The 72089-nt window shown below is 36.3% G+C and overlaps 1 protein-coding gene across 1 annotated transcript; it reads right to left on the bottom strand.

Moving 5' to 3' along the window:
* Window positions 1–12512: 12512 nt before the first annotated feature.
* Window positions 12513–56922, bottom strand: LOC127433398 (melatonin receptor type 1B-B-like). Its single transcript, XM_051685270.1, has 3 exons — window positions 56894–56922; window positions 56569–56790; window positions 12513–13360 (listed from the first exon to the last, which is right to left on the bottom strand). Exons 2-3 carry the CDS (start codon window positions 56735–56737, stop codon window positions 12513–12515), a joined length of 1017 nt encoding a protein of 338 aa, XP_051541230.1. The 5' UTR covers window positions 56738–56790; window positions 56894–56922.
* Window positions 56923–72089: the final 15167 nt, after the last annotated feature.

Here is a 72089-nt window from a genome sequence, read left to right on the forward strand (position 1 = left end):
AATACAGGCTGCTCTGGAAAAAGACGGTGTGGTTGTTTCAAGGAGCACAATACTTGTTGACCCCTCTCCATACATAGCACTTGTGACCATAAAGCTCGATTTTGGTCTCGTCACTCCAAATTACAGTGTGCTAGAAGCTGTGAGGCATGTCAAGGTGTTGTCGGGCATATTGTAACCAGGCTTTTTTGTGGCATTGGCTTCTTTCTGGCAACTCGACCATGCAGCTCATTTTTGTTCAAGTATCGTCGTATTGTGCTCCTTGAAACAACCACACTGTCTTTTTCCAGAGCAGCCTGTATTTCTCCTGAGGTTACCTGTGGGTTTTTCTTTGTATCCCGAACAATTCTTCTGGCAGTTGTGGCTGAAATCTTTCTTGGTCTACCTGACCTTGGCTTGGTATCAAGAGATCCCCGAATTTTCCACTTCTTAATAAGTGATTGAAAAGTACTGACTGGCATTTTCAAGGCTTTGGATATCTTTTTATATCCATTTCCATCTTTATAAAGTTCCATTACCTTGTTATGCAGGTCTTTTGACAGTTCTTTTCTGCTCCCCATGGCTCAGTATCTAGCCTGCTCAGTGCATCCACGTGAGAGCTAACAAACTCATTGTCTGTTTATACCCAGACACTAATTGCAATTTAAAAAGCCACAGGTGTGGGAAATTAACCTTTAATTTCCATTTAAACCTGTGTGTGTCACCTTGTGTGTCTGTAACAAGGCCAAACATTCAAGGGTATGTAAACTTTTGATCAGGGCCATTTGGGTGATTTCTGTTATCATTATGATTTAAAAAGGAGCCAAACAACTATGTGATAATAAATGGCTTCATATGATCACTATCCTTAAATAAAAGACAGGTTTTTTGCATGATCAGTCATATTTTCAAATTCAATGCCAAAATTTCACAATTTCTGCCAGGGTATGCAAACTTTTGAACACAACTGTTTATATATTTTATATATATATATAAAATTATAGTATGTAGATGTCTGTATGCATATTTATCTCTCTCTCTCTCTTGTGAACACCTTGGATCTTGATTGTAACTGATTTATGTTTTTGGTCTTCAAAGGTCTCCCTCCCCCATCACACTGTCTTTCCTTACAATCTTTGAGTGCAATTACTCAATCCTGGTCAAAGGAACAACAATTGTATTCCAAGGTCATCTTCAACAAGCTGAGCTGACAGTTGGCAGCCCACACAGATACACAGTAATTTACTCTGTCCTTCAGGAGATCTGCCTTTCAGGAACCTGCCATGCCACCAGAACAAATGCTATATCAACACATGCAGCTTTGCCTGTCCAGAGGAACCCAGCCGAGTTAAGAAGTCTGTAGTTATTATTTCATCATGGTGCAGATGGCATGGTGTTAGAACTCTCGTTTTGAAAGAACGTTTACGGATGTTGTGACTTTGAACTTTTCTTAACTATTTTTTTGAATTAATTTGAACCAACTGGTACCAAGCTATTTTTTAATGGATGAATCATGCCAGTTCCCCTCAAATTCACTCAGGTGTCCTACGAGAGTGTTCATGACATTAAAGGAATATTCCAGGTTCAAGACCAGTTAAGCTCACTCGAAAGATTTTGTGGCATAATGTTGATTACAAAAATTAATACAAATAATTTATAAATAATTGTAATTAACAAATAATTTTGACTCATACCTCATTTATTTTAAAAAGGCAGAAATTTCGGTCACAGTAAAGCACTTTTAATGGAAGTGATTGGGCCCAGTAAATACGTTTCCAAATACAAATCATTTTAAAAGTATAGCCACAAGACATAACCAATATACGTGTTAACATGATTTAATTGTGATAAAATTGTTAACTAACCTTATCTGTGTAAAATTGTTTCCAATATTACAACTCTGTTGTCATGATGACTTGCTAGTAAACCCTGTAATCTAGTAGACACCTTAACACTGGTAAATCCCTGATTTGATCACTCTAAAATCATGATAATATGTATAATATTTACATTGTGTGGCTATACTTTTGAAACGGTGAGTATTTTGTCATTTATGGAGTGGCCTCATTCACTTCCATTGTAAGTGTCAAACTGTAAATGTGATATTTTCTTTATATATATATATATATATATATATATATATATATATATATATATATATATATATATATATATATGATATTTTAGTAGATGAGTCAAAGTTATTTTTGTGATAATCAGCATTATGCCACAAATGCTATTGATTGAGCTTAATTGTAATGAACTTGGATCATTCCTTTAAACCATGGTTATGTTCCATTAAGCCTGACAACCAGAATGCGCCGAAACATTTGTCTCTTAATTTTGAACAGTTTATTTACTGTAACATTAAGTCTTACAAACTTTTTTTTTTTTTTAAGTACTGGTGCTATTTTTCTTTGAAATAAAAGGTCCTTTGAAAAAAAAAAAAAAAAAAAAAAAAAAAAAAAAAATATATATATATATATATATATATATATATATATATATATATATATATATATATATATATATATTTGTAAATGCACTGACAATAATACACTAAATGTTGAAATACTTTTTGGAGCCACTTTTAGTGTTATTCTTTGAGTTCTTTGTGGCAGGGGCAAAAGAGAAGTGGTGAAAACAAGAGCACCCACTTTCCCACACCTGACTTTATTTAAAGTAAGTGGTCATTTAACTGAAGCTTTTATCCAAAGCAAAATAAAGTTCACTTATTACACAGACAGCCCCCCTGCGGTTAAGTGCCTTGCTCAAGGACACAACGCCCAAATCAATGCATTCGCAATACCAACATACCACATCACATCCCCTTGATCAGCAATATGAGCAAGCTGAAGGTTTCTCAAGTGCCCTCATTACAGATAAACAGCAGCTTTGCGTCATTTGCATTCATTAGGGTTAAGGAACATGAATGCAAAATTATTCTCTGAAACATTCTCAGTAATAAATGAATTTGTATGAAAGCTGAGAAGGAAGCTTTCATCATGTCGCGCAAGATTCAGATCAACATTTGACGGTCGTGGTGCTGAAACCCAGGGCAATATGTGTATGTGTGTGTGCATGCTTGAGTGTTTTGCTTATTCATGCATGCATGTGACATTTTCATGAGAGGCCGTTATATATCAGTGTCCGTCCTTGTCCGATAATGATCTGAGCATAGCAGAGTGAGTGAAGGAGCGTTTTCTGTTGCCAATTTGATATTGGCAACAGAACAGCTACATTTTCACAAGCCTTATAAAGTTTTCTGTTCTTAAGAAGACAAGCCCATAAAATATGACATCCAAACCCTGAACTCTGTGAGAGACGGCACAAAAGGATGTCATGATATATCATAATCACCATTTACGACACACCCTCCTGTGAGCTGTGTAGGTCAGAACATGTCTGTTTGTGTTTGTTTACCCTGTACTGCATAACATTGCCCTTTGGCAATATGAAATCATTTTTTAAGTTGTTATTTAGCAGGCGGTTGTAGCCAAAGTGACTTCAAGGGTATAATGGTGAAAGTTAATGGTTCAGTCCTTGTGGGGATCAAACCAGCAATCTTTCAACTACGAGGCCTGAGCTTTAATTACTAGATCATGACACCATTTTATTTTTTATCATTTTTGCAACTGAAGGATATGCTAGAATGATCAAAGTTTAGGAGTGGTGAAGAAGTTTTGATTTTAGGTTGGGCACGGGCACACTGTTGTGAACATATGGTGTGTCACCTGACATAGTGAGGCATTACTTGCTTCTTTTTTAGGAATAATAAGCTCATGCAATCATGCTTAAATCTCCATACAATAGATATTTTAGGCATGTATGGTTTTAGGTTTCGCAAAAAAGAATGAAAATGTTATTTGAAAAGCTTAAGTTAAAACACTGCAAAAAATATTTTTGTAATCTGCTTGTTTTTCCAGTAAAAGTATCTACAGTAAAAATCCTCATGCCATCCCATTTGTGTATAACCTTCTTTCTTCTGCTAAACACAAACCAAAAAAAAAAAGTATTTTTTTCAGATAAATGTAACTAAATTTTGTTAGGTTTATGCTTTAAACAAAAGAAAACTATTTACCAATGGGGTAAGAATAAGAAACTTAATTTAAATGAAAAACACGTTTATTTTTCCTTACCCTCATTATTCTTAAATCACAAAAAAAAAAAAAAAAAAAAAGAATACATTTCTCTGTAAACAATACTACATTTATTATGTCATTTTGGTCAAGTAAATGTATATTTTTCAAGGAAATTTAGATACAGTATTTTTTTTCTGGAGCATATGCTTTAGGTGTATGAAGACAAAACTGTCCTTCAACACAATTCTTATTGTGTTTTGTTGACTTTTTCAATTATTTGTTGATTTTTCCCCTCCACTCAAACATAGACTAAAGAAAGTGAAAGTTGCATTAGTCTTTACAACCAGTTATTATTATTTCGAATTTTAATTTAGTTTTTATTTCAACTTCATTTTCAATTTGTCCATTCAATTTAGTTTAGTTAACATTATAGGTGAAGCACATATGTAATTAATTAAATACATTTAATGTGTTTAATACATTTAATAAATGGTCATATTAAAACAGAAAATAAAAACAGAAAAGATCAGATACCATTAGAAATGTATTTTTATTCTACTACACTTCACACTTTTCAGTCCTCCTGCTGTGTCCAGGTGTAGCCTACTACCCTAAAGTCAAGATCAAATTTTTTATGACTAATTCTCCTTGGGCTGACGTTTCATTCTTTTCACATTATATTTAGTATGGATAATAGGTGAACAGAAACTTCTCCCTTCACTTGTATTTTTCATTGTATTTTCTGACTTTTTTACCATTGAAATGTAAGTGCCAGCTTTACAGGTAACACACAGAGATTGTGCAACAAATATGTGATGGACTGAGTTGTACAACTTCCATCATGGTCTATTTCATCCGTCATATTAGTTTAAATGTCCCCGATATGTAGCATCTTTGATTTTGTCTCTATATAGTCAACATTGACTGTTAGAAATGGCTTTGCGTAGTAAGCGTGAGTCTGATAAAACATGTGTTCTATTTAATAATTTGCAGAGTTGGGGAACATACTTTTAAAAGTGTACTTACGTTATTGATGTTTCTGGATGAGAGTGGCAGAGCACGTGTGGCAATCCCTTTCCCGCACACACATTCAGCATGTGCACGGGCGAGAGAGAGAGAAAGTACTTTGAAAGAGTGTGTGCTGCCGCTCTCAGCCAGAATAATCATACGTTAGGACATATACGTGTGAAAACTGATGTGCAGTATCAAATACACAGAATGTATGATAGTACTAACTGTAGAGAGCACATCAATATGAAGACAAAGCCAAATCCCAGAAAATTAGAGGCAATTTTGAAATCCCGGCCGGATGCTTTTTTCAGGTCTGAAAAAGAGGACATGTCAGGGAAAAAGAGGATGTATGGTCACCCTATGTTACTTTATTGTTTTGCTTGTCATCGTATAACAAATGCCATGGACTCGGCTGGACTCTGAAAAAAAATCCAGAGTCCAAAAGCTCAAGTCCAAGTAAAAATGCACCCGAGTCCGTGACAAGTCCAAGTCCATTAAAATTGGACTCGTGACTCGGACTCAAGTCTGATAAATTCACAGTATGCTTACCTCTTCAGTCACCACTTCACCACTGCATCTTTTTTTCCATACAATCAAAATGAATGGTGACCCTGGCTAACATTCTGCCAACCATCTCCTTTAGTGTTCTATATAAGATAGAAAGTCATACAGGTTTGGAACAACATGAGGGTGAATAAATGACAGAATTTTCATTTTTAGGTGAACTATCCCTTTAAATTCCTCCATATAAGCATAAATTTGAGTCTGTTTACATTATGCGGTTTGCAGGGACAGTTGTGAGGTGCTATTCACAAAGGTACAATAGTGACGGATTCGGACAGATCTCTGATTGCAATCCTGCAATAAAGTGTTATATAATCCGCATTAACAATTCTACATCTTTGCATGTGCATACATTGCTTTCTGAAGTACGTCTATGCATACATGTTTGAATGTTTATCAGTTTCAAGGGGCTTTAATGGTAAGTGCATAATTGTTTTTAAATAAGGTTTTCGAATGAGTGCGGGTAGGTGTTGGATGTAAGTGTGTGGGTTCTGTCTCTGTTCTTTTTAAGAGATGAAAGAGAGAGCAAATTAGAAGAGGTTGTAGTCTGATTGTTTTCCCAGAGGGTGGTGCAGAAACCATTTAGTCTTCTCAATTCACACTGTGCTGTGCTGTTTCATTTTAATTTAAGTTAAAAAAAAATTATAATAATTTGTAAAAAAATACCTACAATATTTATTTTCATGATGAAATTTTGCATTGGCAGAACAGCTCTTTGTATATAAAGCTGGTATTCAGATTCCAACCCCCTTTTATTTCTAAGATTTGCTTTGTAAATGTTTGTGATGTTTCTTTCAGATGTAGGCTTAAAGTCCAAGATTGATGATCAGATATATTTTACTGAAGGTTTATATAAAATATACATCATGTGGTAAATCAAAAAGTTTACAAAGTATACAGAAAAAAGGTGAAAGTGTTAAAAAGAAAGAGTAGCACAGGACTGCATTTATACTACTAAATATGATTTAACATCACTGAATCAACGTGAATACATTACACAAACAAAAAAATGTTTAAGGCTTAGATTAAGTAGTTTTTAGAACCTATAAACCTTGACTTAAATTCCCTTCTGTTGACTTAGTAATTACAGTAATTTTTCGATAAGGTGTGCAGATTTATTTTTGTTTTAGATTTATTCATTTTAAAATAATACATCTATTTACCAGTAACTACTGCTTACATTGTTTGCTGCACAAATTCTTTTTCAACAGATGTTTATTCAGATGTAGCCTTTGAAAGCTACATAAATGTTGAATTAAAAAATGTGCTTCTAAATTTACTGACTTTATTCAAGTCAAAAATATTTAAAAGAATATCCCATGTTCAATAAGTTAAGCTCAACAGATGGAAATTGTTGCATGTTGATTACCACATAAAATATTTTTCACTCGTAGACCCTATAAAAAAAGTGAGGCATTTACAATGGAGGTGAATGGGGCCAATTCTTGGAGGGTTTAAAGGAAGAAATGTGAATATTATAATTTTATAAAAGCACTTACATTAATTCTTCTGTTAAAACTCATGTAGTATTTGAGCTGGAATGTTGTTTAAATTGTCATTATTTTTATTTTATTTATTTTTTTCAATCATGTAGAAATTGCACCTTAAAGGAATATTCCGGGTTCAATTCAAGTTAAGCTCAATCAACAGCATTTGTGGCATAATGTTGATTACCACAAAAATCCATTTTTATTTGCCCCTCCTTTTCTTAAAAAGCAAAAAGCAAAAATCTGGGTTACAGTTAGGCACAATGGAAGTGAATGGGGCCAATCCATACATGTTAAAATATTCAGTTTCAAAAGTATAGCCACAAGACATACAGTGGTGTGAAAAAGTGTTTGTCCCCTTCCTGATTTCTTATTTTTTTGCATGTTTGTCACACTTAACTGTTTCAGATCATCAAACAAGTTTAAATATTAGTCAAAGATAACACAAGTAAACACAAAATGCAGTTTTTAAATGAAGGTTGTTATTATTAAGGGAAAACAAAATCCAAACCTACATGGCCCTGTGTGAAAAAGTGTTTGCCCCACCTGTTAAAACATAACTTAACTGTGGTTTATCACACCTGAGTTCAATTTCTCTAGCCACACCCAAGCCTGATTACTGCCACACCTGTTCTCAATCAAGAAATCACTTAAATAGGACCTGCCTGACAAAGTGAAGTAGACTAAAAGATCTTCAAAAGCTAGACATCATGCCGAGATCCAAAGAAATTCAGGAACAAATAAGAAAGAAAGTAATTGAGATCTATCAGTCTGGAAAAGGTTATAAAGCCATTTCTAAAGCTTTGGGACTCCAGAGAACCACAGTGAGAGCTATTATCCACCTTCCCAGGAGTGGCCGGCCGACTAAAATTACCCCAAAGAGCGCAGCGACGACTCATCCAAGAGGTCACAAAAGACCCCACAACAACATCCAAAGAACTGCAGGCCTCACTTGCCTCAGTTAAGGTCAGTGTTCATGACTCCACCATAAGAGACTGGGCAAAAATGGCCTGCATGGCAGAGTTCCAAGACAAAAACCACTGCTGAGCAAAAAGAACATTAAGGCTCGTCTCATTTTTGCCAGAAAACATCTTGATGATCCCCAAGACTTTTGGGAAAATACTCTGTGGACTGACGAGACAAAAGTTGAACTTTTTGGAAGGTGTGTGTCCCATTATATCTGGCGTAAAAGTAACACCACATTTCAGAAAAAGAACATCATACCAACAGTAAAATATGGTGGTGGTAGTGTAATGGTCTGGGGCTGTTTTGCTGCTTCAGGACCTGGAAGACTTGCTGTGATAAATGGAACCATGAATTCTGCTGTCTATCAAAAAATCCTGAAGGAGAATGTCCGGCCATCTGTTCGTGACCTCAAGCTGAAGCGAACTTGGGTTCTGCAGCAGGACAATGATCCAAAACACATCAGCAAGTCCACCTCTGAATGGCTGAAGAAAAACAAAATGAAGACTTTGGAGTGGCCTAGTCAAAGTCCTGACCTGAATCCTATTGAGATGCTGTGGCATGACCTTAAAGGCAGTTCATGCTCGAAAACCCTCCAATGTGGCTGAATTACAACAATTCTGCAAAGATGAGTGGGCCAAAATTCCTCCACAGCACTGTAAAAGACTCATTGCAAGTTATCGCAAATGCAGTTGTTGCTGTTAAGGGTGGCCCAACCAGTTATTAGGTTTAGGGGGCAATCACTTTTTCACACAGGGCCATGTAGGTTTGGATTTTGTTTTCCCTTAATAATAACAACCTTCATTTAAAAACTGCATTTTGTGTTTACTTGTGTTATCTTTGACTAATATTTAAACTTGTTTGATGATCTGAAACATTTAAGTGTGACAAACATGCAAAAAAAATAAGAAATCAGGAAGGGGGCAAACACTTTTTCACACCACTGTAAATGATATGTTTGTTAACATTAATTTAGTGTTCATTTAGATAAAATCTCTTTCTAACCTTTTCTGTGTAAAGTTATAGCCAATTTTACAACTTCATTGCCATGGCGATGCAATGTCAGCAAACCCTAAAACGATTGTAAAAATGATGAGATAAACAATTTTACAGCTCAAATAATACGAGTTTTAACAGAATTAATGTAAATTCTTTTTATACAATTATAAGCTTCACATTTCTGCCTTTAAACCCTCCAAATTTTGGCCCCATTCACCATTGTAAGTGCCTCCTTGAAACCCAAGAGGGACGAGTTGAAATGATTTTTTTTGTGGTAATCAGCATTATGCCACAAATGCTGTCGATTGAGTTTAACTTGTATTGAACTCGGAATATTTCTTTAAGGTAACAATTTCAGGTTACCACTTTTTACAGTGATTAATTTAGACAAATAGTAATTCAGTGCGTGTTTGTGGCTACAACCTGTACTTCATTCTGAAATAACTCAAACCCACCTCCCGACGAGATGTGATCCACATGGAACTCTCTTCTTTGTTCAGGTGTGTATATGTGTTTCTGTATTCCTCACTCTTTCACCAGATTCTTTTCAACAAAATCCCTCCCTTGCCCTCAAAATAATGCATACAGCAAATTGATTACAAGATCACTCTCAACTTGGCCAAGTATTTAAATTATCAGCCAGCACAGTCCACACCATCTGCTGAGACTTCAGCCACACATTCCTCATAATTCCCACTGCAGATGTGGCCATAAGGATCAAGCTCATCCCAATCTCTCAATGTAATCCTCCACAGCCCATTCATACCACACAGAGGTTGCGCAGTCACCAATAGATTTGGCTTTCATCAGTTCCTTTCTTTTATTGAGGTCAATGGTGAAGCATGTTTCCACACAGTACAATCACACTGAATGGAATGTCTTGTTATGTCGGGAGGATTAAATTACACATTGTCAAATCAAGTGAATACAAGCACAGATGATATTAAAACATTCCAAACAGGTCCCGATAATACCTTGCCCCCTTGCCAGTTACCTTTATCTTAATCTAAATGCTTGCTGCATTTTGCTCACAGATCATTTGTTAAAGAAATATATGATTTCAGAGTCATGCGCATTCCTTTTTTTTTTTTTCCTTGGGAAAGTAATAACCCCAAAGTCATGAGTGACATTTCTTTATGAAAGATAAGAGGTGAACACAGATTGAAAGTTTTGACTGACTGGCCTCACGCTGTCACCGTTCTCTTTGAAAAATCTTAATCTCTCTTTGCTTGAATCCAAATGAGGTGATATTTTTTGAAGTTGTGCTTTATCTCGCTGTGCTGCTATTTTGGAAGCTCTTGGCTCATTAGAGCACATCTGCACTACTGATGTTACATTTAAATTAGGATTTGGTTAAACATGACAAACTGATTTGGTATATACCAAATACTTTCAGTCAGGTATTTTAGACATGTTAGTATTTTTGGCACCTTGAAGAAATATTCACATCTGAATAAATATATGCATTTTTTTTTTCTTTCATATTTCATGTGAAAGTTCAAGTGTAAGGCAGAATTTCTGAAATGGTAATGACTTGAACATGTGAAGCATACTGATACAACATATACTGTATACAACAGACTGCCACAAAAATGTACAAAAAGTTCCTCAATAAATACAAGCCTTTTTTTTCTTTCAGAAATAGTCCATATACTGTGTATGTATATATATATATATATATATATATATATATATATATATATATGTATATATATATATATACTGTATTTGCATTTAAAAGGTACTTCATTTAATTTTCATTTTATAAATGGTAAGTTAAATATATTGTAATTATAATTATGTTTTGAAATGGATCACTCCACCACAGCAAAAATAAAACAAGCACCCTGAGTTGTGTAAAATGGTATTGTAGGAGTAAAAAATGTCAAGTGTTGACAGTTCACATTAAAGTTTGGTTTAAAGCATATAATTTTGCTTCATGCATTCACAACATTTCCCGTAAGTCCCTTCTGAACAGCCTGATATCATGAAAATTATGTGATTTTGGCCAAATTTTTACTAAATGATATTACGTGGCTCCTTACAAGTATCACAGCAGTTCCGAGGTGAAATGTTTACTGTGTGGCTCTAAATGTGGGTTGCATTTTCTCCCAAACACATGAGGTTTTTAAGTAAATGCTCTGTCAAATTTTAAATCAACAAAAACCTACATCCCTACACAAAACCTTAAACCTAACCAAAAGTGTGATAAAAGCAAATGTGAGATGGAAAATGCAATTGCTAAAGCAACTATGTCATTTATGCTTTTATAACACTTTCGGCTCACATGTCAAATCTCGACATGTACTCATACCCCATTCCTTTGCATCGCAAGTGCAACGCTCTATTAATTCAGCTTCTACGCAATTTGATCACACTTCTTTCACATGCTTGTAAATGTAGTTCCTTATGCAATGCAAATATTAAAATGTCATGCACTGTAGTAAAAATGTTTAGATTACATAAGATAACATTGTGTGAGGAACAGGGTGAAAAGTAAGTATTTATAAACTAAGACCCCAAGGTGATCCGATCACATGTGGTCAGCCCTAAATACAGGTCTAAACGGGGTCTAAAATGTTTTGTGATCGGATCACAAAAACCACATACAAATGTGGTCAAAAACGCATGTGACCAGATCACATTTGAAGTGTAAACACTAATCCGTCCTGTTTGCATCCCGGCAGCTGTGAAGCGCCACCTGTCAATCAACTGCTGCGCTAAAACAAGAGTTTAAACTTTGCCGTTTACATGCGGCTTTAAAAGGAAATAACTGTCCGATTGGAAAATTTTTCAAAAGCAGATACATACACAGTTATGAGAGCTTCACAGATCTTCTTTAGTGTCTGATATCAACACAGATGACAAGCCCGAACACCTGAAGCTCCTTTAATACAGGTAATCCACTAAAATAACGGATAATTCTGCTTAACATGTTGTGTTTGTGCTTAGATTAAATTTCAGCAGCATCAGGGAGAAATAGTATGCAGCTTCTTTTCATGCTTCCTTTGTCTTTTCTGACTTTGTTGCACTTTAATATCATGCAGTAACACACTGACATAGTGACTGATGTATGTCGTCATGGAACAGAGAACCTCCCCTCCAAATCCGAACATAAGTGGTCACAGTAGATGCATTTAAGTGACCAGTTGTAAACAGTGATGTGTCTCACCTGACCACATGTGATCGGATCACCTGGAATGCATCGTAATACCAGGTGGAAACAGGGTCTAAGAATCTGCCATTTTACCTGTGATTTGTTTGAAAGGAAATAAAAGTCATTGTTGTTGTAGCACCTCTAGAGTTCATTTCACCAAGACAACTGCCACATTACGTACAATGAGGCACATAAAATTTAGGTATAGTAATATGATTCCATGAGACCAGGCTGCTTTTTTATCAGTGAACAGTGATTGGCTGAAAAGGAGAGTCATTCGTTGTTGTTAATGGCAGGGGATTGTTTGCTCCTAATACCATCCGTGGCTGCCCTGGATGTCTCAGTAACAAACCTTCGAGGAATCCACACCGACGTTACGATCCGCATGTACTCCTTACGAAAGTTCCTATTGAGGAGTCCATAAATGATGGCATTGAGACAGCTGTTGAAATAGGCCATAAAGTAGCTAACCACAAATAGCCACTCTGGAACGCGTGGAGCCATGGCCTCTGGGTCAGTGGCCACCACGAGACCAATGAGATTCAGTGGAGCCCAGCATATTGCAAATAAAACAAACACCACGAACATGGTGACAAAGTTACGCAAGTCGCTGGGCCTCACTCTGGATCTTTCCTCGCTCTTCACCTTCCTCCTCACTTGTATCACCAGCACCCAAATCCTCAGGTAACAGAATGTCACCACGGCGATGGGCACCAGGAAGTGGACCACCACCACAACCACAGTGTAGGAGCTGCTGGCAGTCTGCGTAAAGGTACAGGAGTAAACCCGTGGATCATAACTCAATGAACCCACAAAGAAGTTAGGAAGTATGGCCAGAACAGTCAGGGCCCAGATAAGGGCCACCAATAGTAGCGTGTTACGGAAGCTGTAGAGACGACCGTAGGCAAAACTGTGACAGATATAGCAGTAGCGGTTGATGGCGATGCCCGTGATGTTGAAAACAGAGCCGATCACGCTCAGGCCCATTAGGAAGCCACTGACCTTGCACTGGGTGTCCCCCAGAGACCAGCCATCATGGAAGATCGCATATAAGACCAGAGGGTAGGGATAGAAAGCCACCACCAGGTCAGCGAAAGCCAAACTTACCACAAACACATTGCCTATGTGATAGAGAGGAAGAGTGAGAGAGAAAGAGAAAGGAAACAAAGTTGTGCTTGGTTAATAACACTTCTTACTCTATGCCACAATTTGACACTTTCATAATTTGATATGGTGGTGCTGTAATTGAATTTAGTTATACAAGCAAACCTATATGTGAACAAAATTTTTTAGAACCACTGAAAAAATGAGCGAGGAAACGAATATGACAAAGCTACAGACAGAAAAGGAGAGACAGAATAAATCACATCAACTTCAAAAGCAGGATCCCCAGTGAGTGTAAAGCCTTTGATTACAGTGTGACAGAAGAAAACACATCACTCTTTAAAACAATGCATTCTCTTTTAGCCTCTGCCCCTTCAGATTAATCTATTGCATGGTCCAATGTGTTAAAAGTTCGGTTATGCTTGCCAATCCATTTTCTCAGTTTCAGAGTCAACAAAACTCACCTTTTAATGGCCATTACATAAACAGTTGACTGAGTAATCCAATTAGTATGTATTAGTATTTCTGCATACAGACAAGTTTGCTGTAGATGCATTCTGGCAAAATTAGGAACATATTTTATTATGTGATTTGGAAGTGGAAGTGTGAATATCATGAAAACATGTCCAAGTTATCCCAAAATCAATATACTGTATTATATATATATATATATATATATATATATATATATATATATATATATATATATATATAAATATATATACATACATACATACATACATACATACATATAAATCCCATTATTCTCAATGGGGTTTCACTTTACAATCTCATTACTGTAATACAGTAATTAAAAATACTGTAATTCTGATGACTTTTTAAAAAAAAAATTATTATTAAAACTTATATTTATTAAAGGTAATACAACTAATAAATCTTACATAATTATATACATAATTATATTAAATTAAATTAAATTCAAATTTATTTATAAAGCACAATTTAAAACAACAGGTGATGACCAAAGTGCTGTACAATACAAAAGGGTAAAAATAGCAAGATAATACACATAGGACACACAAATAATACAGAAATACAAAGCACAACCTCTAGCCAAGGTGAAAAAATATGTTTTCAATTTAGTTTTAAAATCATGTATTGTTGATGCCGATCTAATATAAATAAGTAAACTGTTCCACAGTTTAGGGGCAGCTACCACAAATGTGCGGTAAAAAAAAGCACCTCATCCTACTTAATCCCCTCATACTACTTAAATAATATGTACTGTATATATATATATATATATATATATATCTTGCATTACGATAATGTGAATCAGACTTTTGAATGAATGAGATTTTTTGCATTACGTTAATTACGTTAAGGCTGGGCATAGAAATGCATAAATTATTTGACTACAAACTATTCAGACATGTTTAGTTAGTTCTGTTTTATTTTTTGTGTGAAGCTGTGTTGTGTTCTGTTGTCGCTAACGCTGTGGCGGACCTGCTTTTAGATAAACAAAACAAGTTTTCACTTGAACGCCCCACTGTCACAAGGGGGCTGCATAAACTGTTGCTCTCATGCCCTATCATGAATGGACACATGATAGGGCATGAGAGTCAGTGAATATTTTCACTACATAATACATTAGATTTCGGTTTGTTTCTCACCAAACCTTATCGTATGCATTCATAAAAACCATGAGTCTCATGGAATAATTTATTAGACTTCTGAATTATACTTCATATATAATGCATTCTTTTGAAGCCTGAAGAGATGGTCACAATAAACTGCCATTGTATGACATTACTGAGCACAATTTTTTTTCAGTTTCTCCCATTGTGTTAAGAAATGAAAGAAAGTCATATAGGGTTATAACAGCACATGGGTGTGTAAACGATGACTGAATTTTTACTATATATATATATATATATATATATATATATATATATATATATATATATATATATATATTTAAGGTGAAATGTGACCTAGACAAGTTCTTGACTGGCTTCGTGAGATTCACCCATAAAAGAATAAGAAATAATTTGATCAAAGTCATGACTGGAGAACAGCTACAAAAAGGCACAAATGTTCCCCTCACTATGGAAGCCCAGAAGTGCCATTTACAAAAGAATGAAGGAATAAATTATCACTCTATTAATATGAAAATAAAAATGTGAATAAATAAACCAATTTATAATCGGACAAAAAAAAAAAGACATAAGAAACAGATGTAAAGCATATCAGAAGTTAATGGTGGCTCATTCACTGTTGCTGTGAAATGCTGATTGCAGCCCTCCCTGAGCGTGCACAGTGATATGTGTCCAGGATGGGAGCTGGTAATCGTGATGCTGTCAACAGAACCAGCCTCCCGACCTGCGCGCCGAACTGAAACACGCGACAGAGATGAGTAAGGGCAACGGCTGGAGTTGCTGGAGAATGCTGATGTACTTTCCAGAACTTATACTGAAGAAAACGCACATCCCCTTTCAGTTATATCACTTTCATTTTAAAAACACTGTATGATCATCTTTAAATATTTTATTTTTATAAAAATAATTGCCTGTGTATAATCAAGAAAAGGCAGACTCTCTGAATGACGGTCAGCTGACGATACAGAGAAGGCAAGCGAGCACAATTTTGTGGAACAAATGGTTGTGTTTAAACTATTGTTGTGTATTACTTATGTGTCTCTTTCAAATGAAAATGAAAATATATATATATTTTCCACACCAACCTGCTGTGTATATCTCTTTATAATGTCGCAAATAAAGTTTGTGCTTAATCTTTTGTTGTGCTCGTCTTCATAAAGATGTTTATTAAATTTATCTGAATTTACACATTCTTTTATCACATTCCTCTTTTACAATTGTTGTCTGGGTCTTATGGATTTAACATTTTAAATTAGAATTTTGAATGAATTTACATTTTAATTGTACCTGAATCGATTATGAGTGTTTTACCCCTTCACTGCTAGAATTGTGTGAAATGAAACTTAACTTTCATTTTCTTCGCTTAACATAACTTTTACTGGAAGATAAAAAAAGACATTCTGGTTGTGTAAATGAAAGATAACACTTTATTAAGCTTTACAAACAGAAACAGTTTAACAAAGTTTCATCATGTCCCAGTGCTTATGATCGGTGATCTTTGTTCACAAATATGAATGAAACAGGTGAATAGCTGTACACACAGGTGAACACACAGTAATGAAACAGGTGAATAGCTGTAAGGTCAGGCAGTGCAGAGAAGCAATTGCTTTAGTAACCTCCATGAAGTTGGCATCCCATTTAATTAAATCATTACCAAATCTATACCATTTGTTTGTGCTGCAAAAATGAACATTTGTGCTGGTTCGGTGTTTGAGATATTAGACATTATTTTTTTTGACTGTGTGATGTCACTTTCCACCCCTTGTGGTCCAAATCGCTACAAACTGGTGCCGTTCATTTGTGCTTGATTTGTGCCGTTAAAAGAAACACTGTAATTATTTCCTTTCCTTAGATATAGCAAGAAACTTTTCGGGAGCAGCGACGTCACTCTCCACACCCCTCAGGCTCAACCCCATGTCAATCACTCTCACCTCTCTCCATCGTTTGTGCTTGCTTCTGGTTTGTGCAATGTTCGGTGAAGCATGAATTTTTTGGCAAAGATGTAATCTTTAAGCCCATCAAACTCCAAAGCAAAAATTGTCCGTGTTTGTGCAGCAAATTATGATTTGTTTATAGACTATATGTGAGACTGCTGAACAAAGCTGTACATCATGTTTATATAGGTTAATTATTATGATATTTGTTTCACAAGTAAACAGCCACAATATTTAGCTCTGAATTTGCTTTTATTCGTTTTAATTTAGCTAGAAGCAGGCGCGACTTGCGTTGACAGTGTTTGTGTAATTGCATAGTCCTATATGTTAGCTAATATTCAAAATATTTGTTTGAAATTTCAGTGCAAATGTTTGAAAACATGTTAGGTGCTGTTCACATGCTGGAATGCGTTTGTTGTTGCACTAAAACTACACGCAGCACCACAAAAGAGAAAAACATAGGTGTCTCGACTCGAGACATACGTTTAACAGTTTAGGTTCTTTTTAACTTGACATGGTGTCTAAAAACAAGAACAAGCCATCAAAGACGTCTATCTAGCACACATTTACATTGATATAAATTATAAAACAGCGCGGACGGACACAAAAACGTGCTTAATGTGAACGGCCCTTCAGTGTAAGACTAGAACTCTTTAAAAAAGTTTGATCACACTTGCCTATTCTTCATTATTTGTTACTGCACATTTTAGAATTTAGAGTAGACTATTAAGTCATCAAAAGTAAGAAGTAACACAAAAGTATGGAAATTATGCAGTGACTAAAACAATTCAATCAGAAACATCTTATATTTGAACTTCTTCAGTGTAACCTTTTGTCTATTCCAGCTCTGCACACTCGGTTCATTTTCTCAGTCAAATTCAGGTGAATCCTGGGATGCTTTTTAAACAGTATTGAATGATTTTATATGCTGGACACTTGTTGGCTACTTTTCTTTAGAAAAATTACTATTAAATTAAAAAAAAATAAATAAATAAATAAAAAAAATGTTTGTATAGACATCTATAATTAGGCACAATTTATTTTTAAGTACAGAAATAATCCCAAGCATTTGACCATAAGCCTTTAGATCAAAAGGTTTTAAAATTATGAGAAAAACTTAGTCAGTGTCCTTTTGGACTGGTTGTGTAGGATACATTTATTTTATGTTTATATTTATATTAATTTTATTTACTAACTTTAAAAAATATATATATTATTTGATTTGTATTTTACTGTATGTTTTGCTATTACTGTAGATAAATCTAGAATAATTGAGTTTCAAATTTAAGTTTTTAAGCTTAAAGTAACCATTTAAAGTTTTTTATTTGATTTTAATAAGAACAGTTTAGAAATTTTACCAAACAATTTGGGCAAATTAGCTTCAGAAAAGGTGACTTCAGCTGAAAGGTTAGTAGTTTTCATCCCTAGTTTAAATATCAGACCAAATCTGATATTTCCTGACAGAGAAAAAGAGATGTGTTTGAGTTTGATGGTGTGAAAGATTAAATCTTTGCCATAAAATTAATACTTCAACAATACCAAACACGGCACAAACCAGAAGCGAGCACAAATGATGGAGACAGGTGAGAGTGATTGACATGGGATTTAGCCTGCATGATTTCACAGCTCCCAAAAGCTATCTTGTTAAATACAAAGAAAAGAAAACGTAATGATGTTTCTTTTGACAACACAAATTGAGCACAAATGAACGACACCTGTTCAGAGGGATTTGGAGTGACTTCACTGCTCCCGAAAAGTTTCTTGCTATATCTAAGGAAGATAAATAGTTACAGTGTTTCTTTTAATGGCACAAATCATCACAAATCGAGCACAAACAAACAGCACCAGTTTGGAGTGATTTGGACGTCATGGGGTGGAAAGTGATGTCACACAGCCCAAAAAAAAAAAAAAAGTATATTATCTCAAACACAGAACCAACACAAAAATTTATTTTTGAAAAGTATAGATTTGGTAAAAATGTAATTATATGCGGTGCCAACTTCACAGAGGTGCTTAAATACAGGATCTGGCAGTATTCTTCATCGGCTCGATACCTCAAGCAGTGAAGTAGGATGAGGCAAATGGCGGTTGTTGTGCTAGTTCTGTTGACAGCATCACAATTACCAGCTCCCATCCTGGACACATATCACTGTGCATGCTCAGGTAAGGCAGCGTTCAGTATTTCAAAGTAACTGTGAACAAGCCACCATTAACTTCTGATATGCTTCGCATCCGTTTCTTATGCGTGGGATTCGCAGATCCAATAATATCACGTAAACTGCTCGTACTGTCGTTCAATGACAGGCCGTCTTATATCCTATTCGAGTGGCACGTGGGAGAGGGAGTGTGTCTTATAACTGAATCGAAAGTTCATTGGTTGCTCTCACGAGTCAACAGTCCAATGGCATTTTTTTTTTTTTTTTACTCGATTCTCAATTGGAGAAAGAAAAGGAAAAAGAAAAGGAAAAGCAAAACGAAACAGAAAAGCCATTGGCAAATGGATGAGGAAAAGCAATTGGCAAATACCTTTTTAAAATGCAATTTAAAAGATGCTTTTAAAGTGCATTTAAAAGACTCATTAATGTACTAATTTTTTGCTAAATTTAATTACATTTTAAACATGAAATAAATATGATTTATTAATGAAAAATTTGATTGTTAAATATAATGAAATTTTTAAACATGAATTAAATAAATACATTTAAATGTGTCTTTTTATTTGTCCATTTATAAATTGACTTATTTATTCAAGTTTTTATTTTCAAATTAATAGATTAAACTTTTTTAATTGGCACTCCTGGGCTTCAGCTGGTATGGATTGACAAATGGTAAAAGTAAAACAATAAAGAAAAGTAATTGGAAAATGGATGAAGAAAAGCAATTGCCAAATGCTTTTTAAAATGCAATATAAAAGGAGCATTTAAAATGAATTATTAATGTGCTGTTTTATTGCTAAATATGAGTACATTTTAAAACATAAATTAAATAAACACATTTAATTTATTTGTCCATTTACAAATTGGATTATTTATTGACATTTAAATGTGTCTATTTATTTGTCCAGTTATAAATTGGTTTATTTATTCACATTTTTATTTTCAAATTAATAGATTGATAATTTAGTCCTTCATTCTTTTGTAAATGGAACTCCTGGGCTTTCATACCTCACAGTTTATTAGACCTCTAAGCAATACATTGGACATTCAGTCAGTGCCTTTCACTTCTCTCAGCTCAAAGACTATTGATGAAACTTGAGGGGTATAAATGCAAGCACCCCTGTTAATCTGATTGTCCAGTTAAAAGCAATGCAAAACATTTCATTTAAGATATAATATAACTTTATTTGGATGTTTCTATCAGTATGTACTGTATATGCAGTAAATCAATAAGTATATAAACCAAACATGGTTGCTTTCAATGTTCACAGAGGAAATCGACTTAAAACCTGAAATTGACCCCATTCTGCTGAATTACTGACAAGTGGCATCCCCATCAGCCATTTTTGCATCAATTTACACATATTCACCTTTTCCTCTGGCACTACTGATAGCATGTTGCATGAGCAGCCTCTGAGATGTGCTGCGTTTTGATTCCCCTACTTATTACGCTCTTAAAGTATCTACTTTTTTGTAACACTTTTGAGTGTGTAGCAAAAGAGTGTGCAAGTATTGAGAAATACTATCACGTCATAAAATATCTTAAAACCACAGAACCTTGGTTGCATAGTTAAGGGCTTCCTGTCACCGTACACCGACATGTCAATCATCCTGCAACCGTTATCTTGACATGCGTGTTCCTCATTTCATATTTACCATAATTAATTCATTATTCCTTGTTCCATTTTATTGACGCTATCCTACAATGTTTTATACTACATGTAGAGAAGCAGCAGCACGTCATTGAAGATCTGTCACAAGTGATTTGTGTGAAGATCCGCTGTTTACATATGCATGTAGTGATGTGTATTTAATGTAATGCAAGCCAAGCTGTTATAATTCACTATCGTTATCTTCATTGAATGTGTAAAGTTCACAAGTTTGAAGACAAAATATAACACATACAGTATATAACAGTAAATACATCTTTTTGTATACAATGTTATCTTATGATTCAAGTAAAAATCTAAGATGATCTAACATATCTTGAATGTTATACCAAGTCAGAAAGACAGAACATTTGCATGAAAATGTGCTGGATCACTTTATTTATTGTTTTTTTTTCTTTGGCAGTGTCATATAACAATTATATCATTACAACAGTCCTTTGAAAAATAATCTGACATTGCTATATTCAGTGCTACATTAAATGGCAAAAATAAAATGAATATAGACAATTATGTTAATTTGATTGATGTGTGACTGTTTGAGATTTTCCCTTTTAATCCAAATGGTGCCGACACTGTTCTTAAATATTATTTTCAGGAAAGAAAACTTAAAAACACACAAGAAAATCCACAATAAGCAATACAAATACAGTATATGGACATAAAATCATGCAAGTAAGATGATAATGATTATTAATCACTCAAACCCTTTTCTGTTCACTGTGTAAATGGAGCAGGTGTACCATCTGCTTCCTCCAACCACCAGAGGGAGCCCCCACCCAAATACTGATCACACTCCATTTTCTTCTACAGTCATTTCCTGTTTGCTGTCTATAAAGAGCCATGCTTTACAACAACACATTGCAAAGTATTGCCAGTTTTACTGAGTGTTTTCTTTATTGCCATTGTGACTGCTTCATGTTATGACCTTTTGCCTGTTTATTGGACTTCACATTTATTGGATTATTGTTTTTGTCTTGTTTGCCCATTTGGACTGTCTATTTTGATCCTCGACCTTTGCCTGAATTTTTGACCATCCCTTTTCTTGTTGATTTGGATTTATTAAACTTCTGCAAATGGATTCAAACCCACCACCAAGCCTGAGTTCATTACAGCAGGTAATGTTCGCAACATAATGAGCTGATTAGTATGTTCGTCCTACAGCCAGAACAAAGCAGTTTCTTCTCACAGCATTCAACTATTAGCCTTACGTGATGTTTAAGTTGTTAAAACATTAAAGAAGTGATGAAGCCCAGGTCTCACTTCCATGTTTGTCTTTTCACGTTTTACAACTGTAGTTCTAAAGCAACCTTTCTTCAAGCAACAGAGCAAGGGATTATGGGCAATATTAACCGAAAAAGCATGCACGGATCCACGCTTTGAAAATCTGGGCAACTTTGGCAAACCTTTTTAAACGTACTATGATTTGTGACACTAATTCTGATCTCACATACTATTTAGGACAGATAGTATGCCCATTGCCACATGACTCTGATTTGGAGACACTCTAAGGCAGGGGTGTCAAACTCAGTTACTGGAGAGCCGCAGCCCTGCAGAGTTTAATTCCAGCCCTGCTCCAAAATGCCTCCTTGTAATCTTCAAGCACTCCTGAAGACCTTGATTGGCTGCTTCAGGTGTGTTTAATTAGGGTTGGAGCTAAACTCTGCTGGACTGTGGCCCTCCAGAAACTGAGTTTGACACCCCTGCTCTAAGGGGCCGTTTGCACGACAACATTTTCAACTAAAAATTGAAAACTTTTTGCGTTTTGGCTGTTCGTTTACACGACAACAGCATTTTGGGGCCTGCAAACTTTTGAAAACGGGTTTCAAAGTGCACATTTTAAAAAAAGATGCCGTTATCGTCTCAGTGTAAACATACAAAAACTTGAATTTGTGAAAATGAAGTCATGCGCACGCGTATTACGTGTTTAGTCTATAGGCATGCGCGCGAGAACTTCAAAACAATGCGTGAGACATTCAAAACTACAATGGAGGACTACAGGACTGTGGTTGTGCTGCTCAAGTTTATTGATGCTTCTCCAGCAAAGTAATTGTAGTAATAAAGCAACCTCATCGTCCGTCCAGACAAAATTGCTCGATGCTTTCGCCATCTTCATTGTTTGTATTCACTGCTCTGTGGAAGAATGCTTGTGTGCGCAGGCGCATAGTGTTTCTTTACAAAGTGACATCGCCAACTACTGGCCTGGCATGCATAATACAGCCTTTTTTGTGAGACGCTAATTCTCATCTCACATTCTATTTAAAACAGTATGCCCATTGACACAAGCTATGATTTGAGACACACTAATTCTCCTCTCACATACTATTTAGGACAGATAGTATGCATACTGAGACAACTATGATTTGAGACACACTAATAATCTTCTCACATACTATTTAGGACAGATAGTATGCACACTAAGACAGGGATAGTTCTAGTCTTCTGGAAACCAGGAAATAATCGCATTCACATAAACAATGCCAAGCTTGTTTCGGAGGTTGAATTTTCACTCTAACATAAATTTTTTACTCTTAGGTTTAGGGTTGGGGTTTGGGTTAGGGAGTAGGGTTGATAAAATATGCATTTCTGCAACCAAAAATGATTGGTCATTTACTGATATTTTTATTACATTTGTTTTCATTTACACCTGGTAATATACGTCTCTTTTGGATAATTATGCTCTGATTTTGAGGGGAGGGTCTCTGATTTCATGACTGCATACATCAATTATTACGTCTGGGCAGGTGCACTTTCCATGAGGCAGAAAACGCCAAGAATTACAGGACTTCTTCGGGATGCTATGGTTTTGAAAGATTCAGCATTCAGCAACTTGTGTAATTGTCTGCCCACCAGAGCAAAAGGGGGAAAAAATATTGGCTCACTGTTTATCAAGCACTGAAACTTTGCCAGGTGTCCTCTTTGCAACCTGAACTTCATCAGAATGTTAATTTGTGACACCAGCGCAGAAAAAGCTTGATGCAGCGCAACAAATGGTGAAACAGAATACAGGTATCTCGAGATGCGTTAATAAATATTGAAATTATTTTAAACTTAAAAGTGAGTTGTGGCACAATGATCAAAGTCGTCCAGCCAGTGCATGTTTACATGGCCTTGACGCACGTGTGAACAGCCCTTAACTCACCCTATAGCCTACTTGAAAAACTGGCCCAAAACCTGTAGGTTTGTCAGGTACCATCGGACTCAGATCGGGTTGAAGACCTCGAAATGTGCAGAATAACCGAATAGTGATTTTGGTATTTGAATACCATGCACATCCCTATTAATAACGCATGATTTTGTATCAGTTCATAATTGGAAAAAAAACCCCACAATATCTGGCTGTATATATTGCTCCAAACTTTTCTTCCATCAATTTGAAAAATTCAACCAAATCTGGCAAGCGTCCTGTAGTGCATAAAAGTAAATGCAGTCACACGAAACGTCATGGGGGGCCTCCATGGTGTACCGGCCCATGGGCCTCTCAGTCCTTAATTCGTCCTTGCTTGGCACCAATGCGCACAGCACAATCGTGTTTCGTGGAATAGGCGCAAATTCTGAGTTCTCACTTTTTTTTTTTTTTTTCTCTCTGTCAGTCATCTGGGAACAGTTTGTAAGAATATTGTTGTCAGTGAGAACTCTGCATAGGAGCTCAGACTATCTCATGATGCTTATGCAAATAACATGCAATGACATTGGGACTACAGGTGGATTGTCATGTGTGTCATAATTCAGTACATTCCAAGCAACGGTTCTTGAACTAGTGTACTCTTTAGCCTCCATTAATATGTTGCAAAGTTATATTAGTATTAGCCTATGGTAATTAATGTTATATTTTATATTCTAAAATAACAAAAATTAGTTTAAGTTAAAATAATATATAGTATATTTTTATTTGTTGACTACAAATGGGCATAATGCAGCCTTCTACATGGGTTCCTTAGCACTAACTAGTCGCCTAGCTCAGACAACACACTGACTGGTCCACTGGTAGTTTTAAACTGATAGTTTTGCACATCCCTACCTTGTACCTGGAAATTATATATTGTCATTTCAGACACAATTGTTCTTCAATAAACATTTCTTTCTGAGAAAAATTAAAGTTTTTTTTTTTTTTTTATATATATAAGTTTTTATATTGAAACATCAAATTGCAATACCTGCTGAATCGCAATATCGCAATACATATCGAATCGGCTAGGAAATAATACAGAATCAGGAGGTCTGTGGCAATTCCCAGCCCTAGAAAAAAGCGCTGCATAATTTCTGCCAATTATACTTGCATTTACAGTAATATAAGCACAAACATTACTTTTAGAGCAGCATTGTCAGTTATTTTAGTGGAGTACCTGTAAATGTAAGCGTAGTTCTAGCGGGAAGACTCGCAGCTGTACATCATCATTACATCATTATCCAGGTAGCTCCTCGCCAATCATAAATCATCCCTTGCTTTATAAGTCTGCTAAAAATCAGTCTCATTGCTGTTTCAGTGTGCCAACAAGGCAACCTCCACCTCACCATCGCCACCAGTTGAGTCCCATCCTGCATGGGGTGGGCTCCTCACCCCCTGCCTCCTATCTCTGGCAGGATCTTACGGTTCGAGCAGTAATTTCATCGGACTGCCGGATGGGGCTTATGCAAAAAAGAGACAATACATTCCTGTTTCATTATTATTCATCAAATAAATGTAATTCCAACTTTACTTAAGCCTACAAGTCTTTCTTATAGAACTGAGCTTCAGAGATGTGTATGCTTCTCGTCTGACACTTTGTTTATGTTAGGCATACCAAAAAAGTTCAGAGATGCTGCACAGATTAAAAAAATAAATATTGAAGTATTTTTAAGACCTTTTTTAAGACTTAAAAAAATTAATAAAACAAATAACAAATAAAATTAATACTGTATGTCCATACCAGATCATATTAAAATTGTTTTATGTACCAATATATCAACACATATGAATTAGAGGTCCACCGATATTGGATTTTGCTGATACAATAATGTGTTAGCTAAAGGTGATAACTGATAAATTGGCTGATAGCTTTTAAAATGTATATACTGAATGTGTTAAAAATGATCTTAGTATTTTCTTACTGTGACGGGCACAGACACAGATGCAACAAGAAACCAAAATCACAGTAATAACCAGAAAAAAGATTTGGTGCATATTGCAGGACTTTAAACTATAAACAAGCCGAAAATACACCGTGGAATCTTATTTTGAAATGTCTGTACTCCCAGTTGCTCACACAAACAGATAAGATAATAAAATATGAACCTTTACAATCATCTACAAAATATTACTTTATACAGATGGAAAATAAACATTGTTATTAAAAAAAAAATAAGCAGTAATTAAATGATTTTGAACCGCTCTGAAACCGCTGGAAACAATGTATCATGAGCTCACCACGTGCTTGGAGAATGTGCAACAGTGCTGTGTCTTCACTTTGAAGTGGAGCGCATACAGACTATAGATTTAATTAAATCACAGCCTTTTGCAGGTGAATAATTACAGTACATTAGGCCACATTGATTTCTGTATCTAAATTTAAGACTTCTTTAAATGATAATTATGACTTCTGTTATGCCAATTAAGATCTTTAAGACTTTTAATGTCCTTAAATTTTGAAAACTGAATTTAAGACATTTTAAGGACTTGCAGGAACCCTGGCATAACAAAAGTATTCAAAACGAAAGACTCTCAATATATTGCAGTTATTTAATATAACACAAACCAACACCTCTAAGGAATAGCATACACGTTACTGAAATGAGCGGTACACTTTTGGAAAAGCGCTATATAAATAAAACATTATTTATTATTAACACATGCTAATAAAATTTAGCTTTTAAAATTTACCAGTAAAGTTCACTTCGTAGGTCTGCACTCAAGAGCAGTAAATTCAGAGGACCATGTCATCTTGACATACATATGAGCAAAGCTTGCCCCTTTGGCTGAGGGGCAAGACAAAGTGCCCCTCAGGCTATCATTGAACGCCCGTTGTACATGCGCATGATGTTCTCCAGATCTCGGTTCATTAACAGAAGAGGATGGGCTAGCCTCACGCATAGAAAATGAGAACGATTAAATAGCTTTAATGCACCACACCTTAATTATAGGATTTCACAAAAGAATATCTACTGTTGTCTTGTATAATGGACGTAAAGCAAGTTTAAGTTTATGCCACCCATTGTGCCCAACCATGTCAGCTCAACCTGCCCCTAATGTAGAGCCGCCAGAGATGTTGAAATGAGACTGACTTTATAATTTTCTTTACAGCTAAAGCCTGAAAAAGGATAAATACAATCACCCTACCTACCTGAGCCCAACCTTTCTTCTCTGTGCTTTCATCTCTTTTCTCTCGACTTTTATCCCCAGCCTCTAGTCTATAATTTCACCTGAGATGTAGCATGCTCAAGGTCACAGTGCTGTTGTGTTGAATCAGCCATAAGTGAAAGTGTAGTGAAATAATGCACAATGAGGGATTCGGCTGTCATAAATGGTGTGTTTGTGTTCACATACCTGTGAGTAACATGCATATTTTAAAATCCCAATATGTCAAATCCCAATAGCCAGTTAATGTGTGAACTTAATGCATGGCACAATCTCTTATAATCCCATTAAAGTGATCTTTTTATAATCATGAGATAATTATGTAGAATAGAGATGTAGTTTCAGAAGCTGAATACATTTTACAGTGGGCAAGGAAAATAATTTAGTAAGAATTCACAAATGCAGCATAAAATGAAATGATAATTGTATGTGTGCAAATAAGTGTTTTGAGTTATTGTATTATTTTTAAAGGGGCAGAATGTTAATATTCTCACTCTTTATAATATTAATTATATTAATATTCTCTTTCTTTCAGTCTTAAATATCAAAATAGTGCAATGACAAATAACAGCTGAAAATCAGGAACAAATGTATGATGAGTCTGTGTTTGTGATTGAATGTATAATATGTGTGTATGTGTGTGACAGAGAGAGACAAAGTAATCTAGTTTGATGTGACATTAATACACCCACGTGACATGAATAAAGTCAAGTTGCAAAGTAAGGGAGTAAAGAACAGTCAAAATTGCCTTTCAGTTCCACACATCCACAGTCTCTACATTCAGTACATTCCACAGTCAAGATGATACTCGTATTTAATGGAAAAGAATAGCATTTAAGGAAAGCAAAAGAGAGACATCGAGAGGAAAAGATGGAAATGACTCTGTTCCTTCTTTCTCCTTTGATGACAAATGGAGAAATAGTTACAGTGTGAAGGAAATCTTGTCAAGGAAAGCTAGGAAAAAACAAGTCTTGGAGAAGACTTATTCCATGTCCAAGGCTCATTACAGATGCACTGGAACAGGGTCAGAGAGGGTAACAGAACCCTTGGGTTACAGTATAAAATAATACATGCATGCCCTGTTCACCTGTCAAACTCTTTATGCTCAGAAAAAGAAGCGCTACAGCTGTTATAAACACAAAACTCTTAGTTCACCATGTCCATGAGACAGGTGGCCTTTTTTTGTCTTCCTTATGGATCTGGACAACCCTTTACAAAAAGAATTCGCAAAAACACTGCCAAGTACAATAATACGTCTTGACTCTTGACTTTGAAGTTTCTTATGAATTGGGATTGAAGAAATCCTTCAAGGTGTCCTGAGAGGTTATTTAGCCAGGTACCAAAAGAATGGAAATAATAACAAAAACAAATCAACACAATAAAAGCAAAAGATAGCCAACAGTATATGGTATGGTGCGTTTCCTCATACACATGGCTATTTGATCTTTCCTTCATTAAAAATCAGTGCCCGTCTGATATATCGATCGGCCGATATTAGCCTTTCACCGATATATCGGTATCATATATACCGATAGCATAGTTTGTCCATTAAAGCACGCTCCGACTCCACTGTTTACAGAGCTGAACTGATGGTGGCTCTGCAGACAGGGCGGAGTTCAGCGGTGTAATTACGGTAAGTTGCTAACTAGTTTGTGAAATACATACTGGAAACTTAATAAACAATGACCCTATAATTTTCCCTTTTCAATATCCCTAACAAACATGTCACTCATGTCTGTTTGCTGTTAGCCAGCTATAGTTTGTCAGTGCAGTCAGTAATGTAGCAGATTGAAAGGTAAACATCAGAGCATCTTTTTGCAGCTCAACAGACAACGGTGCGGTGGTGGATTGTGTCTCTTTAGTGTTGATTTCACGCTACGTTATTACCAAGTTGGTGAGACAATGCTGGAAAGTAAAATAAACAACGTCTCTTTTACTCTCTGTGACAACGAGCTTAAAGCTAACTAGCTAATCACGTAGCTACTTTCATTGCTTGTCAGCTAAGTGGAAGCTAACGTGTAAACATGTATTAACCAAACTGTTTTGTTCAGGATTCACAGTTTGGTACCCCCTTCAATCGAACAATTCCAGTCATTGCATTTATAAAATGTAATATTTAAAAGTCTAGTTTTCCACTGTTGAAAGTTTCCCCTGAACTTGTATAGCAGAATACGGTGTAACACCGCTGCCACTGTTATAGTCAGTATTGTCAGCATTTGACTGATACTAAACAGTAATACTGATGTTTATTTAGCTATTTATTTTATTTATATTTATTCTTTATTTTAATGGTCAGCATTTGACTGATACTAAACAGTAATACTGATGTTTATTTAGCTATTTATTTTATTTTTATTCTTTATTTTAATGGTCAGCATTTGACTGATACTAAACAGTAATACTGATGTTTATTTAGCTATTTATTTTATTTATATTTATTCTTTATTTTAATGGTCAGCATTTGACTGATACTAAACAGTAATACTGATGTTTATTTAGCTATTTATTTTATTTTTATTCTTTATTTTAATGGTCAGCATTTGACTGATACTAAACAGTAATACTGATGTTTATTTAGCTATTTTTATTTATTTTTTATTTTCTCAGTGTTCATTTCTAGAATTTGTTGACAATGTATAACAATAATGTCAAATATTCTATGATAAAAATATTTAAGAAAGCAGCCTTCTTAGTACCTTTGCATAGTCATTTTGGTGCAGAATCGGTGAAAAATCCTCATAGAAAAGGTCTGTTTTCATTCCAGCTCAAAAATTAACTATATCAGCCACCATATTGGTAATTGTGAATTTTCTAATCTCTAAAATCCCATATCGGTCAGGCTCTATTAAAAATCAATAGTTTTATTAACCCTTAAATACCTTGGGTCCTTCATGACCTGGGACCTCATTCCACCCGTTGTACCTCATCCATTTTTTGTAGTTGTGCCCACACCTCTTTAGTATTTCTCAGTCTATCTCTTATAAATATAGTAAAACGAAAACAAAATGCAAAAATAGTAAAATAAAATAAAATCTATTTTTTTTTTTTTTTTTTTTTTTTAATAATGGCTTAAGTACCAAAAGTGTATAGGGTCATGAAAGACCAAAGATATGTTATGGTGTCAGTTTTTTTATTTTTGCACTTATATTTTTATGATTATTTCATATCTATATAAGTTTACTATCTTAGAATATCTATTTCTTTGTTATTACAAGACAAATAAGTACTATATACTTTACATACAAAATAATACTATATCAAGGTGATTTTCTGTGCAACGATGGTGAATGTATCCCATTATCTGCATATATTATACATGCTATTTGTTACTCAAGGTGGCACTGTAGTTTCAGTGACTGACTTGATTTACATTTGCTATTTGATGACTTGTCATTTGGGTGTACTTTTGAAATTATGTAAGTTGTGCATCTATTTAGACTCAATCACCTGAGAAAATACTTATGTGTAACGTATGTGTAGGTTATGTGTATCTTATGTGTAGCTCAATATGTGTTTGACAGCCAGTTGCGTCTTATTAAATTTCAGTGTGAAAATAATGAATCATTTTCTATATTTGTTAAATCATCTCTTTGATATATGAAAAATAAAACATCAAAATATATAACAATGTTATATTTTATTCTATTATTTTCTAATTGTCTTGAAAATATTTTACAAATTTTACACTATCTGGGCATTTTGTAGATCCATTTGTGATAAATATACATGCCCGAACATGTAAGAGTGTTTGGTGAAATTCCCATGCATTTAAGTGTTCATTTATTTTAAAATTTCATGTCATCATAACTGTAATAAAAAAAATAAAATTGGGCCAAAAGATTGGTAATAGCTACAGCACAGACAGAAAATTAAGCTGATTCATCAGCAGAAATCCATTCATTCAATCCATTTTGAGTGACTGGTCTGTGCAAATCCATGTTTTTCAGACAGCTGCCAGTCTTCAGGCTGTAACTCGTTTGTGTAGCGTTTCATTGCGTGTCAAATGCTGTCTGTGGTGCATGTCACAGTATGAATGTTAACAATTCACATTCACTTAGTAGATTCCATATAAGATTTTCAGGAATAAAGAACAACATTTCAAGTGAAAAAAGAAGATAGATTTATAAAATTTAATGTTATGGGGTTCTGTTTCTAGTGTGATTAAATTTATGTGTAACTGCAATTTATTGACATTCATATCAACCACTCCAGATATCAAAACACAAGAAGCGGAGCTGACAAAGAAGTGCACGATTATTATGTTTTTAGATTTCTATCATTCCTGAAAGTAGAGATAGATGGGTGATTCTAACAAAACCTGTCCAAAAAATGTCCTGGTCCTATTTTACCCCAAAATCAAAAGAAGGAAATAATAAATTATATTTTGCATAGAAACTTAAGCCTTTTTTAAGGGCCATTAAGACTTTTTACATTGTGACATTATTTATTATTATTTGAATACAATGTGAAGTGTGTGTAATATATATATATATATATATATATATATATATATATATATATATATATATAATGAATGAAAGGCTGGCAACGGGATGTCTACACTCAAAAGGCTCTGTGAGAGCCAATGTCATAAAACTCTCTCACAGAAGAGCATCTCCACCTGTACCAACACACCCTACTGATTAAGGACCATAAAACGCAAATCTCACTCATATCTGCCCTCTCTCTCACCTCAGGTCACTTTAGGGTCACCAAAAACTAAGTTATGACTTATCCTGTTCTGTAATGTAAAAGGTTTTCTGATCATACATGTTTGGTATCATTCAAGAGGTCTCAGTGCAACTGGTGAAACGGTCTCTTTCCATCTCAGCAAAGTCAAATCACAAGTACGATTTAAGAACTTTGTAAAATACTGTATTCTATCCGGGGCATGCCCCCTCCCAGATCTCTTGCAAGAACCATCATATTAGGTGCATTCTTTGTAAATATCAAAAGACCTACTCAATCACAAGTTTTGAAGGTCTACTTACAACCCCTTAAATTGTAAACCAAATCCTGAATAACATCAAACAAACACATCTGAAATAACAATAGAATTGTTTGGTATTTAAGAAGGGTTGGCGCGGAGCTCGGGGAGTCTGTAGTCAGATCTCCCATACTGTCAATGTGTGTTATTTTTATTGCCAGGTATGTTCCTCTGACTTATATCTTATTTTTAGGAATGTTTGTTTATGCTGATCATGTGTGAAATTGGGTTTGATTGAATTCTTGTAACAATGTTTTATATCCTACCTGGCAAATAAATTGTTATTATTTGATTAATTCTGAATTCTTCCGAAATCATTTGTGACCGGTAGATTGTGTTAAGATGCTGTTTGTTACCGCATGTATGAGACCAGGATAAGACCATTACTGAAGCTTAATGATAGGAGAATCCATGTAAGACTTCATTCACTTCAGTCGTCCGTCATAGCAAATTGTGTGTACGTGTCTAAGCGATGGTATCATCTGATTATGAGAGAAGCCAAATCAGATGATATTTAGATTACCCTGCAACCTCTAACTATGAAATGAACTGGCTATCTTGTGACGTGAGATACACGTAATTGAAATAACGGCCGGTGTGAGACTCTAAGCGACATTCAAGTATTGATCGAAAGGATAAATGAAAATTAAGATGATTCAGAGTAATCAATAACTTAAAAAGATCAAATTAAAAGAATGATCACAAATTAATTAGAGCTGTAATCTAAATTAGAGGTCAACTTAAATTGGAGTCAGATAAAATTAATCAATTGATAAAGTGCAAATTAATAAGTATTTTTGATTCAGCGCTCAGAAAAGACAGAACAACACAGAAACCTTCAGGGGCCATTCTATTGGAATCCAACATCGAACCAATAGTTTGGCAATACCCTTTTTTTTTTTTTTTTTTTTTTTTTTTTTTTACACACACACACACATATATATATATATATATAAAACAGTAGTACTGTCTTTCATTTTCACTGATATTAATTTAAAAATAACTGTACAACTGCAGCTTTATTACTATAAAACAGTAAAAAAAAAAAAAAAAAAAGACTGGGTTGCACTAATGATAATCAAAACAATGGGAATAGTAACAGTAAAACTACCAGACGTGTAAACTGTAAAAATTTACGTGCCAAAACACACGCCAACTCAAGACTCGGACCTGCCACAGTTTGGTTTGCAACATTTACTTGCTCTTAAATCCAAAATAAGGAGAAAACGTAACTTATAATATTTTTGTTCAAAGTACAACTTCTTGATTTGGCCTTTTTCAAAGAATGGAACCCAATTCATGTGTAATTAGAGGGAACTAAACTTTTGATGGAAGCTTCCAACCTTGCTGAGCATGGCATATGGTTCACTTGGAACTTAATTCCACAGAAGTTTAATTACTAACGGAGGAGAATGACCTTGTGCAACTTCGCACGCAGCCAAATTTATGTGCTCATTAGCACTGAATCTGCACTGCTGGTCATAACTGATAAAAGCTGATACCACATTGTAACCCTCTACCACATATGATTAAGGACAAAAAGAGCAAAATAATGAAACCAGAAAATGGTCAAGCACTGAGAATAAATTCCAAACCTTGTGGTTGACACAATATCTTTCCTTGGTCACAGTTTTTTCACCAACTAATTACAATGACTACAAATATAACAAGTAATTGTTTCTGTTCATGAGTAGATGCACTATCCACTATGCCAGCATTTATTTTAGCAATTCTGCATGTAAAAAAAGAAATTCTCAAAACTCAATTCCAAACATAAAAAATAAATAATTATCCTAGATTTAAAGCTGAAGTATGAAACTTTTTCAGTGTTGAGCGACCCACTTAGGGACTATCTGATGGGATGAACAACAGCAGAGGAGGGGCGTATTTGGAAAGCTGTTTTGAAAACATTGTTCAGTTTTGCAATTCCCTGTGGTGGAGCTAGTGTCGCAGAAATTACATCAGCTTTAAAGGCAGACAATATTCAACAAGTCAAGAATGTCAAAAATGATGTACCAATATTAAGGTTTAGGGAAGTTCTCACTTGTAAATATGTCCTCCTTGCCAAGTATCAAATTAACAAAAGAAAAAGGAAAGAAAGAAAGAAAGAAAGAAAGAAAACGTCATAACCAACTAAGACTTTCTAGACTTTTCCTAATGTCTCCAAACTGGGTTCAAACATCGGTCAATTTTTCAATCATGAAAAACACTTTTGTCATCAAGACAAAGCTTACAAATAATAATAATAATAAAAAGAAAAACAACACTGTTTCCATTTAGATGGGAAGTGGTTAGTGGGTGAGTGTGAGAAAAATTAGATGTAGGCTCTTTATTACTCAAAGGTTTCATTCTGATTCCAGAGGTGAAATTTAAGCTGCCTTTGATCACAACTTTAAAAAATTATCTTTAAAAAAGTTGTAATCAGTGAGGAGTGTTGCAAAAAATATATAAACTGTTTCAAGTTCAACCCTCAACATGTCAAAGGTTTAAAAACATACTAATACTGACCTCATCTGTCCTACAACAAACAGGATTTATACTGACCAAAATAAATATTCATACATGTATTACAATATGTAGCAGGGAGAAGAACTTGGGACTTGCCAAATGTCTGAGGAACCACTTTTCCTTTGAAGTGGGACACATTCACAGGGTAATTTCATACAAGCTAGAATATGGAAATCACATTGTAGGCTTGTTGCAATTTTTTGGAAATGCAGTTGAGGATGGTGACATATTTTGTGTTGCTTTATTTTATGGCTTCCACATTGTGGCAGGGGCCCAGTCCTTCGGGATATTGGAACTAGGAATGATGAAAAACTGGACTGAGGCCCACATGGAACACCAGGGGCTAATTTTAATTGGTACCCTTAAGGATGTACTCTCAGTGGCACCAAATGACAAGCACTACTATTGTGCCCTTAAGCCATGGCTCTGTACGTGTATTCTTTTTTCCAAAGGAATTGTATGTTCTGTGCTGTCTCTGTGATTTCTATACTACATGAATGTTACTACACTAATTTGCAATGTTCGAGCTGTGCTCTGACACGTCATGTGGTGGTGGTTATATGCGATCAACCCAGGTTTAAATTTAACTTAGGTCATTTCCAGATCCCACCCTGTTTTCTGTCACTTCAAAAGCTATCCAGTAGGTAGGTAGATAGATAGATAGACAGTTTCCTCCTGCCACACCTCCTTGTTTAGTCCTCATCATGTTGATTGTCTGCACATGTTCCTCATGTGTTTGGTTCTATATATTGTGCCCTCTTTCCTCTTGTGTTTGTTGAATCATTTTGTGAGATTTGTCAGTCTGTTCCAGTTCCAGTCCCAGTCCTGTTTCCGGTCGGTCGTAATTATTGTATATTATTCTGGTTTATGTTTTGTTTGTTTCCTCTCCCTCGTGAGAGTTTTGTGTTGCCAGTTTGTTTGAGTTTAATAAAATATTTTATTAAACTGACCCTGCACTCTGACCCCAGCTTAGCTGGGATATGTGAAAAAAAAGAAAAGAATTTCACTGTATATGTGCGAATGTGTGATAAATAAATAAAATAAAAATTAATTAAAAAAAAAAAATGTATTAATTAGGTGGTCTTTGGCAAACTTCAGGCAAGCAGCAATGTTTTTGTTGGAAAGCAGCGGCTTCCTTTGTGGTGTCCTGCCATGGACACCATCCCCGTTAATGTTTTCCTTATAGTAGACTCATGAACAGAGATGTTAACCAATTCCAATTTTTCCTCCAAGTCTTTAGCTGTCACTATGTTTTTTTTACCTCATTGAGCATTCTGCGGTGTGCCCTTTGAGTCATCTTGGCTTGACAGTCACTTCTAGGGAGAGTAGCCACAGTACTAATTTGTCTCCATTTATAGAAAATTTGTTTTACTGTGGACAGATGAATACCTAAGCTTTTTGAGATAACTTTGTAAATCTTTCAAGCTTTATTCAAAGCAACATTTCATGACTGTAGGTCTTCTGAGGTCTATTTTTTTTTTTTTTTTTTTTTTTGCGAGGAATGGTCCACTTCAGCAGATACTACTTGTGAGTAGCAAACTCAAAATGTAAGAAGTGCTTTTTATAATTAAAAGTAGCTCTAACTCACACCTCCAATCTCATTTCATTAATTGGATGCCAGGTTTGCCAACTCCTGACTATAATTAGCTTTTGTTCACGTCATTAGCCTGGGGGTTCGCATACTTTTTCCAACCTATACTGTGAATATTTGAATGATGTATTCAATATGTACAAGAACAATACGATAATTTGTGCATTATTAGTTAAAACAGATTGTGTTTGTTCATTATTGTAACTTAGATGAAGATCAAACCAGATTTTAAGACAAATTTATACATACATGCAGGTAATTCCAAAGGGTTCACATTATTTTTCTTGCCACTGGATAGAGAGAGAGAGAGAGAGAGAGAGAGATAGATAGATAGATAGATAATCAGTCAGTCCACTCTGAGTCCAGTGCTCCTTCCAGCCAGACTATTACATCATTCAGCACTCTGAACAGTCAAATAAAAAATTTCCTTGTTGCAGGCCTCAGTCAAAATGTCAACATGTTGACCTTTGACCCCCTCAAAGTAAATCAGATTAGTCATGGAGTAATGTAAATAAAATGTCTCAGATTATGTTATGTAACTGCTCACAGAAGCTTGAATGTAATGTCAGAAGGGTTCAGCTATGGCTGTGTTTAAATCTTTGGTGTGATTCTCTGCATTGGGGGTGTTTAATTATTTTTCTTCCAGCTGAAGACTGTGGATTTTATATGTATATACAAGTAAAGCTTTAAAGGCTTTAAAGTGCTTCAGGCTTTCAATCTTTGATCAGATCAAAATTTGCCTTCATGAAATTCAGATTGTGTGCCTCAGCCCACAATTCCCAACGATCAAATGATGTAGAGCTTTGCATTCTTATCACTGGTTTAAGGGGGTAGAATGGTGGATTTCATTAAACCAAAGTGCTCAAATCCTGCATGTACGCACACATAAATGGATCTCAAAAATCTTGACATACAGCACTTTTTGCTGGGTCTCTGGCTTCTGAAATTAGGTGGGATGAGGGTGAAGATCATGGTGATGCCGCAGACTTGCTGTTCAGGGGATTTCTGTTTAATCTGTTTCCAAGGTAGAGTCAGCATGCAGCATTTAAAGGAGAGCATTTGCCTAGAGAGCAAAGTAAAATTTGCAAAGCCGCACAACCCCTTAGCATGAATTCAGTTCTGCGAAATTTAACATGCTTTATCTTACTGAGCTGGGAAGTGTTAAATGAGGAGTGAGAGACCTGGTTTGCCAGCTGAAAGATGGAGGTTTACCTGCTGGGGGTGGGAGTGAGCCAGCATCTGGAGGCTTGCTGAGGTCAATCCTGATTTCCTAAAAATGTGCTTATAAGCATGACACTTAAGACCAACCTGAGTGGCTTCAGGACAACTAACACTGCATGATCTTTGGTTAAAAGTGTCTGCTGAATGATAAATCCTGAGATGACAACATCATGGTCCATTGGGAATCAGGGATGCTTCTGTTAAACTGGACAGAAACCGAAAGAATGGACATATTTTCATTTCACGGCATTCAAATGTAAGCATCTTTCAAAAAGTCTAAAAAAGATAGGGCTCACTAAGCTGGTGTCCAGAGAACAGACAGGCAGAGACAAACAGATACTGCTGCAAACCTATCATCAAGTAAATCTGAAAGCGATGCCAAACCTCTGTTTACTATTTGAACCTCAGGCAGAGCACTGAATACAAATGGATTGGTGAAGCTTTTCTTTCCTCCCGTTAAATTTCAAATTCTTCCCTGGGCAATGACATTTGTTGGTACATCAGAGTGGGCAAAACTAGACATAAAAAAAGGAAAGTAAAAGAAGAAATAAAGGATAACAACAACGTTCTATTACAGCTGTCAATTCACTCGTGACAGGCTCTCAGCTTTGCAAATTTTTCAACTGCCTATATATACCCTTACATCTACTGCACATATCTGTATACAGCATTTCTGTACATACATTATTCTGTCTCAAGCCTATGGTTTATTTCTATACATATTATATTTAGACTTTATTTTATTATTCTGTGTCTTGCTGTCATATTTCTGTGTACTGGAAACTCCTGTGACCGAAAACAAATTCCTTGTGTGTGTGAGCTAAATAAATCGTCTTGATTTGAATGGGAGATTCTCTCAGAGCTGAATGGACTAAACATAATAATCTCAATTTTGAAACCTCTTGCCAAAATAAACCAAAATTCAGCCAAATTTAGCACTCTTTCATAGGGTATGCAAGTAATACTGTAAGAAAAAAAAACACAACATTTACTGTTCTGCAGATAGAATACCTACAGTTAGGTTTTCTTATCAAATCTAATTGACATGCTACTTCAGAAAGTTCATGTACTCTGAAATAAACACCATTCATCTGAATTACTGACAAGCGGCATCCCGCATCAGACATTTCTGCGAAAAATGGAAATTCAAGCTCAAAAACATTTCCCTCCAGCAGTACTGAGCAACCACCAAGATGTGGATTTCAGTCCCATGGGAACAAGGATGTAATTGCGTTCACATACACAGTGGTGAGCGCTATCCGAAGGTTTCATTTTCTCTCTAAAATTACATTTTTACTCATCCCGACGGTTACGTTTGGGGTTGGGGTTTGGGTCTAAGATTAATAAAATATGCAATCCTGTTGACTGTATTACAGCATTTACAGCTAAAAATACAACTCACTTTTTGTGCAACTCTGGACAAATGGAGTGCGATGATATAGTGGATCTAATCCTCTGCATAGCGGATTTTGGTGACGTAGTGAATGTTTTGGTTTTTATAAGTTACACTGGGTAGTATTACACTGATACATTTGTTTAATACTTGTTTAAAGCTGCACTATGTAAGATTTTTTGGTTAAAAATGAACAACTTGCCATTACTGATTAAATACATAAATAATCAGTGTTCAAAACAATGTCCTTACCTTACTCCGATTCATTTCGGTAAGCCTATAAAAAAAAAAAAATTGTATTTTGAGCTGTCGGGTCGGATTTGGCACAAAATCACTGGCTTATGTCATTCTTCTTTGCATCATGACGTCATGTCAGTAAACACAGGAAAGAAGTCCCGGCTGTCACGTGTTCTGGCTGAGGACACTGTTTAGTTCAGTCAGTCACAATCATGCAATTCAGAATGGCATCATTGCAGTATGGGTGGATGTTTATCTGTTATCCATTTGGCTAAGTTGTTTACCTGCTATAATGTTTGGAATTGGATACTGTATGTTGTCTAGTAGAGGTAATGCTTTTATTAATCGAACATTACCCGTGTGTTTACCAATCATGATCCGTTGTCAGGGGAAGTTACTGTGCATGTTTACCAATCCGTATGACTTCTGAAATTTACTTCTTATAGGCTACATATTATTTTCATGTTTAATAAAGTATATTTTATCGAACATACAGTAAATGTACATTAGCCTACTGTCCTTGTTGTGAAAAACCTGAGCTCCTGAAAAAATTATGTATAGATGGAATTATTAAGATACTTTTTAGAAGTTAGCCTGTATTCTGAATTCTTCATGCTTTTCATTTTCCATGAAAGGATACATTGCATGTAGCGTGTTTCTTATGGAAACCGCGTATTCACAACACAAGTTACACAATGCAAATTAAGCATATTCTGACTAGCATTTAGTTCAAGTTCACGTTCATTCGTTTCATGTGCAGATGTAAATTGTTCCATAAATTTTGTGGATATATTGATGAATCTTATGTATAAAAAGGATGCATTTGAATGAGGTATTTACCCCATATTAAAGCGGTTCCTTTTGCCAGTGTTAGCGCGTTCAACTCACGCAGCTCAATCGGAGAAATGCCCAGCACACTGGATTAATGGATTAGTAGATACTCAAGATGTTTCTTCTTCTGCTTATACCTTGCACTGGTAATATTTTGCTGTATAATATTTATCATCATATTTTTGTCAACAATACGCTTTAATAAAATCATTTAATTATCATCATGATATGCCTTTTTCGACTAAATCAAAAAACCTTTCGTCAACGAATGTTTTCGTCAGTGATTTCGTTGACGAGATTAATAATGTAGTTAATAGTCGATAAAAAACTTGAATAATCATATTAAAATATACTTGTCAAGAACTATTCACAGGTTTACACCACATGACTTGAACAAAATGTTCCTTTTCATAAAAAAGTAACTGGTGGTGATTCAGGAGAGTCCCTTGTTCTCTATGTAAAAGCGTTTTGATTTTAGCGTCAGAAAAGTGTACAGTTCATTCATTCAAAATATGTAAATAAGAATGTTGTTTATCATCAAAGCAAGTGATATTTCATTTTTAAATGTTTAATGATATAACATAATAATATCAACATGAAAATAGCATGTTATCACTCCGGATCTTGATTTCTCCCAGTCATGATCGCACACAGGCGATGTCCAGGTAACCTCAAATCATGAGATTCATCCACCAGAAGAGCAGTGTCGAAACACGACGGACGTAAAGTGTTCTTCCGCAAATTGCTTGCAATTTTACATTTCAACCACAGACGTCGCTAGAGAGCACAAAGTTACATAGTGCAGCTTTAAGCTTAGCTTTTGAAATAGTCATAGCCCAGTATTTCCTAAATTACTTTACCTAGTGTTTCTTCTTTGCCCATATAATTTTTTTTTATAAATCAAGCAATATGACACTACTAGGGCTGGGCGATAAAACAATATTGATATTTATCAAAAAAAAAATATAATTTTCAATATCGATGATAAACTTTTTGGTAATTTTCTATATTTAACCTAACTACTAACTAGAGTTGGGGTTCTCGAGTTTGGACTTGGACTCGAGTCCAAGTCACGAGTCCAGTTTTAACAGACTTGGACTTGTCACGGACTCGGATGCATTTTTACTCAGACTTGACTCAGACTCGAGCCTTTGGGACTCTAAATTTTTTTCCGAGTCCATGACATTTCTGATGCAATGAAAATAAATAAATTAATAACAAAACAGAAATTAATGAAAATCTGCATGCAGCTGTATTAGCCCCTGAAGTCGTAGACGTAGTCAGAGTTGTTTCACTGTGTTTAAGCAAACACACGCACACACACATACGCATGTGCACAGGCACACTCATCAGTCAACCAATACGCTTGAATGTTACTACAACTACCGAGATGGCTGGGACGAAAATTGGATATGTATCCAATGTATTAGAAACTAAATAAGGCAGTTTCACACGACACGGGACCTGACAACTGGTAAAACTGTGTGTGGCGTTTGTGCAGCCAAGATGGTGCTCGCATTGCGGTGTCATCGTGGTTAAAAACTTAAAATCAAGAACTTCATTGAGTCAAGTCACCCACATCATGTCTCTCACAGTTTACTTAAAACAGCATATTGAAATAAAAATACATAAAAATAGCATTAATATTGGATATTAAGTCTTTTTAGGTGTAATGTATCTACACATGTAGGCTTCTGTAGTCTCTTGTGGTCCACGCAGTGTTGTCAGCTTGAACTGGTCCATAACAGAATTGATGAATTAACTGTGTAACTTTTTAAATAGTTTGTGGAAAAAAGCATTATATATATATATATATATATATATATATATATATATATATATATATATATATATATATATAAGCCTAAAATGCATCATGTGTGTGAATAAATTTGTTTTGTTCCCTCCTATATATATATACTGTATATCGTGAAGGAGGGAACAATATGAATTTATTCGTAATTTATTCGCATTTGTGGGATCAGCTAGACTGTAAGGTGTGTGAGAAGTGCCCGACAAGACAGCCACATCTATGGCAAGTGCTACAGGAAGCGTGGGGTGAAATGTCACCTGAGTATCTGAACAAACTGACAGCTAGAATGTCAAGGATCTGCAAAGCTGTCATTGCTGCACGTGGAGGATTTTTGGTGAGAACTCATAAAATGTTTTGATGAGAACTCATCAAATTGTATTTTGTTTTTCAAATTTTTATAGTAATTTTTCACATTATTAATGTCCTGACTATACATTGTGATCAGTTGAATGCCACTTTGGTGAATAAAAGTACCAATTTCTTTCCATAAGTGAAAAATCTGTACATTATTCCAAACTTTTGGCCACCAGTGTATATTGACAAACTGTTTTTCTTAGTTGTGAAATTCAGACTTGACTAAGGTGGACTCGAACCCAACACTACAGCTAACTAACTAAATCACAATCATGAAATCAGGCGGTTAGGAAGTATGAGCAGGTTAGCAGCTACATAGCCCTGCTGTCATAGAAACCAGTAATGAGGTATTGGTTTATTCGGTAGCCAATAGCTAGATATCCGGCTAATAAGATATCGTTGTTTACAGAACAAGTCAGCACTGACAATGCAATACAGCTATCGACTGAACACAACATCAACTCCAACATCAACACCATTTCTGTTTATTAATGTACTATTTAGTTAAATGTTTTTTCATGATCTATAGCACTGTCACAGGCAAGAAAGTGTTTCTTCTTGTGATGTTTATTGGTGGTTGGCAATCCAGTTGATGGTGCATTACTGCCACCTACTGAGCTGGAGTGTGGAGTGTCACAAAGTCTTTCAGTGGAGTCAAATGTCTGTATGCCCAATTTGGTTTCATAAATTTTTGAACAAATTTGTAGCATATTCTAAAAAAGAAAAGTACGTTTTAAAATTGTCATGGTGTGTACCCATCAAGTAAAAAGTATTCTAATTCTTTTTTTGCACCTTGAATACATGAGTATAAACAACTTCATCATTAATTAAAAAAATATTTTCAAAAACATTTTTCAAGGTAAAAAATACTTTTTTATAAATATTATGAATTGTTTTGTCAAAAATGTTGACAAAACACAGGGTTACACAACATGACTTGAACAAAATAAATCAGATGTTTTTTAAAACTTCACACTCAGTCATGAGGGTCTAAAGGTGTTATGCTCTGTTTTTGGTTTTTATGGTCAACATAAACAACACAATGGCTACCTGCATGTTGGTTACACCAAATGACTCTGATTTGGTGGACAAAAGCATTTTTAAATATGAATCATTTCAGTTATTTCACTGCTACGTTTTTTTTTAGAAATAACAAAAGATTATTCTGCACTAGTCATGCCAGCATTTCTTTTTTCAGGGTATTGTGCACAACTGCATTCATTCCCACAAGTTCCACCCCCATAATATGGAAAAATCCCACACACTTTTAATCACTTTACAGTGCAGCAGCGAATTAGTAAACCACTAGATACAGATGAACAAATCAAATCAATAAACTTGTTTTTGCATTAAAATTTTTATTCCAGAAGCTGCACGAGTACATCCATTCTGTCTCTCCCTTTCTCTCTCGTGCAGCAGTTAGCAGCACCTTGAGCACTTGTTGAATTTAGTATAAGCGCACGCAGTAAGGAGCGCTTTGTCACATAGTTACTGAACATAAGATGTTACGGATGCATAAACCTTTCTAAACCTGTTAATTCCACATGCAAATGGCGTTATACCGTGTCTCTGTAAGCGAGCGACACAATAAAACTATATCATTCCTGTTTATAATCATCAAAGCTGTTTACATTGCAAGCACGTGACGGCGAACACCTTTCATATCTTGTATTATTCATAATGCAGCATATTTGCAAGAAAGACAGAAATAGCAAAAATGCTTTGTGTAACGTACCAGCTGCATGATGAAGAGAGACACTTAAACACCTGTTACATCTCTCATCTCCATCTCTTGTTCCATCCAGGGTCGGAAATTAACGGGGGGCTCTGGGCTAAAAAATCCCCCTGCAATCTGATATAGTTCCAAATATGTCCATCGTGATCTTCATTTGAATTTTCACTAAAAATGATTTGTTTCATGCCCCGTTGTGCAGATGTTGCCGAGTCGTTGGCAGAAGCTCGCACCAAGATGTGCACTTCTCACGCTCCACATCAGTTCAGTGTCATGCTTCTGCGCTAAAATTACTAAATGCTACAATGTAGTTAATAACAAAATAATAAAAATAATATCTGGATGTGTTAAATAGCCTTAATGTTAAATAAAAAGTTATTAATGATACAATAATAATTTTACAGAACATTAACCACTTTTAGTTTATGAACCAAATCTCTGACTAATGTTCATTGTTAAATGTTTATTTTTACATTGTTTTAATAAATTGGCATATTTTTTTTTTTTAAAGCTCCTCATTCCAAATCTGGTGTCGGTGCATTCGTTTTGTAGGCTGTTAATTTAATGGTTACAATATTTGGAAATATGTGAATGAGAAAAAGTTCTGTTTCAGTAACAATGCACATTATGCAATATAGAGATCATGCAATTTTGTAATTATAGAAACATGCCATTTTAAAATTGAATTAATTGTTTAAATTAAAGAGTTTGACATAAAAAGGACGAGAGAGTCATTTTATAAGTTTAGAAAAAAATACCTTTTGTAAAGGTAAAAAATGCCCTCCATATGAGCTGGCCCACGGCCCTCAATCAAGTTTGATTTCTGGCCCTTTGTAGGAAAAAGTTTGGGCACCTTAGCCTTACACATTGCCATAATCTGAACCTGTTACCCTATGTTATTGTATTTTATGATGAATTTTGTGAAAAGAATCCACGTTATGATCATGAAAAAGGGTTTTCTCTAGATCACTCACTCACAGTCACAGACACAAAAAAAAATGTCTACTCTAATAACCGAACTGACGGAAGCTTGGGCTGTTTCTATGAAGGATGCTTAAACAGTGGTGTAAAAAAGTTGTTCTACACACAAAAGCGTTTACCCTGAAAATTAAAAAAAGTTACAAATATGTACATGTTGTGGACACTTGTCATAGCAATATCTTACCTTCTGTTCTCTCTCTCTTTTTAAGAAAGACAAAAGTTTTCCTTGAACTGTTCTCTTGGTCATTTTTGAAAGTCTGCAAAACTTTCGAAAATGTGCATTACCTTCATTGGCGTAAGTTTCATGTGAACACACTGGGAAGAACATGTCAACCCATCACTAAACTCCAACATACCTATTTGCCAGTGTTTTCAGAACACCGGCGCCACAGTGGTGAGAGAGCTTGCGTACTCAAGATTGCCAGATTGTGTGACTAAAGTGTCACCCTGGCAGAATATTTAATAATAACTGTGTTTTGATTGGAGGATTTCACCTATAGAAATCTGGCAACCTCACAAATGTTGAAATCAAATTCTGATTGGCTAATCACAGTTATTTAAAGTCTGTTATTTATCAAATGTAGAGAATTAAAATTTTTACTTGCATGATCAGTTCTAAGCAATACATGATACAATTGATCTAAAGGGGATGGTAAGTGTGGATGGTGGTTTAACAAGGGGGATGCATCCCCCCTGAACTCGAACCCTGGGTTTACTTGTAAACAAATATGTTTACATTCATTCTTGAGGTCTAACAAACATGTGGAATGCATTTCCTTTCCCATTAATGGTATGAAATGTACATTGTGATAAATATCGATATCGAACAATGGACGGACGGACAGACATACAGAAAAGAAAGAGGGATGATGGATGATGAATGGATGGATGGATGGATGGATCACCAAAATCAATTACGTAAAGGATTAGATTCACTAAATCATCGAGCTACAGTCTGCAGGAGTTCTTGCATATGTTCAACAACACCTCAAGCTTTGGCCACTGGGGGCAGTGATTTGAATATCATTAAGCACAGACTGATTAAAGCAGCCAAACTTAAGACCAACTGTTGCCAAATTCACAGTGCGATCAGTCTGTTTTTATTCAAGACCTTAGGTTTAGATATCGCTCTAAGGAAAGCACAGCAAATAGAGCAACAAATAATTGTCTGCACTCATTAAACACTGCCATATTGCTGTCCTAAAGGCCTTTTATGTACAATTCCTGGTCTTCAATGTCTTTTAAAGTGCCTGGAAAATCCATGTGTTGCTTCACTCAGAGTAGACCCTAGCCACGTTAAACTTTGATGCTTATGGAAATAGCATTGCGTCCCTATAAAGAGGGTTTTCAGGCACTGAAGCAGCAGGTGGGCTTCTTACTACCTCTCTTAACACTGTTAAGACAGTCGTCAGCCAGCAGTGTGCATAAAAACCTACAAACCTACAGCTTTCCATTCCAACCACACTTTCTAGTCAAACTGCCCAAAAGTAAATTACAATTACACAAGTTTCTTCTTTTAAATAATCACAATGCATTCATGACAGATATAGAAAGAAATTGGATAAGATTTTGGATCTGAAAAAGACTGTTGTTCAATTGCTGTCCATGGTGCTGATTTGGGTCAGACACATGTAATAAGCACAATTGTCTAAAATTATCTTGGGTACATGGGATGTAGATTTTGCTGACTTTTGATGCTGCTGGTGGTGATCTTTCTTTGAAGGCTTCAACGCTTTCTTCATTTTTTCCTTCCTCATAAGTTGCTAAATGTCAAACAAGCATCCACCCATCCTCTGTGTTCATTTCTATCCAAGCTGTGTGTGTGTGTGTGTGTGTGTGTGTGTGTGTGTGTGTCTGTTTGTGTGACAGGCAGAGGTGTTCCACACTAATGCATGACATCAACACCCTGCTGTGTTTCAGAGGCAGGTGGTGAGGACAGCAGTTCGGATAGTTATACTATACTTACATTGGGCTCAAAGGCAGAGACAAGAAAATGAAAGAGAAAGACAAAAACGCTCAGAGAGAGAGAGAGAGAAACATAGATAAAACACAGATACACACCTTATATGAGCAGCATTGCAGACACTTTAACAGCTATGTGGATGGACACTGACCCAATTTATGTTTAATCGTGCAAAGCCTTGTGGCCATTAAAAAGCATGTGCACAAAATTTCCCACTACACAAACAGAACATGTTTCAAGCAGAATATTTCTCTGAAAACTTCATGAAGGAATGATTTACCCAGATTTGAAAATTATTTACTCTGCTGTCGTTCTAAACCTGCATGACTTTCTTCTGTGGAAACGGATAAATTTGAACAATGTTCACGCTGCTCTTTTCCATGCAATAAAAGCAGAATGTGAACAGGGGCTGTCAAAAAGTATCATAAAAGTTGTCCATACGGCTCATGCACCATATTCTAAGTCTTTTGTAGCCATTCAGTAGCTTTGAGTGAGGAAAAGATTGTATTCTCTGGAAATCTTCTGAAAATCTAATTTGTACTTTCGCAAATTCACACTGCTCTGGGGCTGCACAATTATTTGAAATAAAATCAAAATCGCGATATGACCTCATGCGATTATTAAATCGTAAAGAGCAGCGATTTAATTATATAAATAAATAGTCTGCTCACTTCAAAGTTTATTTGCGCTGCTCTGTCCAGTCTATATTAAGTTAGAGCATTATTACAGTGTTTTAAGAGCGGTTCTGTGTTCCACAACTCCATCTCATGCTTAGAGTAACAGAAGTGCTCAGAGTTTGGTTCCGTTTGCTTATTTATTTACACTAAACCAGCACGTCCTGCGTGAAGTGGTTTTTATTATCATCTGCGGTAGCAGCATCTCAGTCTCTGCCAGGCTCAAATATAATAATAATAACGTGGAATACAAGATGGGGTATAATTCAAACATCTTTATTAAATGATTGCTGAGCAAACAGCATTAACAGTAGAACCTGTAGAGTCCAGAAACATGCGCTCTTCTTCCATTCTCCTGTCATTTGTTTATCTCACGAGAGAGCGTGTCACCCTTATTACACTCTCAACGGCAACAAGTGAAAGCGGAACTAATATTACCAACATCCAACAAAATGAAAAGGAAAGAACGTACGTTTAATAAATCCAGTGTTGGTTTTAATGCATTAATAAGTAATTAATTACTGTAATTAAATTACTGTTTTCATTGATAAAGTAAGGGATTACTCTTAATTTTTCAGCAATTTAGTTACAGTTACTTCTGATGTAATTGTGTTAAATACTGTATAGACTCTATATAATTCTATATAAAACAATAGTGTAATTAAAATCAAAATTTAACTTCTAATGTTTAAATTCATGTTTTCTAATTTAATGCAACCCCATAAATTCTTTGGCCAGCTCATGAATAATTTATTTGATTTTATATTATTTATTTGAAAGAATTAAAAGAACAGTTTCATGTCTATCATTGTATTTTTCATTTGGTTGAGGTTGATAAGGGTTCTAGAAAGTAATTAGTAATAAGTAATGGAATTACTTTTCAGACAGAATAATTAGTACAGTAATCTAATTACACTGTAGAGGATGTAATTAGTAATTTGTAATTAATTACTTTTTTAGAGTAACTTACCCAACACTGAATAAATCTATTTAACATATTTAGATAGTATAATATAATGGATTGTTAAATGAAATATAATAAAATAATGAATAAAAATAATTAAATGAAATGGTGACAAACTAACCAAAACTTTGTTTAATTACACCAATGGGTTATCAGTTCAAGTTCAGTTTGACATTAAGCCTCATTCTTTAGGACTATCTTAAATACAGTACAGTATAAGCCTACTTGTTTTTAAGGCCTAGAGTAAAGAGTAAAATTGACTATTTAAATTTTTCTGGATTCCATGTTAAAAGTTTTAATTGTTACGATCAACTGGTGTTTAATCAAATTGATACATACAGCTTTAATCAAATAAAAATATAATAATTACTTTCCTATAATATACTTAAATTTATTTATTTTTTTTTACAAAAAAATTGCAATTTTATTTTTGGTAAAATAAAATGCTGCAGAACAGAGCTTCACAGTATTAATGAAAATCACAACATTCTGATAATACATTTGCATTTGTGATATTGTTTACAGATGATAATAATAATAATAACAATAATCATAATAATAATATAATCATTTAATATTATATAATTGTTATTATAAGTATTATTGCTAGAATAGTACATTTTTATACAGTAGTTATATTTTTCTGTCTTCAATTTCACGCATCCAGTTGAAAAGAGCTTTCATTTTAACGGGACTTTTAGTTTAACAGACCTCTGAGTTCTTCCTGTTTTTGATGGGTTAGTTATATCAAGCTTCCCATTAATGCTGGGATAATCCCGGCATGACTCTCGAGCTGAAATCTTTGAGCTGCACCGGAGGAGTTCATTTAAGGGTTAACAGCCGTTTATACTGTAAAAACACTGCATGAAAAATAAGCACCAGCAGTGTATGTTGAGTTTGTGTGAATGTGTGCGCATGCGTGCGCCCGTGTGTGTGTGAATCATATGACAGAGCAGAGAGGCACCTCATCATGTAGCATACAGCGCATGTGACTGTTTATTTAATTAAATTACATCCTTCTGCTGTTTAATGATCACACTTGGCCATATCCAGAGGTTTTTTTATTTTATTTTCAAATTGTCATTGATTTCATCTCAAAACTGTCACATCTCATATAATTTTGCCAATGACAGCATACTGTAATATGGTACTGAAAATAACAACGATGATATTGTACCATTTTAATTTGTTTGGCATCGCGATACTTCATTAGTACTGGTAAAACTCGCAACCCTATCATGGACTGACATAAAGCAAATTGCTGTTTGATTTCATGTTTACTAATGTTTAATGAAAGGAGTGTAAATGGTACTTAAATGTGCTGTGAGCAATTTTAGCCATTTAAACTTCCACAAGACTGAGCCACTGAATTAGCCACACCCCTTTTTTTCCAAAACCCTGCACTTTAAAGATAGCATTGAGACCGACACAGAGCAGAAGAGAAGCATTAATGCGTGTTCCCAAGGTTGTTAAACACAGCAAAATAGCGTCTTCAACTGACAACCACGCTCACTGAGCACTTTATTAGGAACACCTGTGCTCCTGCTTTTTCATGCGATTATCTAATTAGCCGATCGTGTGGCAGCAGTGCAATGCAAAAAAAATCATGCAGATAGCTTCAGTTAATGTTCACATCAACCATCAGAATGGGGAAAAAATTTGATCTGAGTGATTTCAACCGTAGCATGATTGTTGGTGCTTGTTGACGGGCTGGTTTGAGTATTTCTGTAACTGCTGATCTCCTGGGATTTTCACGCACAACAGTCTCTGAAAAAAAGCATTTCAGGGTGATACCTCAAGAAGTTAGTTGAGAAAATGTCAAGAGTACATTTCTGAAAATTCTATGCAAAGGGTGGCTACTTTGAATATGCTAAAATATTAATCGTTTTTATTTATGTTGGATTTTTTTTTTTTAGAAACAACACAATTCCTATAGTTCCATTTCTGTTCTTCCATAGTTTTGATGACTTTACTATTATTCTAAAATGTGAAAAATAATAATAATAATAAAGAATGAGTAAGTGACCCTAAACTTTTGACCGGTAGTGTATGTCAGTGATATCTTTCAGGGAGTAGAAATATTTTCTGTATACCATTTCGTAAAACAAAATTGCTTACAGCACCTTTGGGTAAATGATTTTTAATTTTGAGTCAGTGATTCCTTTATGAAATTTACAATATTCTGTTTAAATCTTGTTCCATTTCTTTGAGATTATTGGGTGAACTAAAACTTAAAAGTTGAAATATGAATCTGAACCTTGACTATCTAAATTAATAAAAACCTACAGCTAACGCCATAACAGTCACTGTCATTTAGCAATCACTCATCCTCTAATGTCTTATTTGGTCTAACTTATAGGTATTTAAATTGTAAGACTGCAATTCTCCAATCACAGAACAAAAATACACTCTCTGTCTGTCTGCCCTTTCAATTTTCCAGTCTCTGGTGGATTACAATGCCAGTTTCATCACACACACATACCTCAGTACTGTGATGGTCACACTGGGCACTCTAACATCCACACTACTGGACTTACACATATGGCCATGGGCCTGCCAGGATTCTGACACCATTAGGACCTGGCACTCATCCCCCTTCCTAGAAACATGAATACATAACCACACAGGGGACAGTACAAGGTGGAGCAGCCACAGGACACTTCAGAAGCACTGGTAGCCATGGTGTGCTTTTAACCGGCAGCTCTACAGTAATTCTGAATTTGAACCTGTCATAAAGGTTTGACTAAAAAAGCATGGCATATCTCCTCTACATACAGTAGTCTCCAACATAGATCACAGAATCCCTACATGTCAAAAACAAATTGAGAAGCAGAGAAAAGTCTTATTAGACTCTTTCATATTTGTCTTCTCATCAGAGTGTGATTTGTTATTGTAAAAGACTGAAGGTGGATGAGGAGAGAGATTTTAACTAGTTGTAAATCTTATATGTCCATGCCTCCGTTGATTGACAGGGTGATTGTGAGGTGAATCCGTACGTGCAATTGTGGGAACATACAATTTCACTTTCTAAGAGACTTGTTGGGAGAACAAGGCTTTTAGTTCTCTTGTTTCCCAGCTCACTGCCCCTGTTGTTAGTTCACACGTCATACACCACAAAAGCTCCTGTTCTTTCCGTGTGCCATTTCCCTGCACTTTCATGCCTATCCGGGTGTTAGCGACAGGGTTATTGTTTGCGTGAGATGCCTGATTGGCGCCGGTAATGATCCAGGGTTGAAAGATGAAAGAATAAATTCTCCTCCTTCACAGAGAAGATAGCGGCAGTTGCCACAACCATTGCAGGGTTAACCACACATAAAATCTGACAGTATTCATACTCAGTCTAATGAGCCATTGATGCTACCTCCTTGTGCTCGGATAGCTTTAGGAGAAGGAAGGCAGAGAGTCAGGAGTGTCTATCAGACACATGGTGATATAAGACTGTGAGTTTGCCTTTGAAGCAGAGAAGTCTGGCTCTTGCTCAATCCGAAAGCATGAGCTTTGAAGTGTGCTCTTGTGTGAGTGCTCTCCACACTTACACCACGGGTCTGTTGAATGCTTGATTCTGATTGGTTGACAGATGTTCTAACATGTGAAATTATTTTTCAAGTAAACACAAGGCTATAAAGTAGTTCCAGATCTTGACCGCATAACGGTTCCATATCACTTCACCAAATTATTTAGAGCCTTACAGGCTACCACAACAAAATAACTAATTAAAACAAAAACACTGGTTAAGAACGTCGGATAAGAATGACAAACAATGTCTATAATATCCTAAATTTATTTCAATTTCAATTGAAAAGCGTCCTTTGGCGCCCTCTATTTCTCTCTCTCTCTCTCTCTTTCGCTAATTATTGCACTTATACCATGGTTACCACACCTTAAGACATCGTTCAGGGTTTTATCTCAAGACATTTTCTGGTTTTCGTCCCTAAAATGCTCTTGTGAGTGGAACTACTTTCTTCCGCCATGGATTCAGCATCTTGCTCTGATACAGCTGAAGCCTTCGTTGCTAGTTCTAAAATGTCACTTTAGAACTAGCAACAGAGGATAGTGAGGCTTGTGCTGCTTTACTGGAGCACTTACTGGAGTAACAAGTTAGTGCGTTTGTGTGTGTGTGTGTGAGTTTGTTTTTGAGGGATTGAAAGACAGAAGCTCAGAAACTGAGAGAGATCGCCTGTGGGATTACCTTTATTTGCCGCAGCACTTGTTAGAAGTAACATCGCTTCAAAATCGCCAAGATGTAAGTTTAAACACTTCTCAGTAGCAGCGAGTGTCACCATATTTCCAATGTAAACCTTAACAACTGTTTTCAACCTTACTGAGTGAGATGCAGGTGTGTGCTGACATGACGGCTCTGTTTTTTGCTCTCAAGTAAGTGTGTGCGTAATGCGTATATGTATGTGTGTCCAAGAGTGTGGGAGTGTGTAAAGAGAGGGGGAGGGGGTGTGCGAGAGGGTTTCACACAAATATTTCAGAAAATATAGAAAATGTTGTATTGATCAAGTGTATCTAGCTCTGATGCAGCTCAAAAGCTTCGAAAACGTCACTTTAGAACTAGCGGTGATTTTCAACATTGCAGTAACAAGGTAGTGTGTGTGCGCATGCGTGTGTGTGCGAGCGAGCGAAAGAGAGGGGGAGGGGTGCTTTCCACTATAGCTAGGTGAGGCTGATTAGGGCGAAATACATTGAAACATAAACATTTTCACATATTAAAAGTTATTTCAGTTAATAGAAACTGTTGATATTGATCAGTCGTGGGGGTGCGGCTCTATCTATTGGTCATGGCACTAGTCTCAGTGTGTGTGTGTGTGTGTGTGCATGCGTGTGAGTATGTATGTGTGTGAGTGTGTGTAAGTGCGGGAGAGACGAGGGAGCTTTTCAACTGAAATTGAAATAAATGTAGGATATTATAGACATTGTTTGACGTTCTTAACCGATTTACTTTAACCAATGTCTTTGTTTATATGGTTATTTTGCAGTGGTAGCATGCATGGTGTGTGTGTGTGTGTGTGTGTGTGTGTGTGTGTGTGTGTGTGTGTGTGTGTGTGTGTTGGTGATACGAAAGCAAAAGAGAGAGACAGAGAAAGAGAGGGAGCCCAAGGATGCTTTTCAATCGAAATTGAAATACATTTAGGATATTATAGACATTGTTTGTTATTCTTATCTGATGTATTTACCAAATGTCTTTGTTTTAATTAGTTATTTTGTTATGGTAGCCTGTAAGGCTCTTTGAAATAACTGAAATAATTTGGCAAATTGATACGGAACTGTTTTGCGGTCAAGTCCTGGAACTACTTCATAGCCATGCGTTTACTTGAAAAATAATTGAACACCTTAGAATGTCCGTCAACCAATCAGAATCAAGCATTCAACAGACCCGTGGCATAAATTATCAGAAATATCTGTGGGAAGCACCCTCACGCTCCCCCTACCCCTCTAACACACACACTCCCACACACGTGGACACATACATTATATGCATTATGCACACACTTACTCACGAGCGAAAAACAGAGTCATCATGTCAGCGCACTGCATCTCAGCGGGGTTAAAAACAGTTGTTAAGGTTAACATCGGAGAAGCTATATACAAAAATGGCGACGCTCGCTGCTGCTGAGAAGTGCATAAACTTACATCTTGCCGATTTTGAAGCAATGTTACTCCTGACGAGAGCTGCTACAAATAAAGGTAATCCCAGAACAGATCTCTCTCAGTTTCTGAGTTTCCCTCTTTCGATCACTCAAAAACAAACTCACACACACACACACAAACGCACTACCTTATTTCTCCAGTAAGTGCTCCAGTAAAGCAGCTCAAGCCTCGCTATCCTCTGTTGCTAGTTCTAAAGTGATGATTTCAAACTAGCAACGAAGGCTTCAACTGTATCAAAACAAGACGCTGAATCTGTGGTGGAAGAAAGTAGTTCCACTCACAAGAGCGTTTTAGGGAAAAAAGCAAAAAAATGTCTTGAGATAAAACCCTGAACGATGTCTTAAGCTATGGTAACCATGGTATAAGCTAAATAATTGATACCATTCTGTTGAATTATTGAAAAATAATGCACACCCGAGGTGGTAATGCGGTCACAACGTGTAGTCATGATGCATCGTCAATTATTCCTTACTTATGTCCCTGCAGATACACAAACTGTCAAGGGCTTCTGAATGCAACCACACTCAATTGAATCAGCAGTGTGTGGAGCAACCCCACAAACACATACATATGCACTCACTGAGCAGTTTATTAGGAACACTTGTTCACCTCAGCAGTGCAATGCATGAAACCATGCAAATACAGGTCAGGAGGTTCAGTTAATGTTCACATCATCCATCACAATGGGGAAAAATATGTGATCTCACTGATTTCGACCGTGGCATGATTGTTGGTGCCTGACGGGCTGGTTTGAGTATTTCTATATATGTTGATCTCCTGGGATTTTCACACACAACAGTCCCTAGATTTTACGAAGAATGGTGCCAAAAATTAATAACATCCAGTGAGTGGCAGTTCTGCGGTCAGAAACACCTTGTTGATGAGAGAGGTCAACGGAGAATGGCCAGACTGGTTCGAGCAGACAGAAAGGCTACGGTAACTCAGATAACCACTCTGTACAATTGTAGTGAACAGAATAGCATCTCAGAATGCACAATACATCGAACCTTGAGGCGGATGGGCTACAACACCATAGTGTTCCTAATAAAGTGCTCAGTGAGTGTACTCTTTTACACATATACTGTATGCATGCATACGCTGTCACAGGTGCTGAAAGGGCTGAAATCACTTTTTCTCCTCTGAATTGCTCAGTGTCACACCTTGAAAGTCCAACAGCAGCTGGACTGCGATTAGATGACATTTTTTCAACATATTTTCACAATGACACAAAAACACTTATTTTAAGAGGATAAGGAAGAAAAATCAAGGTGAATGTGTAAACAGCCGAATTTGCTTATGCAGTAGGGGATCATTGGAGAGGGTAATTCAATGTAATGTCAACTTAATGATAGAAAGAAACGCATCAAATGTATACATTTTCAGTCAAAGTGAGGGTCTACCAAGGCTCAGGAGGGTGCCATATTTTCACTTATGTACAGGTCCAATTATGGCAAACTACAGCGGAAGGTCTTTGAAGCCCAGACTGCTGAGAGCGATAAGCCACTCTAAATTTTTGATGACATGGTCAAGGTGAAGTGAACTTTCTCTAGCCAAAGCTAGACCTCAAAGAAGAAGAAAAAAAAACACTTATAAACAAGAATACCATGACTTATTCCTGCACTAAATTCAAGTTGAACATATATAACAATAAACTAGTTAATGGTTGGCATAATGATTGGAACTTCGCATATTCCGTTCAAAATTTGGCTTTTTCATTTTAAGCAAACTTTTTTCTCTGATTTGTCCAAAAGCTTGATTAACTTCTGTGGTTTGGGTGGAATGGCTGCATAGGCTAAATGTGACAATTGAATTTTACTCATTTAAAGGAATATTTGGGGTTCTATCTCAATTGACTGCATTTGTGGCATATTATGTTGATAACCACAAAATTTAATTTCCACTTGTTTTCCCCATTCATTTCCATTTAATTTTCAAAAGCAAAAATTTGGGTTTCAGTGAGGCACTTACATTGAAAGTGAATGGGGCCAATCCATAAACATTAAAATACTCACTGTTTCAAAAGTATAGACACAAAATGTAAACAATATATACGTTTTAACATAATTTTAGTGTGATAAAACCACTTACTAACTTTCTCTATGTAAAGTTATATCCAATTTTACAACTCTGTTGCCATGATGACATCACGCATAAACCCCGTAATCCTGCAAAATCGGGATTTAAACAATTATTAAACAACTTACAGATCAAATAATACACAAGTTATAACAGGTTGTATTGAACCCAGAATATTCCTTTAAATTATATTTTTCTGTAAGTGTAATACAAAATCGTTCATCCCTACTCTATGATGTTAGTCTATACCTAAGATGTTAATAAATTAGGAAGTTATAACGTTAAACGGTTTACCCTTTTTAAGCTATGTCAGAGCACAGAAGCACGTTGTTTCACCATGTATAATTTATGCTTAAGGCTGCATGTCAAAGTAGATTACTTTCAAGCAAAGGGGAGTCAGTCGTTAACGAGTCTACTAATTCATTCATTCATTACCTTGTTCATTAACTGTATACCCATACAACACTACATGGCACGTGAATGGCACGTGAAGAGCTTTGCGGTCCGTAACCCAGAAAGATGAATGGAAGCTCACCAGCATTTCTCAGTTTCCGATTCCTGAACACTGAAATTATGACTAACAGGTTCCCCAAAACATCCACCACTGTGGTGAAGATCAGCACGCTGGCCAGCACCGCTATCGCCCAGGCGGGACGCGCGCTCGAACCTGTGCTGTTTGTCAGAAGAGCGATGTTTTCTGGCATCCCGAACCAACTTCTACGGCGAGGTTTGCTTTGTAAGAACTTATTCACACAACCTGCGGAAGTAAAGAGAATATGAGCTTATAAACTCAAAACGGACTGCTCATATAAAGTAAAAGCGCATATACTGGAATGCTTTGATAGGAAAATATCACATACTTGTAAAATGCGAGTCATTCCAGCTGGCTTTCAACAGAAGTTGGAAACAGTTGAATCATGAATCTTTGGTGATGTTGTTTTTTTTCCGCGCGTCTGGCATCACTCCTCTCTCCACAAATAAGCGCTGGAGTCCGTCTAAACATATTTTGGCATCTTAGACTCATTTCTGTCCAGTAGTTTAGTTCACCTGGCTTCGCCCTCAACTTAAAACTAAGGTTTTACTTCGAAATAGGGCAGACCTGGCGCCGTGTTGTCCCATGGCGACCGTTAAGTAATTTTTTTAAGCAGCTCCTCAGAACTGTAAATCCAGCGCGCGATCAGGGAGGAATCTGGCCAGATGATTGGCTCGTGTTCCGAACGGAGACAAGTCACGCGGCGCGCATCGCTTACTTGCGCGGGAGTTGTCATAACAACACGTGTGCGTTAGGACCGCGCCAACAAAGATGCGGACGGTCGACTGGTGTCCTGAGGCTACAGGAGTGGATGTGGTTACCCAGTAAGTGTTATTTTAACTGTGGCGAAGCTCTACAAGGAATTGTGTCACATAATTCATATGCAGTGTACCTCAGTGGTTCGTGCGTAAAAGTATGCGCGAGGTCGGTTTTATAACAGTAAGTATTCGTTGTTCTGTGCAGTCTACCAAGGTTATTGATTTCAAGAGATTGCATGCTTACTTGGTAAAGAAATGCACATTGTGAAAAGACCAAATGTGCAGTTACCTCGAGGATTCTATCCGTTCTGACACTTGATGACATTATGTGTGTAATCAAACGTAGTCAGGATGATTCAGTCACATTAAGTAATATTTTGACGTAAATACAAGCAGTTAATCTAGATGTTACCACATGAAGCACATTTTAAGGTTACCGTTTTCACAGTGCACATTCGTAATCGTTTGATTTGATCAGTATTACATTTATTTAACCCTTAAAAGCATGGCAATTTTCCCAAAACCCTCTTACATATTCGGGTCTTTAGAGACCCGGCACTTATATCTATCAAAAATGGACGTACAAAATGCCCAGATAGTGTCAAACTTTCGAAAAATTTTTCAAGACAATTAGAAAATAATAAAATCAAATATATTTTGAAATATTTTGATGTTTTATTTTTCACAAATCAAAGTGATACTGCAACAAATCAGGACAAATCTAGAACAGGATTCATTATTTTCACACTGAAATTTCATGAGATGCAACTGGCTGTCAAACACATATGAGCTACACAACACAAGATACACATACGTTACACATATGTATTTTCTCAGGCACTTTTGAGTCTAAATAGATGAACAACTTACATAATTTCAGTAGTACACTCAAATGACAATAGTCATATCATACTGTTCAAGTGTTACACTTGCTATAGTTAACTTCCATGTTGTTTCTGTCAGCTAGCAATATCAAATGTAAATCAAATCAATCACTGAAACAACAGCACCACCTTGAGTAAGAAATAACAAGTATAATATGAATGTGTACACACAAATGGGATACTGATAGTGCTGCAACTAACGATTATTTTGATAATCGACTAATCTAACGATTATTTGAATGATTAAACTATGTAACACAATTTTTGTTCCTGGGTAGTAAGTGTTATTTCCTAATTGCTTATACCTCAAAAGTATAGAAAATGGCTATTATTCCCCACAAACTTTGCTTTTGTGACCAGGACAGTGATATTTTGAAATGTACCTATTTCCAATGAGAAAACGGGCAAATTTGTCTTTTCGTTCACATAATTCATAAAAAAACATCATATGAATCCAAATTAACATGTATTTATACTAAAGTAATACAAAAATGACTACAAAAGATTTAGGAGTAGTTTTTCGAGATTTACGATTATAATGTAAATCAGCCCCCAAATGTACTCATACTTAAAGGCGTCCAGCAAGGTCTTGATGCTGTTGTAATCCTCTTTGAGGTGTACCGAGTGAGCCAGGGGAAGAGACGGGTACTTGTTACCATTATGGAGCAGCACGACTTTGAGGCTCCTGGATGAGCTGTCAATGAAGAGGCGCCACTCATTATGGTTACAGGCGATCCCGATTGCCTCGAACTGGTCACATTGTGGCAGAAGCAGAGCCCATCTTGACGGGTGAAGAAGCTGGAAAAAGTTTGGCGACGCTTCCTCTGATCTGCGACTTGCACACTTTCATCCAACAAGTTCCACTGCTTGAGCCTAGATGTCAAAAGCTCGGCATTGGACTTGGTGAGACCAAGATCTCTAATCAAGTCGTTGAGGTGGGTGTAGTATGGTTTTCTCTCCTCAAATCCTCAACGTCTTCCTCGCTCTCTGACTTGCTGCTCTCTTCTAAAGATGGCTGCTCTCTCTCCGGAGGAGCGGGTACGGGGAGCTCATGGCAGTGTGGCACCGGGGCGATGGATGAAGGAAGGTCCGGATAAGTGATAGTAGGTGCATTCTTACCAGTCCGATGTTTGGAAGGGTCCACCATGCAGAAGTAGCAGTTGACTGAGTGGTCAGTGGGTTCCCGCAAAATTCTTGGTATAGTGAACTTCATGGCTCTCTTTTCCCCTCTGTACCATCCTACAAAAATACATTTATTTCACCCATGACTAATGTGTAAGTGATTCTCGCAACATTTTTCATATATGATATATTTTTTCAATAACACTGAAAATTGTAAAACATTTTCAAATTAAAAACTTTTAAAATTTAAAAAATTAACACATTTTATAACATAAAATTCCGAGCAACAATTGTCCATCTTACCTTCCAGAGTTTTTTTTTTTTTTTTTGCAGTGCACGCAGGTGAAATGAGGTGCCTAGGGTTTGTCTTGATCCCCGACAGGCATGCCGAAATATGCCTTGTAGGCCTCACACATCTTAGCAGATGCTTCCACAGAGTACTTTTTCACTCTTATCTTGATAAATTGGCCACAAAATGCGTCTGCCGGATGCTTACAGCCTCTTGATGCCATCTCAGAAAAATGTAGATATGTATCCAGTTAGGCAGCTGGAACTAAACTGAACTGGTGGGCTTAAGGCCCCTGTATTTATACTGCTATTTATATTACTGGAAAGTTCTAGAAGTTACTCCAAGTTTACTCAGCACTGAATCCATCTGGAATGTTCTGGAAGATTTATTTTATTTGTTACACGGTGTTATTCGTCTATTCGGTGATTATTGCAACGATTAATCATTAGCTCTTAATCGACTATTCAGCTTGTGCCCGGACTTAAAAGGTTGTATTAAACATGCTTACTAACAATAAAGAGGACAAAATCATCTTTTAAAAATACCTCTAAAAGGACATTCACTGAATTAAAGAAATAAATACTTTTTATTAAGTTTAATTCAGTAAAAAATTCACTAAAAAAAATCCTTAAAACAAGATACATTTACTTGAGAAGCAACATTTAAGATATTTAGACTTGCTTTAAGAGAATGTATCTTAAATATAAGTGTATTTTGTATAGAAGTGTGTTTTTTCACTTAGTTATACTTCTGCGAGTGCAGTAAAGACAAAATATACTTATATTCATGATCTATTCTCTAAAAGCAAGTCTAAATATCTTATATGCTGCTTCTCAGGTGAATGCATCTTTTTAAAGGATTTTTAGATATTTTAAAATATTCTCATAACAATTTTTTCTTCTGCATTATAGCTGCTAAAGTAAATGTACATTGTTTTAAAGGAGATTTATATGTTTATATTGGAAAACAAGCCAAAACAAAAACAAATCAAAAACGTATTTTGTTGCAGTGTATAATGGGGCAAAGACTACCCTCTCTCACGTTTTTGTTCACTTCAAGCCATCTTTAACTCACAAAAAAACAAACTCTCTTATTAATAAAGCTGTGTATTGCCAATTTTCTTCACTATAATGCACAGTGACACATATATTATGATTCAGTAAGTCATAAGCCATCATGTTATAATCTAGCTGCATTAAGCGTGCGTGCTCGAGGGACGAGCGTCCCCGCGACAGAGTGCGCATCAGTCGGGTGCAGTTTCAGTCTCTCCCGCTTAGATCGGGACATCTGCGCAACTCATAGAAGAGGCGCTGACCGCACAGAGAAATGCCAGTTTCGGAGTTTGAAGTTATTGTAACGGTGAGGTGTTTCCTTTAAAGGCGCTTGACACGCAAGTTTTGCTTCAGCAGAGCAGCAGCTGCAGCTCTGCTTATTTCACAACGAGAGTGCTTCTGTATTTACTTATTTTGTATTTTTGCATTATAATTCCCTCATACTTTGCGATCTACATCACCTGAAGCTGTTTGTAAAGTTTAGAGTGCATCTGGACTGTGAGCTGTTTTCTTCCTCTCCTCAGTCAGGCGCGAACTGCAGAGCTGCACTCGGGTGTCATCATTAGAGTTTATTGTGATCTCATGTTACATTAAATGAGATCAAACGACTATTTGACAACTACAGTATTTGTCGACAATTTTTTATTGTCAGCGTTGTTGATAACGTCGACTAATCATTTCAGCCCTCATGTAATATTGCACAGAAAATCAATGTAATATAGTGTTTATTTGTATGAATATAGTACTAATTTCTCTTGTAATAAACAAAGAAATAGATATTCTGTGATAGTAAACTTAAATAGATATGGAATAATCATACAAAATATAAACACCAAGGTTGTTATATTCAACTGAAATGGAAACTAAAACTGAAACAAAATTCCCAAAAATAACCTAGAAAAACTAAATTAAAAATGAAAATTTCAAAAAACTAAATTGAAACTGTCATGCATTGCTTCAAAACTAACTAAAACTAAATAGAAATTATCATAAAATATTTTTAGTTTTTGTTTTTAATACAACTTGTCAAGTCATTACTTGACTTGTGCATGTTTCTTTTAACGTCTCCATTTGTTGCATTGCAAACATGCCATCTACTGGCTATGAGTTTCATGTGCATGTGCCCACATTCGGTTATGTGCTCAATATTTCAAGATAAATGGAGTAGTTTGTTTAATCACATCATCCACTGCTGTTCAAAAAATAAAGGGATACATACAGTGGAGCACTTTATTAGGAACACCTGTACACCTACTTATTAATGCGATTATCTAATCAGCCAATCATGTGGCAGAAGTGCAATGCATAAAGTCAGGCAGATACAGGTCAGGAGCTTTATGTTCACATCAACCATCAGAATGGGGAAAAAATGTGATTTCAGTGATATTGACTGTGGCATGATTGTTGGTGCCAGACAGGCTGGTTTGAGTATTTCTGTAACTGCTGATCTCCTGGGATTTTCACACACAACAGTCTCTAGAATTTACTCAGAATGGTGCCAAAAACAAAAAAACATCCAGTGATCGACAGTTTTGCAGACAAAAATGCCTTGTTGACGAGAGAGGTCAACGGAGAATGGCCAGACTGGTTCGAGCTGACAAAGTCTACGGTAACTCGGGTAACCACTCTGTACAATTGTAGTGAGAAGAATATCATCTCAGAATGCATAATATGTCGAACCTTGAGGCGGATGGGCTACAACTGCAGAAGACCACGTTGGGTTCCATTCGCCCCAAGGTTCGACGTATTGTGCATTCCATAGAACTGTAGCTGCTGAAATCCCAGGAGATCAGTAGTTATAGTAATACTCAAACCAGCCTGTCTGGCACCAACAATCGTGCCACTATCAAAATCACTGAGATCACATTTTTACCCCATTCTGATGGTTGATGTGAACATTAACTGAAGCTCCTGACCTGTAGCTGCATGATTTTATGCATTGCACTGCTGCCACACGATTGGCTGATTAGATAATGGCATGAATATATAGGTGTACAGGTGTTCCTAATAAAGTGGTCGGTGAGTGTATCTCCACATTTGTAAGTCCTTAGTTGTTTTTACCATGTTGTATGTAAGCCCAGCATTACACTATCTATGTGTAATCTGGACTGGATAGGGAATAGTTTAATTTAAAGAACATCACACAAAGTTTACCCCTACCAAGTCATTTACTCGTCTGTGTTAACTGAAATAGAAATAAAAATAAAAACTAAAATATATTGATAGATTAAAATAAAAACTAAAACTAAAATTAATTGAAAAACTAAACTAAAACTAACAAACACAGTTGGTAAAATAAGTGAAACCAAACTAAATAATAATTTGGAATTGAAATAAAAACCCAAAACTATAATAACCTTGTTACACACCTCAGGTCTCTAAAGACCCTATACACTTTTGGTACTTAAACTGTTATTAAAAAAATAATAATAATAATTGTTGCAATTTTGACATTTTGTGTGTATGTGTTACACTGTTTATAAGAGATTGATTGAGGAATACTAAAGAGGTTTGGACACAACTCCAAAAAATGGATGAGGTACAGAGGGTGGAATGAGGTCCCAGGTCTGGAAAGACAAAATCTTTATGCGTTTAAGGGTTAACACATCAATTTGTGATTGCCTGAGTACAAGGCAATTTGACAATAAAAAAAGCAATTTCATCCACAACCCCCGTCCAAGTAAACTAATCTTGTCAAACGACTGACTGAATCGAGTAAATCCATGTTAACGCTGTCTGAAACGCGCAAAAGTTAGCGCACGCGCCCAGCAGGTGTCTCTGATTGATTCTCATGTGCTGCCTCAGCAAAACAGTGGGAATCCAAAGACGGATACGATTGACCTCTTTTCATTTCTTTTTCTGTCCATTTTAAAATATTGTGCCGTTACTCGATCTACTTTCCATGAGTGCATGTTGCATGTCATCTAGAGCACCCTGGGAAGCCAGAAAAGAAGCCTATGGGGTGCAGTATGTGGGTAATGTCCAGAAACACTATGTGACATTATTATTATAATAATTATTATTATTTTTTTTTACATATATATATATATATATATATATATATATATATATATATATATATATATATATATATATATATATATATATATATATTTGTTGGGTACAAACTTACTTAAATGGAAATCACATTATATAAGATGTTTATAAAAATAAAATAGACCTCGTGGAACACATTGACGTCTCTTTGTTTCCGTTCTAGTTAACTTGGTGCAAGAGTTGTAAACAGTTATTTAAGCAGTTCATACGTTGACTGATGGGCATGACCATCCTACACAGCACAAGACAGTTTTTTCCACTCTGTTTATATATGTTAAGTTCTATTGGATGGAAATGCATGTAATTACTCTGCACTGATCTAAGTCTTCTCAACCGTGGGTACTCGGGTCTGTCGAAAATATCCTCAGGGTATTTTTCTTCATTCCCGGTACAAAGTAGCATATACACTCCAAATTGTGACAGCTTAGCAAGTGGTAAATTCAAAGCAAATGTAAGGAAATTGGAAGAGGAGATGTGACTAAACTGTGTTCCATGTTTCAGTCTTGATAGGCTTGGAAGAAATCAGGCAGCTTCTCTGTTTGTTATGCCTGCCATATTTAATATGAAGCATCTGTGTTTTTGCTGCCTTTTTAATCTCACTGTAAACATAAAAAAAGTATTTTATCCTGTATAGTTTAAACACCAAGGGCAGGCTGCATTAGTTTGAGCATAATTATCAATTGTTTATAGGCATAACCCCTAGAGACTGAGGAGCTGCATTGGATAATGGGAATGATTAAGTAGAATCACTGCAGGAGATCAGAATAATAAGAGAAAACTGCTATCTTAAGTGGACCAGAGAACATGCGCTTTAATGTTATTTACCCTAATCAAAGTGTGAGGAACTGAATTCTGATCTTGACCCCTCATGTTCCATGAGCTTAAATTCAAGATGCCTTTGAGGTAAACAGGTAATGGTAGAAAATTCATGAGTGACACTAATAACTGGCCACGTATTTATAGATAGGCTGACTAAACTGGCATGTTCGGTGGGGAAATTGGAAATTGGTGTCAAGAGAATCTGACTGAATCATTGCTGTGCAGTTATTTTTTCCTATATAAATCTGGAACTCAAACCCAGCCATTAAGAGCAAGCCAGGACAAGTGGATTGTGAAAAGTAGATATTTTCAGTAATGGACTGCTATATAGTTTTGCTCCACAATCTCTTGCCTTTGTGTCAAAACTGAAGCCCTGAATGGCTCATTTTTATTCGAACAAGCAAGTGGATGTGCACTGTATTTTGTAAGATAACTGGTACTTTAACTTGATAACTTGTCTTTGTAGTCAGTCAAATTTGCTGGCTGTGCATGTACTAGTTTGCATAATAATGATAAAAAAACAAACTTTGTTTTAATGCACACGCGATTAAGTCTGGAAATGGTTGCTATGTACCTTAGCTTGGTGATTAAAGGAATCCATGGAGTCTCATTTAGAGCATTCCAATATTGACTCACAGTGGATTAATTTAGATAGTTGAAGTTATTTACAAGCTAGAACATGGCTCAAAGCTAATAGCCTATCAGACAGGTTCAGTTTCAACAGAGAGAGCAATATTATTTAGCACAGAACAACAAAATCTAAGCTAGCCTCGGGTGTGCCTTAATCCAGTCAGCTCTTTATTTCATCAAGTTGCTCTCACTTCAGTTTCTCTGTGTCTTTGTCTGCGTGTGTCAGTGAAATTATTTACGACCTGATCATACTTTGGAACAAAAGGAAATTATGTAACAGCATGTTATCAGCAAAGCCATTGCAGTTTCCTAACCTGGGTTCAAAATAACATAAGCCTATCAGAAATGTACGTTAACACAGCATGGCAGATGAGTTTCAGATTATTTAATTTTTTATTTATTGAGACATCTGGTAAGTTTGCTATGTGTATGACATACACATAGTAGGCACACAGTAAACATACCAAAAGGAATAGTTCACCCAAAAATAAAAAATTCTGTCATAATTTACTCACCCTCATGTTGTTCCAAACCCATATAACTTTTTTCTTACAAGGAACAAAAACATCCAAGTCCATCTTTTAAATACAATAGCAGTACATAGTGACTCACTTTAAGGGCCCAATTTTATCTCATAAGTGCAAAGACAATGGGCATGGCCATGATGTGTTGATATTTTTGCGTAAGCGTGCACTATGTCTAGGCGCAAGTGGGTTTGGCGAAATCGCGCGTGCAAGGTGCTAATCAGTTCAATGGAGGTTCATCTCCGGCACCGTCTTCGTCCTAATATACATTGCCCTGTCAAGCACCAGTGATATAAACAAAGACAGTACATTCATAAGAAGTTGGTAGTGTAAATTGACTGTATGCAATGAATTAGAAAAATAAAAATATGGATTTACATTATTTTGGGCATCCTTGTTAAATGGGACATGTTCCTTTTATGCGCATGGAAAATGTAGTTCAGGATATGGATGTAGGCTCCAATTACAGAGAATGTAAGTATTATTAATCATTTTCATCTACTGACACAAATCATGGCTAGTATTAACAGTGATTGTATTGGCACGCACTTCACTTCTACCGGTCAGCAGTGATTTTGAAAATTTTTATTCATTTATTGAAATATTTCTAAATTCAAATTACTCTTCAAACAAAACAAAAATAGAATCAAAATAAGAAAGTGGACAAAAAAAATGATACCAAATCCAAATATTTTACTCTCTCCTTCTTCCACTAGCCCCTTTCGCAGTGACTTAAACATAACAATAAAAATAATAATAATAATTGAAAAAATAAACCATGATGACCTCTAGAAGATGTATCACAAATCTCATAATTTTTGGTTTCAACAAACGACTTCAACAGCAATCATCAAGGACATTATTTGATGTTCTGTACTTTCAGAATTTGGACATGAACTGTATTACCACCTGCTGGTGAAATCTCCAAACTGCAAATGCAGGAACTGAATTTGGAATTCGCGCTGACTTGAGGTGGTATTGAAATGTTTTAGCGCAACGACCAAATTCTTAGGAAAATAGCAAATTGCGCTTTGCACCATTTTATTTACATACAATACACCCACAGTTTGCGTGCCTGCATCCACAGTAGCACAAACACTCTGGAGCTTTAAAAAAGGACCGAAAAGTGTTCACTTGTTTTAGCACTAAAATTCACGTGTGAACATGCAAGCCACTTTGAACAAGTTCAGAGACTATTTAGCAGAGACGGGCCACTTCTGTTGAAATGAATAGAAGAAATTGGATTGCTCAACGATCAACAGACGTAGAAAGGAAGTCCCACCTTACAGGTAAAAGAGCCAATCACCTTTTTGATACAGGCATCACCTGTCAATCAGCTCGAGAACACGCATGTGCATTAGCTGTACAAGCCAGGAAAATTGTGTTTTTAGCATAATCTGAAGTAAAGAAGCACAATTTATGATTCCAGTACTGTCAGATTGAACTTTTCAGGTTGTTTCTCCACAAAAACTAGTGTATGCCTTCAGAAGACTAGACATGACACATGAGTTGCATGGACCTTTATGATACTTTTGGTATCAGAGAATGGACAGACTGGTTTGAACTGACAAAGTCTACGGTAACTCAGATAACCGCTCTATACAATTGTGGTGAGAAGAATATCATCTCAGAATGCTATTCTGAGATGCAGGTTGGCGCTGTTTTGGTGGCACGATGGGGACCTACACAATATTAGGCAGGTGGTTTTAATGCTGTTGCTGATTGGTGTATTGTTTCTATACTTATAATTAACAAGCTAAAATCAATAGTTTTATATATCCTCATTGTTTTTTATTCATTGACATCATTCGCAATGCTTCATGGGATTGTAGTTCGTGTCGTCCTGAAAGACGGTAAGGACACAGCCTTGTACCTTTGTCTTTTTGTCCGATTTTTTTAATACTTTTTTGCCTCGAAACAAAGTTTGTGATGTTTTGATTTATCTCAGAGCTGGTTGGTTTGGTTGATGGTTACAGCTCTTTTATGAAGAATTTTATGAAAAGTCTATGGGAAAAATGAATGGAAAAAATACTTAAGGAACCGACATGGCTGAAACAGCAGGTGGGCACTGTTGCACTCTATTTCTTGCCAGATTAATTCTGTTGTGTCATACATGATTTGTACATATTTTTTTATATATCACATGCAGTGAGGCTCTATTTAGATCAGTTTTATAAGCAATTTTGCAAACACTTTTAGCAAAGAAATTGTCCAAGGACTGTGCAAAGTTTCTCAATGTCCTTGTTGCTTTCTGAAATGTATGGGAAACTTTTGCAAATAACCTCATTTGTCACTCTCCTCATAAAACTGACATTTTTCAGTTTCGTCAGTAGAAGCTTTAAAAAAAGAATTTGGCACAACTTTGTGGAATTGGAGAGTGACGTGCTCTTTAAACATGCCTCTGTTATTGGTATGTTTCTGCTTGTGCTAGTGTTAAAAGCTTGTGACGTACACTGGCATCTGTTCCAAAGTGGTGTGTTTAACATCCACTGTGCCAGAGCACGAGTGTGTGTGTTTGTCTGCAAGGCAGAGGTAGATGTTTTGCGTGGAGAAGAGGCCTGGTTAGTGTGTCTAATCGGGGTATTATTCAGTAGACTGTGTGGGTATAATCGCCCCTAACTCTCTCATGTCTCTAAACAGAAACAGTGGAGTGATAATCCAGCATCTCTCCCTCTTCCCCCTTATATAACCAGCCGTCTTTCTGTCAGCCCGCTGTTTTCACATATTTGTTTTAAAAGTCATAGGAAATGCTGTCAGCGGACTGTGAATTCTCTAGATTGGCTGGAGCTCATTATGTAAACACCAGTTGAACCAGTATTAATTAAAAAGGATTATGACTAGTTTCATGTCTGTGTAAATTATCCTAATTGCATTCAGAGTTGCACGTTCATTTCAGTGGAAACCGGTTGCAAGATTGCAGTTTGACCTTCCTGATCCAGTTCTGTTTTGCTTAGGCTTAATGACCCATCAGTACTCTGTGGGTGAATGTGACTTGCATAATTTTAGGAAGCAATAAAATAGCATACCTTCATTTACAGTTGTGGTCAGAAGTTTGCATACACTTGTAAAGAACATGTATATCATGGCAGTCTTGAGTTTCCAATAATTTCTACAACTCGTATGTTTCTGTGATGGAATGATTGAAACATGTCTTTGTCACAAAAACTTCCATGCATTTTGGTTATTTTATGAATTTATTAAGGGTCTTCTGAAAGTGTGACCAAATCTGTTGAGTCAAAAATATACATACAGCAATGCTAATATTTGTATATTATAAGTATGATGTCCCTTAGCCATTTTCACCGCAATTAGGCACTTTTGCTAGCCATCCACCAGCTTCTGGTTGAATCTTTGACCACTCCTCTTGACAGAATTGGTGCAGTTCAACAAAATTTATTGGCTTTCTGACATGGACTTGTTTCTTCAGCACAGTCCACATGTTCTCAATGGGGTTTAAGTCAGGACTTTGGGAAGGCCATTCTAAAATCTTAATTCTAGCCCGATTTAGCCATTCCTTTACCACTTTTGATGTGTGTTTGGGGTCATTGTCCTTTTGGAATACCCAACTGCATCCAAGATCCAACCCTCTGGCTGATGGTGTTAGGTTTTCCTTAAGAATTTGGAGGTAATCCTCCTCCTTCATTATTCCATTTACTTTCTGTAAAGCACCAGTTCCACTGGCAGCAAAAAAGCCCCAGAACATAATACTACCACCACCACCATGCTTGACGGTAAGTATGGTGTTCTTCGGGTTAAACGCTTCACCTTTTCCCCTCCAAACATATTTCTGGTCATTGTGGCCAAATAGCTAAATTTTTGTTTCATCTGACCACAGAGCTTTCCTCCAGAAGGTCTTTTCTTTGTCCATGTGATGAGCAGCAAACTTCAGTCGAGCGTAAAGGTGCCGCTTCTGGAGCAAGGGCTTCCTTCTTGCATGACAGCCTCTCAGCCCATGGCGATGTAAAACACGCTTGACTGTGGACACTGACACCTGTGTTCCAGCAACTTCTAATTCGTCACAGACCTGCCTTTTGGTTGTTCTTTTTTGACTCTTGACCATCCTGACCTATTTTCTCTCAGCAGAAGGCAATAGCTTGTGTTTTATTCCAGAGCGTGGCAGTGACACATGAGTCTAATGAGTGTATCAAACCAGCCCTATTTAAATGGGCTCAGAGAAGTCACCAGCTGTAGTCAATCATAATCACTCACAAGAAGTTAAGAGGTCATGCCACAAAGCAAATTTGATTGAAACAACATTCTACATCACCAAAATTGCACAAAAGTTGCTGTATGTATATTTTTGACCCAGCAGATTTTGTCATATTTCCAGAAGACCCATAATAAAATCATAAAAGAACCAAAATGCATGAATGTGTTTTGTGACAAAGACATATATGTTTGTGGTAATGGGGGCGTGGCCGAGCAACATCTGTAGAGAGCGAGGCCAGGAGAGGAAGAACGGTAAGGATTGACACCTGTGGGAAATTATCTCTAACAGCTGTTCTGTGTTCCAGTGAGAGCTGGAGAGGGATAAAAGAGGCTCCATTGCACTCTCCTGACTTCACTCTCCCTTTTATCTTGCAGACGGATACAACGGACACGGGTTTGGGAGTGGTACTGTCCCAGATGGTGGAGGGGGGGGAGCGCCCCGTGCTGTACATAAGTTGTAAGCTCTCGCTGAGAGAGACTAAGTACAGCACCATTGAAAAGAAGTGTTTGGCCATCAAGTGGGCGATACTCGCCCTCTGATACTATCTGTTGGGGCATGCTTTCACCCTCTGTTAGGACCACGCCCTGCTCCAGTGGCCCCATCACATGAAGGATGCCAACGCACGAATCACCCATTGGTATCTAGCTCTCCAGCATTTTAAGTTCAAGGTGGTCCACAGGCTGTTGCGGATTTCCTCTCGAGAAATGGGAGTAAGTGACAGGCCTGATGTCTCCCCGGCCTGAGTCAGGCAATGGGGGTATGTGGTAATGGGGGCATGGCCGAGCGACATCTGTAGAGAGCGAGGCCGGGAGAGGAAGAACGGTAAGGATTGACACCTGTGGGAAATTCTCTCTAACAGCTGTTCTGTGTTGCAATGAGAGCTGGAGAGGGATAAAAGAGGCAATCCAGACCGCTGGAGGAGAGAGAGAGTTGCACGCAGCAGTGTGGATGTGTGCATTTATTTATGTGTGTTACGCTGAAAAGCCAACCTTTGTTAAAAATAAAAAGATTTATGTTGACTGTTCACCTGGCCCTGGCTTCCTCCTTCAAAGAGAGTTTGTGACTTATCACAGTGTTCCAATCATTCCATCACAGAAAAATAAGAGTTGTAGAAATCATTGGAAACCCAAGACTGCCATGATATACATGTTCTTTACAAGTGTATGCAAACTTTTGACCACAACTACAATGAAAAATAACTGCATTGTGAATGTGGTTGGGAACCAAGACCTTTAAGACAATTCAAGTGGGAAAAATGTAACCAGTTCCAGTTTTTAAGAAATACCACAACCGTATAATTTTCATGACTGTTGCTTCAGTTAACACTTCCAGAACAGGCATTTTTCTGCCCTGTGAGCGTATTCAGAACACCTTAAATACTCAGTGTTTCCTGCAGCGCAATTAAGCGGCAGCACTGTCCCTCTATTGAATCTACAGCGCAAAACACACAGCACGACCATTGCAGTACGATTCCCGAAGGAATGACCCTCATGAACTGGCTATTTTGAAGATTCAGGACTAAACAAAGCACATCCAGTGTAGTTAGATTCCCTAACAAATGACTCTTATGAGCCGGTTCTTTTTAATCTACATCGTAAAACATACAGTGCGACCAGTGTTATATGATTCCCGAACAAATTACTCTTATGAGCTTTTATTTTGTAATATTCAGCGCAAAACATACAGCTCTGCCATTGCAGTCCGATTCCTGAATTAATGCCTCATTTAAGCTGTTGTTTATTTAATGTACAGAACAAAACAAACAGCACGACTAGTGTAGTCAGAATCCCAAACGAATTACTCTTATGAGCCGGTTCTTTTGAATCTACAGCATGAAACACAGTGCACGTATAGTGTAGTTTGATTCCTGAATATATGACTCTTAGGAGCCGGTTCTTTTGAATCTACAGCATGAAACACACAGCGTGTCCAGTAAAGCCTGTTTCCCAAATGAATGATTCTTATGAGCCGGTTCTTTTGCATCTACATTTCGAAACACCGTGCATCCAGTGTAGTACGATTCCAGAACAAATTCCTGTTATAAGACAAAAGTCGTTAAATTAATTATGATTCCCATCCCAAATTGTAAAGCGGTGAAACTGCAATTTGTTCACGTTGCGTGGTTGCGCATTATTCAGTATACTCTATTTGATTGAAAAGTGTCATAGAGGTAATGTGC

This window comes from Myxocyprinus asiaticus, chromosome 43, assembly GCF_019703515.2.
Source record: "Myxocyprinus asiaticus isolate MX2 ecotype Aquarium Trade chromosome 43, UBuf_Myxa_2, whole genome shotgun sequence".
Lineage (NCBI taxonomy): Eukaryota > Metazoa > Chordata > Actinopteri > Cypriniformes > Catostomidae > Myxocyprinus > Myxocyprinus asiaticus.

Bases quoted from the DNA above. Each gene is read 5' to 3' on its own strand.
- LOC127433398 (XM_051685270.1), bottom strand. From the start codon at position 56,737: ATGCCAGAAAACATCGCTCTTCTGACAAACAGCACAGGTTCGAGCGCG. The intron at 13,361-56,568 runs GTGAGCTTCCAT...TCTATCACATAG, and splicing joins TCGGAAACTGAGAAATGCTG to GCAATGTGTTTGTGGTAAGT.